We start from the raw sequence: 72,089 nt of genomic DNA, 5'->3' as shown, positions 1-72,089 counted from the left end.
TATATATGCAATTTATAAATATACATGTGTATATATATATGTATATGTATACATATATATATAAATGTATTTCATATTATCTTCTTCCCCTTGAGACTCTCTTCAATACAGCTTCCATATACTTTCTGCAACTTTAATTTGTTTCTCTCATTATTCTTAAGTGTCATAGAACTTAATTATGTGACCCTGTTCAAGTAATATGATTTTTTTGGATTCCACTTTTTTTCATCAATAAGCTGAGGAAGTTGCACTAGATGACCTTTTAAAACGTTTTTTAGATCTAATGACTCCTATGAAAATACCACTTGGGGGAATATTATATAGTGTCTTTAATCAACATTTATTAAGCATCTGTTATGTGGTAGCCCTTATACTAAATGCTGGGGATATGAATAAAGGTAAAAGGCAATCCCTCCTTTGAAGGAGCTCAAGGGAGACAAGATGAAAACAGTGTACAAATAAGCCATATACAGGATAAATTGGAGATAATGAAGGCACAAACATCCAGGGGAATCAGGAAAAGCTTCTTAAAAAAGATGGAATTTTTGATGGGACTCAAAGGAAGCTAGGGAATGCAGAAAGCAAAAATAAGGGGGGTTTCCTCCAGGAAAGGGGACCATCCAGTGAAACTGTATGTGGTCTATAGATAGAGTGCCTTCTTAGAAAACCAGTAATGGGATCTAGTGTCAATGAATTACAGAATAACATTGCAGAGGAAGGGTAGGAGATGTAGGAGGTGGTAGGAGAGAATGAGAGGGAAAGAAGTTAGGTGGAGGAAGACTGGAAAGATAGAAAGGCATCCAGCTAATTTTTGTTTATATGTGTCATGATCCCCTTTAACAGTGAAGTAAATCCCATGGATACATTCATGGGATTTTGAATGCATAAAACAAAACAATTAGTATTACAAAGAAAATTAATTAGATTGAAATATACTTATCAAACTTATGACTCCTAAGAACTTTTTCTTTATTCAGGAAGTTAAAAAGAATTGCATAGATAGAGGGCATGGGTGTGAATTATGAGGATGTGATATCTAAAAAATTAAAATTAAGTAGTGAAAAGGATGGATATGTTGGGAGAAAGGAGAAGGTAGAGATAGAATGGGGTAAATTATCTCATATAAAAGAGACTCAAAAGAACTTTTGTAGTACAGAAAAAGATGGTGTGTGTGTGTGTGTGTGTGTGTGTGTGTGTGTGACAACACATGAATCACATTGGAATTGGAATTGGCTCAAAGAGGGAATAATATGCACATTAAGTTGGACATAGAAATTTATCTTACTCTACAGGGAAGCAGGAAATATTGGGATTAGAGAATGGGAGGGGGTATGCTGATAGAAGGGATGAGAGATTTGGAGAGGTCAGAAATAAAACACTACTTGAGGAGAGACAGGATGAAAAGAAAAAGAGATGGATAAGCAAGAGGAAAATATGATGGAGGAAAATACACATTTCTCATAATTGTGAAAAAATTTACAAGAAGTTTCTTTCAAAACTGTCTCCTATCTCATGTATGGAGAACAAATTTATAAGAAGACGAGCCATTCTCCAATTTAAAAATGGTCAAAGGATATGAATAAGCTATTTTTAGATGAAAAATCAAAGCTAATTATAATCATATGAAAAAAGACAAATATTGGAGGGGATGTGGGATAATTGAACCCAAAAGCACTACTGGTGGAGTTTTGAACTGATCCAGCCATCTTGGAAAGCAATTTAGAATTATGGTCAAAGAACCATATAATCATAAATATCCTTTGACTCAGTAATACTACTCTATCCCAAAGAGAATCCCCTCTATCCCCTAAGGAAAAGGAAAAGGAAAATAACCTATGTATACATAGATATTTATTGTAGCAAAGAATTAGAAAGTGAGGGGATGCTCATTAATTAGCTAATAGTTCAACTATTATGCTATATAATTGTGATGGAATACTATTTTCCATAAGAAATGATCAGCAGACTGCTTTCAGAAAAATCTAGAAAGACTTACATGAACTGATGCAAAGTGAAGTGGAACCAAGAGAACACTGTACGCAGTAACAGCAATATTATACAATGATCCATCATGAATGACTTAGTTTTTCTCAGCAATACAATGATCCAAGACAATCCAAAAGGAATTATGATGAAAAATGCCAACCACTTCTAGATAAAGAAGTAATAGATTCTGAATGCATATCAAAATGTATTTTTTTACTTTTGTTATTTTTTGTGTAACATGGCTAATGTGGAAATATATTTAACATGATTGCATATGTCTAATCTATATCAAATTGCTTACCCTCTCAGGGAGAGGGGAAGGGAAGGAATAAAGGAGAAAATTTGGAACTCAAAAATTTTGAAAATGAATGTTAAAATTGTTTTACATGTAATGGAAAAATAAAATATTAAAAACAAAAAAGATGTATAAACACATATATACTCACATAACATTTGCGTATGCTAGGCTAAGAACATTTTTTATAGAGGATAGTTATACTTAGGTATAGGTTGGAATTTTTTTTTCTGCTACAGACATTTTAATATTTATGACACTATTCACAGACTAAACAAAATTATCAACATTAAAACTCAAGTAGGAGGAGTAATTTGTTGTTCCTTGTTTTAGTTCATCATCCCCTCTAGTTGCCTTGTCAGGACCACATCAAATGATTTCTACTCTTAGATAATTTTCTAGTGCCCCTCTCAATTCTATGATTTTTTGAAATTCTTTCCCTTTTTTTAAACACTATTATGGACCCTTTCCTTTTATTCCTCTTTGTGGCAGATTTTTTTCTGTACATTCATCTTTAGACAATCCAACTTAGAGAACTCTGAAATATCTCTTGAATTATATACTGATATATTATATTCTCTTGAGTTACCATTATCTCTTTTTTCTATATCTTGAGACTCATCTGTTTCCTCAAATTTCCAGCTTTATAATCCTGGGAAAGTCTGTAACATTTGGATTTTTTTCTTAATTTTTAATGATTTTCAAATCCTCTTCATTGCTTCCCATCCCTTCCGTATTCAAAAAGCCTCTTTTTTATCCCATTCATCACAAATATGGTTAAATATGGTTACTTGTCATTCCTCATTTTTAACCATTAGATTGCCAACTTCTCCCAGTTTGGTAATCCAAATGCAAGCAACCAGAACCATTTCTATTTTCAAACATATAGCTACAACCAATTGCTACCTTTAAATGCAATTATTTCTTCTCTCAAAGTCCCTGTGGTTACTGTTCACTTTGAATTTCTTGTCTATCCCATTCTTCATGTCTCTCCCAATAATATAATTTTATCTAGGATAAACTTGGGTCAACAGCCTCCCTCCAAGAATTCTATGCATAAATTTTAGGGGTCTGTGAATTTAATTTTTAAAAAATACTTAATTATATCTTAATATAATTTTTTTTGGTTATATGGTAACACATATGGTTCTGATATATGATAGGTTTTTATAATTGATTGACTGAATAAGAGAAGGGGTTCATAGACTTCACCAGACTGATGCCAAAGGAGTCTATGACACAAAATAGTTTAAGAGCTCCTCAATTCCATTACATTATTCTTTTCAATACATTTTAACCTTTTAAAAAATTGTTTCCTATAAACTTAATAGTGAATCTCAATGCAACTTTCTAAATTTGATTTCTAACTACTTTCAATTAATCTAATCAAAGCACTTTTACATTCATCATGTATTTAATTTTCTTTAAAAAATATGTTTATTCAATATTTTATGCCCCCCATTACATGTAAGGATTTAATTTTCAAAACAACCTTGTGAGGTAGCAGATTCCTATTTTACATGAAGACAAGAAGAAGAATAGAGAAATTAACTCACTTATTCAAGGTCATTCATCTAGTTAGTGATAAGATCAGAAATCAAATTCACATTTCCTGAATTCTAAAATAGTCTTTACAACACCTTCCCACTTTCCATCCTCCTCCCACCACTTGCTGCCACAGCAACATTTTTCAGGGTGCCCCATTGATACAATGAGCTCTCAAATAGTTATGGACTAAATGAAAAAGCATTTATTTTGATTGAGATAATTTTGAGTGGGATGACTCAATAAAAGCTGAGAAGAGGGAGAAGGGAGGATGATATAACTACTGTCATTGGTTATAGGGTACAAAAGTCTCTAATTAGATATTCAGACCTATTCCATATCCAGTTACACTGATCATCATTGATTTCAAGGTCATCCAAACTTTCCAGTTAAATTATATGAGAGAACAATTAGATTTGTTTCGTTTGGCTCCTGAAGGTAAGACTAGAAGCAATGATTGGATGTTGTGGAATGATAGATGATTATATAAAGGAAAAATTTTCTTAGGTTTAGAACTATCCCAAAGTGAAATGGTTTGTCTTTGAAGGAAATGGATTACCCAGAGGTATTTTCCAGTAAAGGCTGGAACATCCTGAAGATATTTAAGAGACAATTCTTGTTCAAAATTGCCCTTTGAGATTCTTAGATTTCAACATCAAGATTGTGGAATCCTTTTTTTTGTCCCCTTCTTGCTTGCTAACTGTTCTTTGGACAGATTAATTGCTTTTCTGTTCCCATAATTTTCCTCTCCAAAATCCACCAAAAACATTCTGGATGATGAAGTAGATTCTTCTTCTTCTTCTTTTTTTAATAGCTTTTTACTTACAAGTTATATGTATGGGTAATTTTACAGCATTGACAATTGCCAAACCTTTTGTTCCAATTTTTCCCCTCCTTCCCCCACTCCTTCCCCTAGATGGCAGGTTGACCAGTAGATAGTAAATATATTAAAGTATAAATTAGACACACAATAAATATACATGACCAAACTGTTATTTTGCTGTACAAAAAGAATCAGACTCTGAAATATTGTACAATTAGCCTCTGAAGGAAATCCAAAATGCAGGCAGGTGAAAATATAGGGATTGAGAATTCAATGTAATGGTTCTTAGTCATCTCCCAGAGTTCTTTCGCTGGGTGTAACTGGTTCAGTTCATTACTGCTCCATTGGAACTGATTTGGTTCATCTCAATGCTGAAGATGGCCACATCCATCAGAAATGATCATCATATAGTATTGTTGTTGAAGTATGTAATGACCTCCTGGCCCTGCTCATTTCACTCAGCATCAGTTCGTGTAAGTCTCTCCAGGGCTTTCTGAAATCGTCCTGTTGGTCATTACTTACCAAACAATAACATTCCATAATATTCATATACCACAATTTATTCAGCCATTCTCCAATTGATGAGCAGATGAAGTAGATTCTAAAAGAAAAGGACACTACAATGGAGACCAGAGGTTTGTGAATGAATTGACTTAGAAAGACCTAAGTTCCCTTCTTTCTATAGCATTCTATATTTCCAAAATCTGACCATATCTGGGACATTTAAATTATGTCTTCACAACACCTCATAATCAGTGATTAAAAATCAGAAAATTGTATTTTTTCATGAGAAAAATATCTTTTATTTTCTTAAAGAAAAAATGTCAAAATGGTTCATGAAAAGCTGACATATGGTAGTTTCAGTGACAAGAGAACTAAAAGATTTTTCACTTTCCCTCAGTAGGAGACAGATATCATTCTCCTCCTACCCCCAACACACACACACACACACACACACACACACACACACACACACATACACACACACACACACACTCAGAATCAGGGAATGTGCTATAATGAAGAGTAGATATTTATTGTGCAACTACTGGCAAGATTTCACAGCAATTCAGCAACAAGTATTTATTGAGGACCTACTATATCAGAGTCATTGTGTTAGATCCTGGGAATATGATATAATTTTCTCTTAGTGAGCTTACATTCTAACTAAGGAAGAGATACAAATTGGGGGAATGTATTCAAATAATTCCAGAGGAGAATGGAATTAAGATAAAGGAGATTGCAAATAGAATACTAAGAGAAACTAGGGAAAAGAATAACTTTCAGCCAGCTGATGGGATTGGAGAGGAGGAGAAAAGAAGGAGAAAGATTTCCTAAATGGTGTTTGGTTAAAGGAAGGCAAAACTCTTCTTAGGTGTGAGGGATGGTGTAAATCAAAGCACAGAAAAGGGAGAGGTCAGGAGGAAAATAGGGATGGGAGGAAACTTTGATTTGTCTGGCATTTAAAGATTAGGAAAGGGAGTCATATAACGTAATGCTAGAAATACACATTGGAACAGAATTCTTGAAAATTTTAAATATGAAGATAAAGACTTTTTACTTTGTTTGGATGGCAGGGAGGAGTCACTTGCCTAGAAAAATGACATGATAAGAATAGTGTGTTAGGAAAAATAATGGGGAAGAGGGGGAGAAGAAAGAGTCAAAAATGCCACCATCTGACACCAAAATGATACTCAAAGGATGATAGCACCAATCACAGAAATGGAGAAATTAGGGGAAAAGGGTATTTGGGGGTGAAATTTGAAGAGTTCATTTTTAGTTATAATGAATTTGAGGGACAGACAAATAGAAATAATCAACAGGCTATTAAAAATATGAGATTGAGGCTCAGATGAATATTGAGAGAAGAGAAAAAGACTTGGAAATTATTTGTATGCAAACACTCATAAAAGGGAATGTGATCATCATCAGAAATTACATGTATATACATATTTGTATATATATACATATGTACATACACACGTGCATTTTATATTTGTATTGAGACAGACAGAGAGACTACAAAAGGAATAAGGACAAACTTGATGGGGGCAGATATACATGTTTAAAGGGCAAGAGAAAAATGAGGAGTTAGCAAAAGAAACAAAGGAGAAAGGCTAGAGATGTAGGAGGAAAACTTGAGAATGAGATGCTATGAAAACTAAGGAACAAAATGACATAATAATAGTAACAATGATATCCAGTTCATTATGTTGTATGTTAAAATGACATTATATAATTACATATATTATAATGATCATCCTGTAATTAACAATAAAACTTTAAAGTTATATATTGTTTTTATAAGTATCACAGAAGAAAGGACATCAACAATTCCAAATGTAACATTAATATACTGCCTAAATGCTTACTATGTGCTGTAACATGGTGAACACTTGATCCTTGCAACAATCCAATAAAGTAAGTACTATGACTATTATTATTCATATGCTTAAATTATCTTTTTTTTGATCATAGATGAAGGAAATGAGGTTCAGAGAAATGAAGTGATCTTCCCTTGGTCACGTAGCTATCATATATAGTCAATATTAAAGGCATAATTCAAGTCCAAGTCTTCCCTGATTCTAAGTCTATTACTTTTGTATTATTGGATATAATATATATTTGAGTTACTAATAAGGAGATCAATAACACCCATTGTACAAAGGGTCTGGTTTCATAGAGTGAAGAAGAAATGTAATCTTTGTAAGAGTCTGAAGAAGGAATACAAAGTTACCAGAACAACAACAAAAAACAATATTGAGTAGAAAATAGAAATTTTCCAATAAAAAAGAAAGAAAGCTTAAGGGGGAGGTAGGGTCAAATAAAAACTTTCTTATAGTTGAAGAGATAAGAACATTGAAGACTGAGGAAGAATCCAGTAAAGGATTTGAAGGTGAATGAGAGGAGAGATAAATTGATGAATTAAGATCATGGAGGAATTTGAAAAGAATAGAATTAAGGTCCCAGTTTATATGTTAGCCTTGACAAGGATGGGAGAATCTTAAGAAGAAATAGGTTTGGATGTATAAAAAAAGTTATGAGGCCAAGTGGAATGAAATTGAAGAAGTTTATGTAGGATAAGATAAATTAAGGCTATATCTGATAAAAATGAGGGGATGAGGGAATCTGGTGACTTAAAGAGAAAAGGTGTCTGAAATACCCATATTGGAAAATATGATAGTCAGTAAGAGAATGAGGTTAATTGACTTGTCCAGAATCATCTATGCAGTATGTATCTGAGCTTGGGAAGACTTACATAAACGGATTCTGAGGAAAGTAAACAAAATTATAATATATATATATATATATATATATATATATGATAATGACAATATACATGGAAAGAAAAACTGCCACAAAACAAAAACAATTGAATCTAACTTTGTAAGATAATAACAATTTTGATCCCAAAGGAGAGGTATTGAGAAGATACTTCTATCAACTGTTTTGTAGGGATGGGCAATCTCTGAGTGTGAAATATTACAACATATTGGTTGAATTTTTTTTGAAAAATTGATTGGTTTCACTTTTTTTTCTCATTCATATTTTTCTTTTCTTTCTTTCTTTTAAAAAATAATCTTTATTACATGAAATCAATTTCTGGGAGTAGGAGAGGTAAAATTATAGAGAAAAGTTTAGATTATGAAAAAAGAAAATATATGAATAATTAATAAAAAAAGAAAGTCATTTGAATGGACTATGATGTTGACTCTAGATAATGAGTCACATTAGTGTTCTGCCAGTCAGTTGTGAAAGAAGTAAGTTTTGTCACTATGAAAGAACTCAATGTTGGGCCTTACTCACCCAATAATAGCATATTAAAAAATACTCTGGCATAATTACAGATTTTTTTCCCCTATAACTGAGAGACTTAGGAAGAGTTTTGGATAAAGCTGGATATGATTTTCTCCTCCTTCTCCATAAACATCAACAGAAAGTAGCTTTGTATTGCTCTGATGTCCCTCTGTTTTTTATAACTGGTATGTATGAACCTGAGCTGAAAAACTTGCAGTATTTAGGCTGCTTCTTAAGGCCATTTTTTCTCGGCAGGAAGCAATATTTTCTATTTCCATGCCATAGTTCCAAAGATAAATATATATTTTAATCCATGTTTGTTTCCATTCCATACCTATGTCAGAGACAGAGAATCATGGATGACTTCCTTTAAAGGCAAATGGATTAGAACTATTAATCATTATTGCTTAACTTTTCATAGGGGATTAATACCTTTGGCTTTTTTTCTTCGAGTACAAATTTAATCTTGAAAGGCCAGGTGACTATCAGGTCTTAGTTTAAGTACTTGTTAGCATAATACAGTGGAAAGAATACTGATTCTGAAATCACAGGATCTGGATTCAAATCCTATTTCTGACATATAGTATCTTTCTGACCTTGAACAAGATGCATACTTTGGATCTAATTTTCCTCATATGTAAAATGGGGAAGTTGGACTAGATCAAAAGCTCTTAATCTTTTGTGTATCATAGATGTCTTTGGAAGTCTGGAAAAAGCTTAAGGATCCTTTCTCAGAATAATGTTTTGCAATGCATAAAACAAAATACATAGGATTACCATGGAAACCAAAAATAGTTATCAAAATATTATAAAAACATATGTTTCTGGACTTCAAGTTAGAGAACCCCAAGGACAAAATTCTGTCTGAAATCCAATTTTGTGTCTGTGGTCCTATATTCTAGGCACTAGGAATACAAAGACAAAAACAAAGCAAGCCCTATCCTCAAATATCTTACATTTTATTAAGAGAGACATCATGTAAGTAAATCAAAGGGCAGTTAGGTGATGCAGTGGCTAGAGTACTAGGCCTGAAGTCAGGGAATCTCATCTTCTTGCATTTAAATCTGGTCTATATTTGTGAGGCTGCTAGATGTGTGAGCCTGGACAACTCATTTAACCCCATTTTCCTTAGTTTTTTTGAGGTAAAGGAAAAAAATGGCAAACCACCCTAGTGTCTTTGCCAAAAAAACATCAAATGGAGTCATAAAGAATCATAAAAAATTGAAATGACTCAACAGTAACAATAACAAGGTAGATAGAGGAAGGCACTTGCACATATAAATGCAAAAATAAGAAAGTTCCCACTCTCAAAGAGCTTATATTTTATTGGGGCAGATACAATATATACACAGATAAGTAGATTTAGGATGCACACCAAAAAAGTACAATGTGATTATGGGTTATGGCACTAACAACTGAGGAAACCAGGAAAGACTTCTTGAAGGATTGTCATTTTCTTTTTCCCTCCTGAGCAATGTTCTGCTTGTGCTCTAAGGAGATGTGGGATATGGGCTAGATTCCAGAAGACCCATCAAAGTTCAATTTTTAAAATATTTTGTCAACAAATATCTTATGCATTTTAAAATATCTTGAAAACAAGTTTTCTAGTATCTGTATTTTCTCCAAATTCCCATTTCCCTCAGCTTTCAATGTAATTGTTGTTGAGGTTATTTCAATTTTATCACATTAGCTCTTAACAGTAATAAGAGAAGTCATAATTGGAAGCTTAATTAGACCGGAAGGTTCAGGGGTTATTAAAATATCAAGACATCAAAGCAAGGAAGTCAGCAAAGGGGTGGGAATTAAAACACAATTAGGAGGAAATGGACATGAAATAGACAGGGCGAGTTTAAGGATCCAAGAGATCGGCACAGATGGGGCAGGACAATCAGACTAGTTCAGAAGGTCCATATAGGTCAGAATCTTGAGTGATCAGGAACTGAGGCTGAGGGACATAAGATCAGTTTTCTGATTTCAGAGAGGGAAATAAAGCTTGGTTATAGGGGTATGGAGCAGACTGAAGAATTTGAGTTCCAGGAGACTAGAAACAAAGCAATCAAATGCATGACAACTCAATTTAATTTGATTTTTTAAAAAGTTTATCAAACAGTTGTTGTGTTAAGAGCACAATGCTACATCCTGGGTGATAAGTTAAATATGTTAGAGATAAGTTAGAGATGACCCCTGCCCTCATGGAGCTTGTGATTTAGAGAGACATCTACAAGTAATTGATGTAAAAAAAAGGAACATGTTAAGTATATGAAGGAGGTATAAATAAAATGTCATGGAAGGACAAAAGAGAGAATATCATTCTAGTGAGTTGGATTAAGGGGAGACACAGAGGGACTGGATACCAATAATCCATAAATTCAGCACAGCAAAAAAGGATAGGATAGGAAAAAAAAAGAGAGAGATTTTTGACTATTCCCTATGACCTTGATTTAATTTTGAGCTTTCAAATCAATGCAAAGCCATGTGATGTGGGTGCAAAAAGAGTGCTAATTTAGGAGTGAAAAGATCCATTTTCAAATCTTCTCTCTGCCACTTACTGTCTTGATGATTCCATTAGGCAAAGGTTTCACTTTTTTCAACTATAAAATGAAGGTGTTTGGATTGGAGCATCTCTACAGCTACAGCTAGTTCAAAATCTATGATCCTATGAGAAAACCAATGGTTTTGTGTGTGTGTGTGTGTGTGTGTGTGTGTGTGTGTGTGTGTGTGTGACTGACAGAAAGGCAGAGGATTTGTTCTTTTGATGACAATGAAATAGAGAACTAGTCTTCTGGATTAGACTGTATCAAACAGGCAACCAAACTTCTCATGGCATTCACTCTACACTCAGTTGCAGCCCAGAGGAGGCTAAAATATAATTGAGAAATATATTTTAAAAAAAACTAAATAAAATTACAATGCAAATAAAAATAGAACATAATGTTAATATATGATTTTTTCAGTTAATATATAGCCACAGGGATCTTTTGGTATGGTTTAGTGGTCTTTCTACTTGAGTTTGATAGCACTATTCTGAGCAGTTCTAATACTCTAGGACTATACTGGTTCTTGACCTGAAGTCCAATATTTTTTGGGGGAACTTTGAAAGTGGGCAACCCATATTTCCTTTGATATCTATATTGTTCCAATATATTTCTGGGAAAACCCTGACCAGGTTGGATGTATTCCAACCTTGATTATGGAGAATTATAATAGATCAAGACAGAATTCACCTGGGAGGAGAAGGCATAGTTGATGAATTGTGATCTATTCCATCAGAATACCCATATCAATGCAATCCTACATATCTAAAGTATGCCTGTATGCATACAGGTCTGTTACTACTGATTTTCTAGGTTTTTCCACAATTGGGGTTTTATATCGGTAATTTTATGGCATTCCATTCCATTAATTTGTTTAGTCATGTTAAACATATAAGCAGTTTTCAAGAATTTCTGGGCTTTTAGGGAAGTTGCTTGTTTTGCTCATTTGGGGAGGGGCAGAAATAGTTTTTGTGATTTTTTTGGTTTCAAAAGAATACCCCTTAACATTAGAATAAACATAATTGGGTTTAAAAGTGTTAAGAACTTTGTGATTCTAAATGTATATGAATACATACATATATATTTACAATTATATATACATATATATGTGTGTATATACAGCCATATTATTCTTTAAAACTTCCCACAAATCTACAATTCCACCCAAAATGTAAACATTTCCATTTCTCTTGCAACTCTGCCCACTCTAGACCTTTTTGCACACAACTGTTCTATTTTGTACTTATACAACTGATTTTTTAAAACTGAAATACAGGACTTTACATTTATTTCTATTAAATAAAATCATACTTGCGTGATAAATACATAGATGAAATTGAAACAATAGAACTATTTCATACACAATTGGTATATATCCAAATTAAAAAATAAAATTTTATTATATTACTTCAGGATCTTCTTTTGTATCACTGTCTAAATCAAAAAGTTTTATAGATTATATCACTTTCCAAAAAGTCTAAGAATATTCAAATGAGATTATGGACCACAGTATTGAATTTACAATTCTTATTCCATTTAAAAGATTGTAAAGATAAACAATGATTACAAAGATAAACAATAAATAATTTTATGTTATATTATACATTACATTATGTTACCTATATTTAAAAACTGATATTTGACATATCAATTCATGCTAGACTTTGGAACAATAATCTAAACTTTTCAAAACACCTTTTTTATAGGTTATAATTGTCTTCTAGCACTCAGATATATATATGCCTGAAAAATGTTTCTCTTTCTACAATTTTTAGTGTTGCAATGACAAAGAAAAATTATGGTATCCACAGTATTTAGAGGGGATATAATAGAAAAGTGAATGCAATGTGAAAACAGATGGAATCCATTTCTTACCAGATAAATGGTCAAATGACACAAGCAGGCAATTTTTAAAGAAAGAAGTACAAGCTATCAATAATCATATTTTAAAATGTTCTAAATCACTAATAATTAGAGAAATATTGTGCATATTATTGTACAAATTATACATATTAATGAACTTCTGATATTCCACTTCACATCCATCAGTCTGGCAAAGTTGACAAAAAAGGAAAATGTCAAATATTGGGAAGGCTGAAAGGAAATAATTTCATGATTAGAATTATTATCTACTGTTGGTGAAGCTGTAAATTCATATGGCCATTCTAGTAATTTGGAACTACACCAAAAAAGTTAATAACCTATGAAATGATTCAGCAATATCTTTACTATTAATTTAAACCTGTAATATTAATAGTAACATTACAGTATTATGATCAATAAGAATACTAAAGAGATGAAAGAAGGAAAAGATTCATATCTACAAAATATTTATTACAATAATTTTTGATGTGTCCAAACCTCCACCCCCTCCCCCAAACAACCATGCCTAGAAACTAAGAGGGTGCCTCTTATTTAGAGAATGTCTAAACAGCATATGGCCTATGAATATAATGGAATACTATTATGTTGTAATGAACAATGAAAGGCACACTTTCCAAGAAATGTGGGAGGATTTTTATAAACTGATGAAAAGTGAAGTGAGAAGAAGCAGGTTGTGTTATACAATAACATTTTATGTAAAGAAAAATAACTAAAAAAGAGTTAAGAATTTTGGTTATTGTGATGACCAAGTATGATTCCAGAGCACTGATGCTGCCCACCTCCTGACAGGGGGATAATGGATTCCAATTGCACAATGAGGCTTCTTTTTTATGACCAATGTGGGAATTTAATTTGTCTATCTGCATATTTGTTACACTTGTTTTATTTTACCCTTTAATTAGATGAGATGGGAATTAAAGGGAGAGCTCAACATTGAAAGACTAGATAGGTAGGAACTAGATAAAATCTGCCAAAGTTGGGAACATTTCCAAAGAAGGTCAGACTTAATCCCTTTTATAATCCAGTAAATTAGTTTGTTAAGCATTTGGAGAGAAACTCTGGAAAGTCCATCACTAAAAGGTAACTCAATCATATTTCTTATGGAAAGAAAATCCTTACCCACGCCCAAATCACATCATTTGCTTAAAATAGATTTAAGACTCAAAAAAATGATTGTTTATTTGGACAAGGACCTTGGTTTTCAGCACACATATTTAATGTAAACATGATTGATGATCCATTTTTTCCCCCAGGGGTATTCTTTTATTTACAGAATGAAAACTACCAACTTAGATATAGATATTTTTTAGTATTGAATCTGGTGATGATCATTTAAAATGGTAAAATATGTTCATGATAATATATTGGAAGGGTTATAGAGATATGTTTTAATTAATTAATCAATAAACTTTTTTAAAGTACTTGCTATATATACTCTTGGGGCAGATAGGCACAGTAGATAGAGTTCTAGGCCTGGAGTCAAGAAAACTCATTCTCCTGAATTCACATCTGGTCTCAGACGTTAGCTGTTTGACCCTGGGCAACTTATTTAAACCCTATTTGCCTCAGTTTCCTTATCTGTAAAATGAGCTGAAGAGAGAAATGACAAACCACTCCAGTATCTTTTCCAAGAAAACCTCACATGGGGTTACAAAGAATTAAACATGACCAAAGAATAACAACAATATTTTGCACATTGTGCTAAGTCTTGGGGATACAAACAAACAAAATAACAACAAAATACAGTCCCTGCCCTCAAGGAACTTACATTCTAGTGGAGGAAAAAAAAAAACATAGAAACAGCTTAGTACATACAAAATGTTGTTTGTCCTTCATTTTAAAAAAGAATCAGTGACATGGGATTGGATTTATTAACTGGATTTAAATGAGGCAGAGTTGCACAAAGTTGTCAGCCTCATTGTATCTTCCAGAATCATTGAAGTCCAGTGGCAAGACAAAAATCAAGCTGACTAGTGATGGCCTATGATGCAATGGATGATCTTAATATCTTTGATGTCTGAACAAGCCATAAGGACTCCATACAGTCTATTTCAACCCCTTCATGGTTGTTGAAACAAATGGATTTCATTCACTCATTCTTCCTGGGGAAATCTTCACATGTGTGGAGTAGACATCTCCCTAATTAACCAAGGAATTTGGGGTTTGACTCTGTGATATAGCTGATGGATATTCTATAGCTTCTTGGAGCCCCGAGTGTAAATTGGGTGAATCAGATGGATGAGCAATCCTGAAAAGGGTTTGCTAAGCACTTATACCAGTGGTACTAGTTCTTCTGAAAACCCCATGTACCCCAATGGGAAATTATTTCAGAGGGAAGATACTCCACGGGGGTGACTGAGAAAGGCTTCTTGAAGAAGGTGAGATTTGAGTGGGGTCTTTGGAAAAACTAAAGAAGTTAATTTTATTTTTACCATTCATTCTTTCAGTTGACAGAATCACAAATAATAGCTAGTTTGCATTTATATAATGCTTTAAGGTTTACAAAGCACTTTACATCTGTTATCTCATTTGATTCTTCCAGCAGTCCTGGGAGTAGGTACTAGGTACTACTTTATTCCTCTTTTTACAATAAAGAAGCTAAGTATGAGAGAGGTTATATAACTTGCTTTAGATCATAGCTAATGCTAAAGATAGGATTCAAATTTATTTCTTCCTGATTTCAAGTCTGTCACCTAAAAAAACAACAACAAAACAGAAGGCAGTAGACACCTTGAAGAAGAATCACAAAATCATTATAATATAGGTCAAAGCCCAGATGTTAGTGTGATAATGAATGAAAAGTCAGAGTCATAATTTCTGGGTTATTAATCAATTCATTAATTATCACTAGCAAATAGCTAATAAAGTGATAGTAATTGATTTTCTCTCATAAAACAAAGATGAACCTTGGGGGCTGCTGGGAGTTTAAATATCCTTGGAAGAGTGAGTGTTCCCTACAGAGAGAATTCAACTGACTTGTTAACAGTTAATAAGAGAATGAATATTATAATAAGAGGTAGGCTTATTCTAATGAGGGGCTGGTTACCTGACTCTAATATGTCACTCTTTGACAGACAGAATCATCTTGCTGGACCAAAAAAATCTACCTCTAACAAAGCCACTTATGTAGTTGAACAATGGACCCAAATTTACCTAGATTAGATTCTCCTTGCCCTTTAATCAGAGCTAAGCTTCCTAGTTGGGTAGAGTTTTGTTCAAGATTGAAGAGAATGTTTCAAATGCATAATTCTTAAAACTCCATCCCTGGACTTCCAGCCAAAATGGTGGAGAGGACACACACATCTATTTAAGCTCCATCTTTTCTCTCAGAATAATTTATTTCATGACAAGCCTTGGAATTAGTGATTGACTAGAAAAAAAACCACTAATAATTACCAAGAGAAGATATCCTCAAAATTCACCAGAAAAGGTCTGGTTTTGCTCATGGATAGTGACAGTTAGATGGGGCACAAACTGAAGGCAGGTAGTGGCAGCACAGCAGACAGAGAGAGTAAAGCAGGCAGCTCACACCTGAGCAGACTGAGGGGAGAGGGGTGTGATTTCAGCTGTTTCTGTGGGAAGTACTTTACCCAGTGTAGCTACTCTGCCCCAGTAGCAAACCAGTAGACAAGGAGAGAAACTATAAACACTGGGAGTAAAGACTATAACCCCAAAAAGCTAGGGTCTCTCAGGACCTGGCCACACCCACCCACAGTGTCAGCAGGTTTTCAGAGTCTCAGAGCGGAGACACACCATAGTCATTGCTGTCCTGCTAGTGCCTCATTGCTGCCCCCTGCAGTCTGTAGAGGAAGCTCAGTAATTCCATCCCCCCCCACCATCACCCCCCCCCCCAAAAAAAAGCAAACTGCATTTGTTTTTCTTGTTAGAGTTTGTTTTCTTTGATTCTTCTTTGACAAAATGAGCAAAAAATTAAAACGGACTCTAACTATTGATAGCTTCTATATGGATAAAGAGCAGACTTTAAACTCTGAGGAGACTAAAAACAGACTGTCTCCAGATGAATCCCCACAGGGGGTATGAGTTGGTCCTCAACATATAAGAATCTCATAGAAAAAATTAAAAATGCTCTCACAAGAGAGCTAGAAGAAAAATGGGAAAAGGAAAGGGAAGCTTGGCAAGAGAGTCTGGAAAAGTCATCCCACTCATTTAAAGATAGAGTGGATAAAGAAATCAAAACTTGAAAAACAGAATTAGTGAATTGGAAAAAGAAAATAGCTCTCTATAAAATAAAATTGGCCAAAAGGAAAAAAAAATTAATAGAATAAAACAACTCACTTAAAAACTCAATTGGACAATTAGAAAATGATATTTAAAAAAGTGAGTGAAGAAAACAACTCATTAAAAATCAGAATTGAACAAATTGAAATGAATGACTTGAGGAGACACCAAGAATCAGTCAAAGAAAACCAAAAAAATGAAACAATTGAAAAAAAATGTCAAATACCTTATTGGGAAAACAACAGACCAAGAAAATTGATCCAGGAGAGATAATCTGAGAATTATTGGACTTCCTGAAAAATATGATGAAAAAAAAAGGAAATTATCAAAGAGAGATACCCAGATGTTATAGAAATAGAGGGTAAAACAGACATTGAAAAAATTCATCAATCACCTACTGAAAGGGATCCTAAAATCAAAACTCCAAGAAATATAGTGGCCAAATTTCAGAATTGTCAGATGAAAGAAAAAATACTGCAAGCTGCTAGAAAAAATCAATTCAAATATAAAGGAACAATAAGGATTACTCAGGATCTAGCAGTATCTACATTAAAGGATCGAAGGACCTGGAATCTGATATTTTGAAAGGCTAAGGAATCTGGTATGCTGCCAAAAATAACTTATCTAGCTAAAATAAGCATCTTTTTCCATGGAAAAAGATGGACATTCAATGAAATGAGTGAATTTCATCTATTTCTGATGAAAAAAAAATGGAACCTAAACAAAAAGTTTGATCTACAAATATAGAATTCAAGAGAAAGCTAAAAAGGTAAAAAGAAATCTTGGGAACTATATTTCTGCTCTAAAGATATATAAAGAACACATGTATACTTTGTTCTAGAAATTAGAGGTGGAAAGGAAATTGTACCACGAAAAGGGTAAAGTGGAAGTACTACATCTCATGAAGAGGCAAAGGAAATCTGTTATATCTAAGAAAAAGAATGGAGAGGGATGAACATAGTCTGAACCTTACTACTATTAGAATTGGCTTAGAGAAAAATATTAGACATAATCGATTTATGGTGAAACTTCTCCCACCTCATTGAAAAGTGAGAGGGGAAACATGAAAAGGGAAGGAGTAAGTTAAGTGGAAGGGAATACAGAAATTGTGAGGAAAAGGGATAAGATAGGGGAAGGGAATCTAAGGTGGGGAGAGGGATACTGAAAAGGGAGGGCTGTGAAAAGCAAGTGATGTTCACAAGTTCAATACTGGGGAGGGGAGTAAGAGGGAAGGAAAGGAGAAAAGCATAAGCAGGGGTTAACAAGATGGCAAGTAATACAGAATTGATCATTTTAACCATAAATGTCAATGGGGTAAACTCCCCCATAAAGAGGAAGCAGTTAGCAGACTGGATTAAAAGCCAGACTCTTACAACATGTTGTTTACAGGAAACACACTTGAAGCAGGGCAATACATACAGGGTAAAAGTAAAAGGTTGGAGCAGAACTTATAAAAGCAGGCGTAGCCATCCTGATCTCAGATCAAGCAAAAGAGATAAAGATGGGCACTATATCTTGCTAAAGGGTAGCATAGATAATGAAGCAATATCAATATTAAACACATATGCACCAAGTGGAATAGCATTTAAATTCTTAAAAGAGAAATTAAGAGAGCTGCAAGAAGAAATAGACAGCAAAACTATAATAGTGGGAGATCTCAACCTTGCACTCTCAGAATTAGATAAATCAAACCACAAAATAAATAAGAAGTCAAAGAGGTAAATAGAATACTAGAAAAGTTCAATATGATAGATCTTTGGAGAAAATCAAATGGAGATAGAAAGGAGTACACTTTCTTCTCAGCAGTTCATGGAGCCTATACAAAAATTGACCATATATTAGCACATAAAAACCTCAAACTCAAATGCAGTAAGACAGAAATAGTAAATGCATCCTTTTCAGACCATGATGCAATGAAAATTACATTCACTAAAAAGGCAGGGGAAAAATAGACCAAAAAATAATTGGAAACTAAATAATCTCATCCTAAAGAATGATTGGGTGAAACAGCAAATCATAGACATAATTAATAACTTCACCCAAGAAAATGATGATAATGAGACATCATGCCAAAATGTGTGGGATGTAGCCAAAGCAGTAATAAAGGGAAATTTCATATCTCTAGAAGCCTATTTGTATAAAATAGAGAAAGAGAAGGTCAATGAATTGGGCTTGTAACTAAAAATGCTAGGAAAAAAACTAAACTTGAAATTCAAAAATAAAAGGAGAGATCAATAAAATTGAAAGTAAAAAAAAAACCTATTGAATTAATTAATAAAACTAAGAGTTGGTTCTATGAAAAAAAAATAGACAAATCCTTAGTAAATCTGATTTTAAAAAGGTAAGAGGAAAATCAAATTGTTAGTCTTAAAAATGAAAAGGGAGAACTCGCCAATAATGAAGAGGAAATTAAAGCAATAATTAGGAGTTACTTTGACCAATTTTATGCCAATAAATTTGATAACTTAAATGAAGTGAAAGAATGCCTTCAAAAATATAGCTTGCCCAGATTAACAGAGGAAGAAGTAAACTGGTTAAACATTTCCATTTTAGAAAAAGAAATAGAACAAGCTTTTAGCCAACTTCCTAAGAAAAATCCCCAGGACCAGATGGATTTACATGTGAATTCTACCAAAATTTAAAGAACAATTAACTCCAAAACTATATAAACTATTTGAAAAAAAAATAGGGATTGAAGGAGTCCTACCAAATTCCTTTTATGACACAGACCTGGTACTGATACCTAAACCAGGTAGGTTGAAAACAGAGAAAGAAAATTATAGTCCAATCTCCCTAATGAATATTGATGTTCAAATCTTAAATAAAATATTAGCAAAAAGATTACAGAAAATCATCCCCAGGATAATATGCTATAACCAAGTAGGATTTATACCAGGAATACAGGGCTGGTTCAATATTAGGAAAACTATTAACATAATTGACTATATCAATAACCAAATTAGCAAAAATCATATGATCATCTCAATAGATGCAGAAAAAGCATTTGATAAAATCCAACATCCATTCCTAATAAAAACACATGAGAGGATAGGAATAAATGGACTTTTCCTTAAAATAGTCAGGAGCACATATTTAAAACCGTCAGTAAACATCACACGTAATGGGGAAAAACTGGAACCTTTCTCAGTAAGATCAGGAGTGAAACAAGGTTGCCCACTATCACCATTATTATTCAATATTGTATTAGAAATGCTAGCCTCTGCAATAAGAGTCGAGAAAGAGATTAAAGGAATTAGAGTAGGTAATGAAGAAACCAAATTATCACTCTTTGCAGATGATATGATGGTATACTTAGAGAACTCCAGAGATTCTACTTAAAGGCTATTAGAAATAATTCACAACTTTAGCAAAGTTGCAGGATACAAAATAAATCCCCATAAATCCTTAGCATTTTTATATATCACCAATTAAATCCAACAGCAAGAGATACAAAGAGAAATTCCATTCAAAATAACTTGATAGGAATCTATCTACCAAAGAAAAGTCAGGAATTATGTGTGCAAAATTACAAAACACTTTCCACACAAATAAAGTCAGATTTAAATGATTGGAAAAATATTAAATGCTCTTGGATAGACCAAGCAAATATAATAAAGATGACAATACTCCCTAAACTAATCTATTTATTTAGTGTTATACCAATCAGACTCCCAAGAAACTATTTTAATGACCTAGAAAAAATAATAAAATCTGTATGGAAGAACAAAGGGCCGAGAATTTCAAGGGAATTAATGAAAAAAAAATCAAATGAAGGTGGCCTAGCTGTACCTGATCTAAAACTATATTATAGAGCAGCAGTTAGCAAAACCATTTGGTATTGGCTATGAAATAGATTAGTTGATCAGTGGAATAGGCTAGGTTCACAGGACAAAATAGTCAATAACTACAGCAATCTGGTGTTTGACAAATCCAAAGATCCCAACTTTTGGGATAAGAATTCATTATTTGACAAAAACTACTGGGAAAACTGGAAATTAGTATGGCAGAAATTAGGCATGGACCCACACAACACTGTACACCAAGATAAGATCAAAATGGGTCCATGATTTAGGCATAAAGAATGAGATTATAAATAAATTAGAGGAACATAAAAATAGTTTACCTCTCAGACTTGTGGAGAAGTAAGGAATTTGTGACCAAGATGAACTAGTGATCATTATTGATCACAAAATAGAAAATTTTGATTATATCAAATTAAAAGGCCTTTGTACAAACAAAACTAATGCAAACAAGATTAGAGGGGAAACAACAAACTGAGAAAATATTTTTACAGTTAAAGGTTCTGATAAAGGCCTCATTTACAAAATATAGATAGAATTGACTCTAATTTATAAGAAATCAAGCCATTCTCAAATTAATAAATGGTCAAAGGATATGAAAAATTTTCAGATGATGAAATTGAAACTATTTCCACTAATATGAAAAAGTGTTCCAAATCACTATTGATCAGAGAAGTGCAAATTAAGACAACTCTGAGATACCACTACACACCTGTCAGATTGGCTAAGATGACAGGAAAAAATAATGATGAATGTTGTAGGGGATGTGGGAAAATTGGAACATTATTGTTCTGTAAGAAATGACCAGCAGGTCCTGCTGGGCTTATACCCCAAAGACATACTAAAGAAGGGAAAGGGACCTGTATGTGCCAAAATGTTTGTGGCAGCCCTGTTTGTAGTGGCTAGAAACTGGAAAATGAATGGATGCCCATCAATTGGAGAATGGCTGGGTAAGTTGTGGTATATGAATGTTATAGAAAATTGTTGTTCTGTAAGGAATGACCAGCAGGATGAATACAGAAAGGCTTGGAGAGACTTACATGAACTGATGCTAAGTGAAATGAGCAGAACCAGGAGATCATTATACACTTCGACAATGATATTGTATGAGGATGTATTATGATGGAAGTGGGTTTCTTTGACAAAAAGACCTAACTGAGTTTCAATTGGTAAATGATGGACAGAAGCAGCTATACCCAAAGAAAGAACACTGGGAAATGAGTGTAAACTATTTGCATTTTTGTTTTTCTTCCCGGGTTATTTTTACCTTCTGAATCCAATTCTCCCTGTGCAGCAACAGAACTGTTCGGTTCTGCACACACATATTGTATCTAGGATATACTATACATATTTAACACATATAAAATTGCCTGCCATCTAGGGGAGGGGGTGGAGGGAGGGAAGGGAAAAGTTGGAACAGAAGTGAATGCAAAGGATGATGTTGTAAAAAATTACCCATGCATATGTACAGTCAATAAAAAGTTATTTAAAAATGATTTGAGCTACAAATAAACTTTATAAATTTCAGAAAATAAAAAAAAACCCTCCATCGCCATGGAATTTCATTATCTCTTATCCTTAATAACTTGAAATCAGGAGTTGACTCATCTGTCATTAAATTATGTGACTATGAGCAAATAAGTCTTTCTGGACCTTAATTGCCTTAGTGTTTTCTGTCTGGACCTATGCAGCCAATAGTTTAGAGAATTCTAGGTTATGAAACTTCTTCTAAAACATCCAATCTTTGACTGTTCTGAAACTTATAGCCTTAGTCATATAGCCAGTATGTGTCAGAGGGGCACCTGAATCCAACTCTGCTGACCCTGAAACCAGCTCTATATCCAATCCTCAATACAGTGTCTCAGTTGTAATTACAAAGAAGGGTAAGATTGAGCGATCTCTATAATCTCATCTAGTTCTAATAATCCAAGAATTTATAATCCTCTCAATATTGCCTTTATGAAATATGAAAACTCATGTTTCATCTTAAAATCTTAAGTATCACATAGTTATTTAAAGCTTGTCAGCTCTGGTCACTGTGACCCCCTTGCCATTTCTTTAAAATATTTCCTAGAATTATTCCCTCCCCTCATCTTAAAAAGAAAAAACAACAACAACAACAACAACAACAAAACACACCAGCCTCTTTTAAAAACATGTCTTGCATAAAGTGAGTGCTTAATATAAATTCTTCTTGAATGAATAAATGGATCACCATAGATGAAATCAGTTTTTTTTTTACATAAATGAAGATTCAGGTTCACTGACATGCATAAAAAGAATCTGCAATCTGTTCTTTAACACTGTATGATTTGAATCTAGGAAGAAAGTAAGAAGCAAATAGAAGATTACTTTGATAATCACAGGAGATAATAGAGCTGATAGTTCACAGGAATTTGAAGCTGAGAAAAAACTTATTGGGTATATAATTTAACCCATTCATTTTACAGATATGGAAACTGAGATCAAGAGGGTATGAAATAACTTGCTTAAAGTCACAGAAAGAACAAGTAACAGAGCTGGGATTCAAATATAGATCTTCTTCCTTCAAATCCAACACTCTCTTCATCATACCACTCTATGCCTCATGGGTTTTTAGAGCATTAAAAAATGCCTTTTATACAGATGAGCAGCTAGGTGTCATAGTGTATAGACTATTGAGATAGTATATAGACTCATCTTCCTGAATTCAAATACAGCTTCAGTCAATAGCTGTATAATGCTGGGCAAGTCACTTAACCCTATTTGCTTCAGTTTCCTCATCTGTTAAATGAGCTGTAGAAGGAAAATGGCAAACCACTCCATTATCTTTGCCAAGAAAACCCCAAATAGGGTCACTGAGAACTGGACACAAAAATAAAAAAAAAAAAAACTGAACTGAATAATGTACTGAGATAATTTGTGTCATTTAATTTTCTTCTAGAAAATGAGTTAGTCTTATTAAATATTACTCCTTAGCAATTCCATAGGGTTAGATAATGCAGATTTACTATTTTCAGATTTAGAGATGAGAAAACTAATATAAAAGATCCTTAATAACTTTCCCATAGTTACACAGCTAAACAGTGGTAGATCCAGAACTCACAAACAGGTTTTTCAAAGTCAAAGTCAGAGCATTTCCCACAAGCCAGAAGTTTTTTTTTTCCAGCTTTTAGCCTTAATATTCTACCATATGTTTATTGCAAGAGACTTCCTTAATCATGTCATGTCAAAAAACCTTACACCAGTTTAATGCTCTGTAAATAATAGTTAATTTTGTTTTCTTCTAACACTCACCTTCTATAGGCAGATAGAGAAGTTTTTTATTAGCATGAAACACTGATCTAAGCATGTGTGTGTGTGTGTGTGTGTGTGTGTGTGTGTGTGTGTGTGTTTGTAAAATATCTGAAGGCAACTCAGGATGGTAAGCATTCAAGGTCAATGATGTGACTTAGTGAGAAAATAAAATATTAGATAAACTTCATGTTGAAATGTCTGTGGCCACTGTCAGCCACAAGTTTGGTGTTAATGAATCTAAGATTCATTCCATGGACAAAAAAGGAGGAAAGTATTCATAAATGTTCATGAATCTGCTCTGGAAAGTGCTAAAATAATCTCTCAAGTGTATGATGGGGGAAATGAAAAAATGGAAAAGCTATGTTTCTATACTCTGAGATCCTTAAGGACCTCAAACAGCACATGAAACAGACATCACTAATGGATTATTTCAAACTGGTGCACACTTCATGGTCTCCAATTTCATCTACCAGCTGTGAAGGACAGAGCATCAAAAATGATGTTAAAATCTCACCAGAATCAACATCTTTTGACAGTACCAACTAAAGTATCAGAAATCTCTTCTTTAGTTTTTAGAGGGTAGAGAGGTTTATAGCAGTATAGTATACAGTTACAATGCCTTCATATTGCTATCTGATACACTAAAAGGTTAGATTTGAGTTAAAAATGTTTTAGTTGTAATTATTTGCTCAATAGTATTTATGGTAGTATGGATTTTGTGTTTCAAAAGCAAATATTGTCTGAAATCAATCTTATTGTTTTGTATTGATGTTAGCATAAATGGGTCACAGAATTCTAGGAAATTACTAGTGAGAAAAATGTTTTGCATGTTACCAATTTTATTTTGTGTACTTAATTTTTTTTGCATTTGATACTACTGATTCAGAAGGCATCATATCCAGGTTTAACAAGATTGAGACTTCAGTAAGACTTTGTGGACACCTACATATTCACTTTTAGTTACCCAGCAGGATATTCAGATGAAAGTAAAGCACTATTGTTCTATTAAATTCTTAATGAGTAACTGTGCTTATCATAATATAAGTTATATTTTTCTCCAACTCCATAGAAACCTGTATTTAGGTTATACTAGATAGTATTTTTCAGTATACACATACACTTATCCATATGTACATATGTGTGGATATATGTCTTTTCCATTAAAAAAATCCTTATTTTGTAGTGATATGGCCTATATTTGGACTATTGTATATATTAAAATTTTTGTTCTGTAGGTACAAAGAAAGCTGATTTATTTGTTTGTCATTTTCCTAGAACTTTTAAGACTTTCTGCTGATGACCTTTACAGTTTTGATCTCAGGAGAAAAAAGAAATGGTCTCCATACAGACTGTGTTACCTGAGATATTTAGAAAACCGTAGAGATTTAGGTTTTATCACTAATTACTTTCAGGAATATTTACTTATAAAACCATTTTCTTAAAGCCCTTCTGTTTAAAAAAAAAAAACTCTTTCTAGCTCCTTCCATTTCTAACAAAACTTAAAAGTTTTGGAATTTGGCTATAATTTTTCTCAGATCAAAACTTTCTGCTTCCTACATGAATTATTATTTTGGGGAAAGAATTTGTTTTTTTTTTTCAAATTTCATATGTTCAATATTAATTTTTAGTGAATTATTTTCTTCAATTAGCTTTTTAAGTCTCCTTTTGCATTTAAAATGAATTATTTTGTTCATTTTTTTTCCATTTCAGAAACTGTTTTTCAAGAAGTTGATTTTGTTTTCCATTTCATCAAAACTATTCAAATTCAAATTTCAAATGATAGATTTTAAAATCTATCAGAATTAAGTTTGTGTTTTTAGGAAACTTTGAAAGCATGGGGACGTTGTGGTGGGTTGTTGCAACGAAAACTGGGGGTTAGCAGGGTGGGGACAGGGTGTCCCCAAGTTATAGCAAAGTTTTAAATTACTAAAGCTTCAAAAGAGAGGCAGGAGGGGAGGAACCAAGCATAAAAGTGCACCATGACTTTTGAGACACTCTGCATTACCAAAAATTAAAATTAGATAACAAGAGGGCAGTTCTTATTATAGATGAGGAAACTGAAGCTCATAGAGAAAAAGCATGTGTTCAAGAATGGACAACTAATTCTTGATAAAATGAGGACAAGACTACAGGTCTACTGACTCCTAAATCAGTACTGTATTATACCACATTGTCTCCCTCACTGAAAGATAAAGCAATTCAATTGTGTAAACTTTAAAGTTCGGACCCTACAATATCTTTGCCTGGTTTGTAGACTAAGAGTAGTTTCTTACCTTCTTCTAAACTCCCAGAAGTTCTATAATTATCATTTCTATTAGGTTTCTTTTTACATTCTATTTCTCGGTGGTAATTTACCAGTCAGTTGATAAGAATTCTATTTTGCACCTATTATGTGCCAGGTAACTTACTAAGTTCCAGGGACACAAGGAAAGGCAAATGACTATCCCTGTTCTCAAGGAACTCACATTATTATTCATATTTATGTCCTTCTAGTTTAGATATGGTAATATTCTATCTCAATGAAAATTCATGCTTTAATACAACCTCCCTGAATTTTTATTTGATGAATCACTTCCAAGATATAAGTTGAAAATCATTTCTTTTTCTTTTGGTATCTAAACATAGTCCGTTAACAAGGCATATGAATTAAGGGCCCTAGAGTCTAAGATGATGGTAGAAATAGAATGTTATCAATATTAAGACAGTTGTCAAAATTCTAGTCATTGATATCAATCAACAAGCCTTGATTGTTGCAAGGCACTGTATTAGGCACTATGCAAGGAACAGAGGATATACATACAAAGATTTAGGCTTAATGAAGTAAATAATCATGTAAAGAGTGGTACCAGGCACTGTGCTAGGCACTGAAGATATAAATACAAAGATTTAGGCTTAATGAAGTAAATTATCTTGTAAAAAGTTGCTAGTAGATATGAACTTGTGTATAGTTGGACAAGTAGCCTAATTTATTTATTTATTAAAGCTTTTTATTTTCAAAACATATGCACAGATAATTTTCAATATTCACCCTTGCAAAACTTTGTGTTTCAATTTTTTTTTCCTCCATCCTTTCCTCCCATAATCCATTTGGCCCTAAAGATTTTTTCTTAGGAAGTGGATTAGTAGTTTGTTCAATTTATTTTTCTAAAATGGGACTATTTAAGTAATTTATTTCCTCTGTTAATCTGAGCAATCTATACTTTTGTAGATATTCATCCATTTTATTTAGATTGTCAGATTTACTGGCATATAGTTGGGCAAAATAACTCCTAATTATTGCTCTCATTTCCTCTTCATTACTGAAAAACTCACCTTTTCATTTTTGAAACTGTTTGATTTTTTTTCTTTCCTATTTCTAGTCAAATTAATTAAAGGTTTTTTTTTCATAAAACCAACTCTTAGTTTTGTTTATTATTTTAATATCTTTCTTTTAATTTTATTAATCTCCTCTTTTATTTCCAGACTTTTAACTTTGTTATTTAATTGGGGGGATTTAATTTATTCTTTTTCTAACTTTTTTTAGTTGCATGCCTAATTCATTGATCTTCTCTTTCTCTATTTCATGCACATAAGCATCTAGAAATAAAAACTTCCCCTAAAAACTACTTTAGTTACATCCTATGAATTTTGGTACGTTGTCTCAGTATTGTCATTTTTTTGGATGAAATTATCAATTGTGTCTATTATATGTTGTTTCACCCACTCATTCTTTAGGAGCAGATTATTTAGTCCAATTAATATTTGGTCTATTTTTCCCTTGCCCTTTATTATAGGTAATTTTTATTGCATCATGATTTGAAAAAAAATGCATTTACTACTTCTGCCTTTCTGCATTTGATTTTAAGGTTTTTATGCCCTAATACATGGTCAATTTTTGTGTAGCCACTGCCAAGAAAAAGTATATTCCTTTCTGTCTCTATTCAATTTTCTCCAAACATCTATCATATTTAACTTTTCTAAAATTCTATTTACTTCCTTAACTTCTTTCTTATTTATTTTGATTTATCTAGTTCTGAAAGAGCAAGGCTGAGATTCCCCGACTAGGATAATTTTCCTGTCTATTTCTTCTTGCAGTTCCTTAACTTCTCCTTTGGGATATCAGATGCTATACCACTTGGTGCATATATGTTTAGTATTGATATTACTTCTTTATCAACTGTACCCTTTAGCAAAATATAGTTTTCTTCCTTGTCTTTTAAAATTAGATCTATTTTTGCTTTTACTTGATCTGAGATTAGGATTGCTACCCCCCTTTTTTTTCTTCAGCTGAGCATATTAGCTTTTTCTCCAACCTTTTACCTTTACTCTGTATGTGTCTTTCTGTTTTAAATGTGTGCCTTGTAGGATTCTGGCTTTTAATCCAATCTGCTATCTGCTTCTGTTTTATGGGAGAGTTCATCCCATTCACATTCACAGATAACATTTCTAACTCTGTATTTCCTGCTATCTTATTTTCCCCAACTTATATTTTTCTTTTTCCTCTTTTCCCCCCTCACCAGTATTTTGCTTCTGACCACCACCTCCCTCAATATGCCCTCTCCTTTTATAACCCCTCCCCCTTTCTCATCCTTTTCCTCATCTACTTCTGTTCTCCCTTCTATTATCTCTCCCTTTCCTTTCCTCTTTCTTCTCCTACTTCCCTATAGGATGAGACAAGTTTCTATATTAAACTAAATATTTCTGCTCTTTGAGCCAAATCTGATGAGATTAACATTCACACAACACCCATCCCTCTCCCTTCTTTCTCTCAAATGTAATAGATCTTTTTTGCCTCTTCATGAAATGTAATTTACCCCATTTTACTTCCCCTTTCCTCTTCTTCCGGTACAATCCCCTTTTCACTCATAGCTTATTTTTGTATCATCATGTAAAGTCAAATTATACCTATACCCTAACAAATATGAAGTTCTCAAGAGTTAAACATGTCATCTTTCCATATAGTCATGTAATCACATTATTCTTTAAAGACATAGTTTTTTCTTCCCTTTTTTCCTTTTTTGTTCTTTTCTTGAGTTCTATATTAGAAGACCAAATTTTCTGTTCTGCTTTGGTCTTTTCATCAAAATTAAATGAAAATCCCTTATTTCATTGATTGTCCATCTTTTCCCCTGAAAGATAATGCATAATTTTGCTGGATAGTTGATTCTTGGCTTCAGTCCAAATCCCTCTGCCCTATAGAATATCATGTTTCAGGCCCTTCCATCTTTTTAAGTGGAAGCTGCTAGGTCCTGCCTAATCCTTATTGTGGTTCCTTGACACTTGAATCATTTCTTTCTGACTGCTTGCAGTATTTTCTCCTTCATCTGCTAATACTGAAATTTTAGCTACAATACTCCTTGGAGTTTTCATTTTTGTGACCCTTTGGTGACCAATGGATTCTTTCACTGGTTATTTTACCCTCTGGTTCTAGAATATCAGAGCAGTTTTCCTTGATAATTTCTTGAAATATGTTTTCTAGTTTTTTTTTTTTTTCATTGCAGTTTTCAGGAAGTCCAAGAATTCTTACATTGTCTCTCCTGGAACTATTTTCCAGGTGAGTTGTTTTTCTGATGAGGTATTTTACATTTTTTCCTATTGTTTTCATTTTTTTGGTTTTGTTTGATTGATTCTTGATGTTTCATTGAGTCATTTGCTTTCATATGTTCAATATTAAGTTTTAGCTAATTATTTTCTTCAATTAGCTTTTTAAATCTCCTTTTGCATTTAAAATGAATTATTTTGTTCATTTTTTTTCCATTTCAGAAATTGTTTTTCAAGAAGTTGATTTTGTTTTCCATTTCATCAAAACCATTTTTTAATGAGTGATTTTCTTCAGATAATGTTTCCTTTTTCAGAGCTCTCATTTCCTTTCCCCATCTTCCTTCTAACTCTCTTTTAAGATCCTTTTTGAATTTTTCCAAGAGGGCCTTGTGAGGTGGGGACCAACTCATATCACCCTTTGAGGTTTCATCTAGAGATGTTTTGCCTTTAATGTCCTTGGGATTTGAGATCTGTTCTTCTCTGTCTTCATAAAAGCTATCTATAGTCAATTTTTTCTCATTTTTAAAGATTGAACTCTGCTCTTAGAGTAAAGAGGAGATTGTCCCAAGCTTCCTCTGTAGACAACAGTGGCTTCACACTCCTCTGAAGCTGGTGCTGCCAGCTTCCTTCCAGTGCTGGGTGGGTGTGGCCATGTCCCTCCCTATACTGGGGTTCAAAAGTTCATTATTTGCCTTTTGTCATTGCATTGAATGTCTTACAGATAATTTGCTAATTCACTGGTTCTGAACCTGGACAGAGTAGCCAGTGCTGCTGTATTTTGGCTAAGAGCCTCACAATAGATTTCTCCACTGTGTAGACTATTCCACTCTGAGTTCCTGTGCTGCACTTGGCTACCTCCCTGCCTTCCCTTCTCCTCCCTCCTTTCTCTTTCTAATCCCCTCCCCCGTCCAATTGAAACAGACCTTTTTTGAAGTTCTTCCAAAATATTCTCTGCTGGAAATCTGTTACACTCCAAATATTTGTGAGTTCTGTCACTCTAAAACTCATTCAGAGCATTGATCTGGTGTTGATCTCTGAAGGAAGCCAAGAAGAGCTCAGATAAAAGTCTATCTATTCTCTGCCATCTTATCTCTGTCCCCAAGTAGTCTAATTTTTAAGAGATCAATGAAATTTAGAGTCTGTACAAAATGAAGTCTCCAGAATGTGCTTAAGTAGGGTATTTTAGAACAACTCAATGAAATACTTATTCTAATAATAATTGTGTCTATACATACGTAATTATGCTGCATATACAATTTAATCTCAGAATCAAAAAATAGATTGTAAGAGCATTTTGTTACTAAGCTATGATGATAATTACATTAGAAGTTAAAGAGTAACTCATAGCTCAGTAGAAATGTTGGCATATAATAATGTAATTTTTTTTTAAATCACAAAATTTGAAGAATGTATCTGTTTCAAAAACCTGTGTGGCCAAAGGCAAGACTTTTAGCCTTCATGGCCCTAACTTTCCCTATCTGTAAAGAGAAGTTTAACTACATGATCTCTGAGGTTCTTTCCAGTTTAAATCTAAAATTCTTTGATTTTATTTTTTAATTTGAAGCAGCTATGTGGTGTAATGATATACATGAGTCAAGTAGACCTGAGTTCAAATTTAGGCTCAGATATTTACTAGGTGTGAGACCTTGATCTAATTATTTAATTTTTGTCTTTCTCAGTTTATTCATCTATAAAATAAGGATAATAATAACACATCTAGAGTAGTTATGAAAATCAAATGAAATGATATTTGTAAAGCAGTTTGAAAACCTTACAGTATTATATAAATGTTTGCTATCATCATTATTATTTGATATAATTAAGGTTTAAATACTCTAGGTATGCCTCATTTTAGGTAAAAGATATACAACTGAAAAGTTGTATAGTAGTTGAATTTTTATCAATTCAAACCTATTTTACACCCAGCAGGAACCCTCTTATTTAAAGTGATCCTGTAGTGAATCCTCCTTGAAAGGAAGAATCCTCTTGAAAAGAAGATAATTACCCCCTAATTTATCTGTTTGGTTAAGTTTAGGTTTTGCATAATGGGCTCCCTTTCAGCAAATCACCCTCAGCATAGATGTTATAAATATTGCCAGATGAGGAAAATCTCTTAAATTTTAAAGGTTCTTTTGGTTAATGTGTCAAAGGAAAGGAGAGGGATACGAAGAGAAAATATGGTTGTCCATGATCTAGTGTTTGAACACCTTACTTTGTATCTATTTTATCTATTTTTATACATTTACATTTTTTTCTCCCTATCTTATAACATGATCTTGAAAGGGATTTTTGGTGGTGGTTGTATTTTTGATCAGCTCATTGTACTACATAAATGTGAATTTTCATCATCATTGTTATTATTATCATTATCTTAAAAAAAAAAAAAGGACAATGTTAACACCTCTCTCAGAGGATCATCCTTAAAGAAATGAGATAATGGATGCAATGTGCTTTGCCAACTTATAAAGTGCTATATGCATGCTTTATTAGAAAATGTACCTTTCTCTTGAATGATTTTTATAGCTGAACACTGTGTAGTGATTGTTTCTTATACCTCACTTTCCTGTATGACCATGTAGCAAATGCCATTTCCAGGGAAAGCTGGTTTCTTCCAGCAGGTAGTTTCCTAGTGTGCTGATAAATCTCTCCTCTTTAATCTAGCTTCTAAATCTATTTTGTATTTAGTCATTCAGCCTGCTGGTAGGTGAAATTCTCTCTGGACTCCTGATTAAGGGGCTGGTTGGGAAATTCCCCAATAGGAGAATCTATATCTTATCACTTCCCATTTCTCCCCACCTCTTCAATCAGTCAATCTAAAGACAAATGAACAATGAACAACTGAATGAATAAATAAGTGAATGAATGAATGAGTGAACAAGTAAATAAACAAATTGATTTTTTGATGAGGTCATATGGCAGAATTGATTATCAAACAAGAACATAATATTGTTTTATTGTTCTGAATGAAGGCACTAGCACATGAATCACAGTCTTTAATTGCCATGCTCTATGTAATAGCATTTTCTCTGACTCTTCTTTCCCAGAAGTTCCCCAGGACAAGAAAAGGCAAATGAGTCCAATTGGGATTTGGGTCCTTTGGTTCTTTCTGCTCTAAGCTGATAATTTAGATGCAGGTGGCTTTATTGCTGAGCAAATGATAAATTTTCTTCTCTGTGACAATTTTACCTAAGTAAGTCAGCTAGAAGCTGACATCAGTCTGAAATACCAGAATGGACAGCCTTGCAAAACCTAAATAGCAGTCTGATCCAGTTTATTTCTTTTTCTTTCCTCCCCATTTAAATTTAATATTTTCTCCCCAAATACATCTAAAAACAATTTTTAACATTCATTTTTAAAAAATTTGAATCTCAAATTCTCCTCTTTCCCCTCCTCATCGAGAAGGCAAATAAATTGATATGTTGTACATGGGAAATAAAACAAAACATATTTCCATGTAAGTCATGTCGTGAAAGAAAATATAGACCAAAAAGAGAAAAATAAAGTAGAAAAAAGCATGCTTTGATCTGCATTCAGATGCCATCAGTTTTGTCTCTGAAGATGGACAGGATTTTTCATCATGGGTCGTTTGACACTGTCTTGAATTATTGTATTTCTGAGAATAGTTAAATCATTTACAATTGATCATAAAATATTATTACTATATACAATGTCCTCCTGGTTCTGCTCATTTCACTTTGCACTGGTTCATTCTAGTTTTTTTTTTTAAAGCATCCTATTCATCATTTCTTATAACACAGTAATATAACTGACTTGATCAGCCATTCCCCAATTCATGGGCATCCCCTAATTTTCTAATTCTTTGCCACCACCTAAGGAGCTGCTATAAATATTTTTGTAAATTTAGGTTCTTTTCCTTTTTGTTTTTTATCTCTTTGGGATATAGACCTAGTAATGGTATTGCTGGGTCAAAGGATATGCATGATGTTATATAGCCCTTTGGACAGAATTCCAATTTTCTTTCCAGAATGATTGAATCAGTTCACAGCTCTGCCAACAGTGAATTAGTATCTTAATTTCCCCATATCCCCTTCAGCATTTGTTATTTTCTTTTTTTTTTTTCATATTAACCAATTTTATAGGTATGAGATAGTACCTCAATATTATTTTAATTTACATTTCTCTGATTAATGATTTAGAACATTTTTTCATATGACTATAGATAGTTTTGATTAAAATATTTGAAAACTATCTGTTCATATCATTTGACTATTTAGCAATAGGGAATAGTTCTTATTTTCACAAATGTGACTCAGTTCTCTACATATTTGAGAAATGAGGCTTATCAGAGGAATTTGCTATAAAAGTATTTCATAGTTATGATTATTGTGTTTTTCCTTCAATCCTGTTTTCTACCTGTTTATCTCTCTCTTTCCTTCTTTCTCTCCCTCTCATCACTCACTCACTCTCCCTTTCTCTCTCACTCTCTTTGTATCTTGCGCTCTCTTTCTGTCTGTCCCTCTGTCTCTTTGTGTCTCTTTCTTTCTCTCTCTTTTCCTTTATCCTTTCTACAGTAAGTATCCCCCTTCTCATCCTTCTTTCCAATGTAAAGGTTTTTTACACCTCTTTTATGTAAAATAATTTACCCTACTCTACTTTTCCCTTTTCTTTTCTCCCAGTGCATTCATCTCTCTCACCCCTTAATTTCATTTTTTTAATACAATCCCATTATATTCAATTTACACCCATGTTCTTTGTCTCTGTATACTCCTAACTGCCCTAATAATGAGAACGTTCTTAGGAATTATGAGTATCATCTTCCCACATAGGAATATAAACAGTTTTACCTGATTGAATCCTTTTCTCTTTCTTGTTTACCTTTTTAATCTTCTCTTGGATCTTGTATTTGAAAGTCAAATATTTTTATTTAGTTCTGGATATTTTTTAAAATCAGGAATGTTTGTAAGTCCTCTATTTCATTAAATATCCATTTTGTAATGAAGGATTGATCCTTGAAGGATAATAGTCATTTTTGCTGGATTAGTGCTTCTTCCTTATAATCTTAACTCCTTTGCTCTCCAGAACATTACATGCAAGTCCCCTAATCCTTTAATGTAGAAACTGATAAATCTTGTGTTATCCTAACTGTATTTGAATTTTTTTCTGGGTGTTTATAATATTTTCTCCTTGACTTGGGAGCTATGGAACTTTTGGCTGTATTGGGTCTAGCCAAGTGATTCATAGAGTCATCTGAAAAAATGGATTTAGGCCATCTCCAAATCTAATAAAGACATTTACTGAGATTTAAGCACTCACCAGGGAGTGGGACAGGCAAGCTCCTTGAAAGGATCAGTAGCCTAGTAAAGCAAGACAAGAATTTTTAAAATAAATGGCACAAGATATGTACACTTTGAGTTATAGAAAAGGTTTTATGACATGGGGAGGTCCTAAAGCCTTTGTGGAATTGCACATATGGTTACCCATACAGAAAAGCTAATTGGGGAATTATTAATATATGGTAATGATATTATAACTAGCACAAGTTTGCCCAAGGTCAGAAAAGGAAAGAAAGTGTCCAGGTGCCACATTGGGGAAAGTCTTCTTTGGTTATAGTACATCATCTTGCCTTGCATTCTATTGGTACTACTCTCTTACTGGCTAATTTTTGTTATTTTTAAGCCAGCTGGCATGGAAACTATCATGTGGCAATCAGGTATGTGTTACAGAATATGCTAATCTGCTTGTTGTTGGTTACACTAGGCACTTGGGTTGGGGCTACAATTAGAATCCTATGAGCTATATATTTCTGGAAGTTTGTATTTTGGGATCTCTTTCAGAAAATGATTGGTGAATTCTTTCAGTTTCTATTTTACTCTATGGTTATAGACTATCAAGGCAGCTTTCCTTGGATAATTTCTTGAAAGATGATGTCTAGGCTCTTTTTAAAAATCATAAATTTCAGATAGCCTAATAATTCTTACATTGTTTCTTCTTTATCTATTTTATAGGCTATTTATTTTTCTAATGAAATATCTCACATTTTCTTTAATCTTTTCATTGTTTTTTATTTTGTTTGATTGTTTCTTGATATCTCATTGAATCATTAATTTTCATTTGCCCAATTCTAAATTTTAAGGAATTATCCTCTTCAGAACTATTTTATCTCCTTTTCCATTTGGTCAATTCTACTTTCTTAATAGTCTTGGCTATTTATGACTTAGAAGAACCATTAAGGTAGAGGAGTAAGAGGAAGAAAACCACCATAGGTGGGACACTAAAGAAAATAGAACAATTACACATAGTTACAGATATACAATTTTATTGGAAACCAGATGAGGAATAATCAACTGAGTAATGATATACAGTAGAACAAGGACAGAAGTCAATGTGATCAAGTCAGACAGGAATTCAGGAAACTGGAAGACTTGGTGATTGGAAGGAACTCAAGTTGCCAAAGTCTAAGACTTTCCTCGACTTCCATGTTTCCTGTGATATCTATTTGGCAGACAGCTTACATTACTATCTGCCATAAGCTCCTATGGGAACCTTCTGCCATCTTGTCATGTTTCAGACCTAGTCCTAGATTCTAACTTTCTCCACTTTCTCTCATACTTTCTCCATCATAATCCACTTGTCTTAAGCAAAGAAAAGATGTCTTTACCCCTCAAACCATTTCACATGGAAGAAACCATGACACTTGTATTGTCATACAAGAAAAATGTCATTTTGTCCTACATTCTCTTTCAATACCCACCCCAACTCCTGCACTTAGTAATAGTATCTCTGAGTCTTTGAGGAGAATAATGCTGATAGTACCCACTTCACAAGGGTGTGAAAAGACAATTTATGTCAGGTTCTTTGCATAGCTCTGTATATTTTTGCCAGCTGTTTTTATCTTGTATAAAGGCCTTCTTGTTCTTATGATTGGCAGGAAGGAGATCAGAAAAGGGGCTAGAGGAGATGGAAAAAATATAACTAGCAACAAAGAAATTTATGCTAAATTTCATAGGGATCAGGACTCATATCAGCTTGGTTTATTCCACCCTAATTTTAGACTTACTCATTTAGCTTGGTCATAAAAATCAGAGGGCATGGCTTTGATTTATTTTATCTGGATTTGTGAGAACAGTCCTTTCCTATTTTATCTGAGACATCTTTTCCTGTAAGTGGGGCCTAGGTCACTATAATATCTCTGCAGAAGAATGAAGAAGCCGCTTTGGATTATTTGTCTCTTGGGGATTCTTTTCCCTCCAAGGTTTGGGCTGAAAGTACAACATGATGGGTAAGTACAAAATAGAATGAAAATTTTTGAAATTTGTAAAAACATATAGTGCTAAAGCTGGAAATGATCTTGGATAAGGTACCTAGTACAACCCTGTCATTTTGGAGAAGAAATTATTATATATAATTTTAATAGAAAACTTTTAGCAATGTAAAAGGGGGAAAGGGTCCAGTTCTGGGCCATTACAGTGTGTTCAAGCCACCATTTAATGAGCAGTTACTACAAGTATGATGCTCTACAAGATCTGGTGATAGAAAGACAAAATGAAGAAATAATCTCTTCCCTCCAAGAATTTATATTCTCCTGGACTAAGGGAGATAGAAGACAACATGAAAACAGATTGAAAATAAAATGGTAAGAGTACTAACAATTAAGAAATTAAAAAAAAACTTCCAGTAGGCATTGACATATCAGATGAACCTTGAAAGAAGCTGAACATTTCAAGATAAACACTTTTCTCCACTTCAGTAATAAAAGTGATAGAAGTACTGAAACCTTTATCAACAAAATTTGCCTAGAAAAGGAAATAATATCTAATAGTAAACATTTGCCTAAAACATACCAGTTCTTGGAAATAGTTTCCTTAGTTCAATAATGAGTGAATATTAAAGACAAAAGGAAAGAAATTCATATTCCATGTTTTCATAATCTCTTAGTTTGCTTGCTCTGGTTCACTCATTTGGTCTATTTGACATGCTACTCTCAGCCTGATCTTTGTTGCCAACATGGATTTATGCCACATGATTGTGTAAATTGAGCAGATAGACAGTCTTAAATCACTATAAATTCCATTCTTCTCCCTACCCTAAACATGTGCTGTGACTGGAGACAAGTTCATCAGATACACAGATTAAATTCAGTCAAATTGCTGAGATCTTGGTTCTCCACATTACCAAATAATGTGTTTGAATATTTTTTTCACCATCAGGATCATTTTTGTTGTCATTCAGTCATTTTAATGTTATCTGAGTCTTTGTGATCATAGGTGGGATTTTCCTGATGAAGATACAAAAATGGCTTACTATTTCCTTCTTCAAATAATTTTATAGATTAGGAAATTGAAGGAAAAAAAGGCTTGTGACTTGACTGAGGTCACACAGTTAATAAGTGTCAGAGACCAGATTTTTTTAACTCAGTAAGATGAGTTTTCTTGACATTAGACTTGGACACTCTCCTTACTGCATTACCTACCTGCTTTATCAGCGTCATAGATCTTGAGTTAGATAAATATCAGATATCATTTAATTGAGAAAAATGAGGACACAGTGAGCTTTAGTAACTTGCCTTAAGGTCACGGATAGGCTTCCAGGTCTGTCACACTAGGACTGCATCTTACACACTGATAATGTGCTACCTCACAAAGGTGACATGAGAAGAAGTCAAAAAGCATGGAGATGAGATTTTGAATCTATATGGACATGGGAAAAGTTATTTAATTTCTCAGCCTCAGTTTCCTAATCTATACAAGGTAATGATAATTCTTCTACTACTTATTTCATGGGGCTGCTTTGGGAACACCATGTTCATCACCTTTAAAGCACTACATAAATATGAATTAATCTTAAGATCTAAGAACAGGAACTTAGAACTGTGAGGTAACCATAGAGGTCATTTGGTCCTGTCTAATCTAGATTAGAGAGAGTACAGAGATTTTAAGGCAAAGTGGGGAGGACATGTGAACAGAGGTGATAAAAAAATTTGTCTTCATTTTTATTACCTTATTTATTACTTTTTATTATCTCTTAATTGAAATTTAGCACTTCCTTCAACAATGAATTTTTATTTTAACAATTATAATAATGAATAATTATTTTAGGAAGAGGTCCATAGGTTTCTTCAAATTACCAAAGATTTAAAAACCTCTGATCTAGTCCAATCACCTTGTTTTACATATGAGGAGAACAAAAGTTAGAGAAATGAATCGATGTACCCAAGTTGCAGATCTGGGACTCAAGTCCAGATGCTCTGATTAGGAACCCTCTAAACTTCAAATATAGAGCTCCTTTCACTGCACATTATCATCATCATCATGATCTGCATCATGACCAGCATCATCATTACTGATAGCAATAATTTTTTGCTTCTGAAATACCTTATCTGCAAAATAGAGCTAAAAATATTCATCAATTTCACAAGGGATTGAACAGGAGAATAATAAAGATGATTTCCAAGGTCTGAGCAAGCCACTGAAGAGGTTGACCACAGTCAGGGGGCTTCAAATGAGCTGGCTTCCTGCTGATCTCACCTCATTATAGGACTTGGGGAAAAACAGTTTAGAATGTGTCTATTTGTCCTTATTGATCATTTTCAAATTTATTTTCATTTACCAGTATTGAAACAAAATGCTCCTTGTCTTATGATTCCTACCAACTCAAAAAATAATAATTACTGGCTATCATTTCCATTCTGGAAATTCATTAGCCTTCTGTTAATTGCTTTGAAAATAAAACATCACAAAATGCTTAAGTAGCTTCTTTTCTCCCCGAGGGCCCTCAGACACATCATTTTTGCACCAATATTTGTTATATAGAAACTTCTTTGTGGATGCCTGTCAAAACACTGACTGGTGATTTTTTGATCTAGGGAATATATTAATGATGAATCCCAAAGAATCACTTTCTCTGTTAAACATTTTATGAGTTCCAGTTCAAAAAGAATATACAGAATACAATAATCCTTCCATTTAATCACGTGAAATAAGAAAGGTGCTAATTTGGGGGATTAGCTAGCTTTCCCTTTCCTTGCCATTCCTCATGTATTATGCAACAGCCTAGAAATTGACAAAGTAAAAAGCAATAGCGGCTTCTGAATGAGGGGTTTAAATATTGGCTTAAGTTTTCTATTTGACTTGGGGAGGTTAAGAATCATATTTTGGTTCGATATTAAAAGGGTAAGCTCTTTTTAATATCAAAAGCCTTCACCTGAACACTGGAGGGTTGGGTTTTTCTATCTTAGATGAACTCGGTAGAAAGAAAGGATTATGATCCTTCCTTGGCCCACTCTAGGAGTCAATCACTTCAAAAAGATAACTTCTGAAAAATAGTTAGTGAGGGGCAGGAAGGACATGTTTACCAAGATGCTAAGAAATATTAACACAATCATTTAGATCTTTTGGGCCTTTAATCAGTAAAATGGTAAATGGGGGAGGGGAGCTGGATCATTTAACCAAAGACTAAATGCTTTTTCAGCTCTAAGACCTATATAAAGGCTCTTCTTCCTGCCCCCAACCCAAGTATGTCTTAAGAGGAACTGCCTCTGTGAGGAACGGCTTCATTCAAGTGACAAACATAACCATATATTATTATAGAATATAAGTTCTTCACCTATTTTGTTGTAGATACTTTCGGCAGCCTGGTGAAAGTTATCATCTTCTTTTCAGAAAAATGTTTTTAAATGCATAGATCTACAAAAGAAACAATTTATATTAAAATGCAATTATCCAAATTCTTACTACAAAACCTAAATTCGCAGACTTAATCTCACTGAGATTAAGAACCCCTATGTAGAGGAATCAACAACTACTTCAGAGCAAACAGAAAAAGTTCAAGATTGGACTCAAGGTATTCCTTTCAGTGAGAAAGATCTGGTTTAGACATTTCTTAATAATAATCTTTCAAATTTATTCATTTACTTATCTATTAAGTTCTTTGGCTTATTATTAAAATTACTTGTTCTCCTTTTTCATTTTGTAATTCAAACCCAATATTTTTTAATTTTTCCAATTATATGTAAAAACATTTTTTAAACATTCTTTTTATTTTTTTTAACATTCTTTAAAAACAACTTAAATTACAAATTCTCTCCCTTTTTCTATTTCCTCTCCCCTCCCTGAGTCCCAGACTAAGATTTAAAGTCTTCTGTTACCTGGCCCCTGCTTATCTGACCATTCTAATTTCATAGTCACATTTTCTGTGCTAGTCAAAACTGGCCAACCAGCTCTTCCCTCAGAAATAAATATTCCATTTCCCATGCCTTAGGAAAGGCTGGTTCCTCATGTTTGGAATGTGCTATCTTCTTACCTTTGCCTGATAGAATCTCTCAAAGCACACCTCAGGTGCCTCCCTTCACTGCTCTTCCCATATTAAATTGTATTCCTTTGCATATACTTCATATTTATATACCTGTGTACACATTGTATTCTGCTAGCAGAATGTAAATTTCTGGAAGGCAAGGACTCTCATTTTTGTTTTTGTATCTCTAGCATTTAGTTCACTGTAGTAATAAATAAATTATTGGGTTTTTAAAAAATTAAATCCAGTTGAGTAATGACCAGACTGTTCAGATAGGCAGAAAACCCCAGTTCTGAAAGGTATGTTAAACTATTGCCATAGTAATGTTCACTGGCTGCCATTTTCTGTATCCTCATTTGTACAAATAAGTTAACAAGCTATCAAAGCTCTTAATAGATAGTTCATGGAAGAATAAATGTTGAATTTATTCAAGGCTGTGATAAAATTCTAACCTACCTGCAATTGAATTTCTACAGGGAAGCTTTCTAGATCAAAGTTTCTTAAACTGTGGGTCACAACCTCATATTAGGGTCACATAACTTAATGTGGAGGTCATGAAAAACTTGACAACAGTAAATGGCTTCTAAATGCTCTTTGTCCTATAGTATCAAATATTCTGCCAAGATTTAATTTTTTATGTAAAAACAAATAAATACATCCATCTTATTAGTATGCAAATTTGCTTTCATTTTTTCAATAAATGGAAAATTATATGTATGCCAAAGGATTGTTTTAAAATAAATTTCTTTATGATTTAATATAAACACATTTTTGATTTGTAAACCAATATATCCAAGATCGTGTAAAACTTTCTTGGGGCAAGTAACAACGGGGCAAGTGAAAAAATTATAAGAAGCCCTATTCTAGATGATTACAGCTTGGGGACAAAAAGGAGAGGGGTCAATCAAACTTCTGACTTCTCAGGGATTAGGGCCTATATTTTCAATTATCTCTGTGTTAAATACGATATTTAACAGTGGAAGTAAACTTTGTATAATATCTAGTCTAGCCCCTTTACTTTTACATAGGAAGAATATGAGAACTTAACTGACTTACCCAAAGTCAGAGAGCAAGTAGGAAGTGAGGGATTCAGAGTCAGGTCTTCTGATCAAATCTAATTCTCCTTCTACTATGCCATAAATGTAAAAAAAAGTTGTGTATAAATTTGGGTTTATAAATTTTAATTTCACTATGGGAGAGAGAATTTATAATCTTTTAAAAGCAAAGTACCCTTTTATAAAGTAGACTCCCTAATTTATCATTTTTGTAACTATATATTTCAATGTTGACTTTGCTTAAAATGGCCATGACATAATGTCTTTGAATCTGTTTCCCCACCTGTAAAATGAGGATAATAGTTCTCATAACCTGTGAAATGAGATAACATTGATATCTGTCACACTGGGATGTGATGGGGAAAGTACTAGAAATGTGAGCTGTATCATTATCATTATTATCAGTAACTGTACTTGTCTCTATGTGATTGCAAAATAATCAAGTAAGAAGTGAAATATTCAATCCATCCAGCTGCATTGTATCCCACTGAAAAGAATGTTTGGCTGAAATCCACTTTATTTTGGTTTTCTTTGTTTTCATCTTATAGTAAATTATTTCACTTGTGTAACATGTCTTAACTGATATCTCACTGTCACTTCAACTGTCTTTACTAGGATGCCATGTTCATCCCGATTCAGTCTGAAAATCAGTCCATTCAGTTATTTGTGTACAAAATACCAATTGGCTGATTCCATTCTTTGTTTCTGAACTAGCTCTTTGATATGATGTGGATGGAAAGAGCCTTAATTATGGAGCATGTAGTTATTACCAGGGAATTTGTCTCATGATAGGAAAATACTAACAGTAATAATTAACCAGTTCATTTTCACCCTATTTTCTACCTTCAAATATCCTACCCTTTGTTCTGGGATGATGCACATCCTTTTCTAAATTTCTTCCTCCCTCCCTTTAAAAATAACAATAGCTTTTTATTTTTCTAAATACATATAAAGATAGTTTTTAGCATTCATCCTTGCAAAACCTCATGCTCCAGAGTTTTCTCCCTCCTTCCTCTTTCCCCCCGCCCCTAGACAACAAGCAATCCATTATAGGTTAAACAAGTGCAATTCCTCTAAACATATCTCCATATTTGTTACGCTGTATGAGAAAAATCAGATCAAAAGGGGAAAAATACAATAAAGAAAAAAACAACAACAAGCAAACAAATAAGAGCAAAAAATGTGAAAATATTATATTTTTATCCTCCAGTCTTCTTAGTGCTCGCTCTAGATGCAAATGGCTCTTTCTTTCACAAGTCTCAATTTCCAGTTCCTTGCCACTACAAAAAAGGCTGCTGCAAACATCTTTGAACATATATGACCTTTTCCCTTTTTTATGGTCTCTTTGGGATACAGGTCCAGTAGAGACACTGCTGAATCAAAGGATATACACTGGTAGCCCTTTAGGCATAATTCCCTATTGTTCTCCAGAATGGTTGGATCAGTTCACAACTCCATCAACAAAGTATTAGTGTCCCAGTTTTCCCACATCATTCCAACGTCATTACCTTTTCCTGTCATCTTATCCAATCTGAGATGTGTGTAGTGATACCTCAGAGTTGTCTTAATTTGTATTTCTCTGATCATAGTAATTTAGAGCATTTTTTCATGTGACTAGAAATTGTTTTAATTTTTTCATCTGAGAATTGTCTGTTCATATCCTTTGATCTGGGGAATTGCTTGTATTCTTATAAATTTGAGAAAATTCCCTATGTATTTTGGAAATGAGGCGTTTATCAGAAACCCTGGATGTAAAAACTTCCCCCAGTTTTTTGCTTCCCTTCTAATCTTGTCTGCATTGGTTTTGTTTGTACAAAATATTTTTAGTTTAATATAATCAAAATTATCCATTTTTCATTTCAGAGTGTTCTCTGGTTCTTCTTTGACCAAAAATTCCTCCCTTCTCCTCAGTTCTGAGAGGTAAATTATCCCTGGTTCTCCTAATTTGCTTATAGTGTCATCCTTTATGTCTAAATCATGAACCCATTTTGACCTTATCTTAATATAGGATTAGATGTGGGTGAATGCCTAATTTTTATCATACTAACTTCCAATTTTCCCAGCAATTTTTATCAAATAGTGAGTTCTTATCCCAAAAGCTGGGGTCTTTGGGTTTATCAAACATTAGATTACTATAGTCATTAACTACTATATCTTGTGAACTTAACCTATTCCACTGATCAACTGACTACACTATTCCTTAGCCAGTTTGCCCAACCATACCACAAACTTCACATTAGTCCCTATATGATACTCATTTTGGTTCATAGGAGGCAGAGGTGCTCCCTGTGTTACTGCCATATAATAAGACGAGTATTTCAATATTAATATTGAAAAGATGAATTTTTGTTTTCTTGAGCACTTTGGGCTCAATAAAAGAGAATTTCTTCTTTTGACATGTAGGTGTCACAGTCACAGGACTGTGAGTTTGCAAAGCACTTTAAATAAATCTCATTTGATCCTAACATCAGTCTTGTATGATAGATCTTAGTACAGTTATCCCTTCCACAACACAACTTTTCCCATCTCAGTTTCAATATATCCTGGATAGGCATAAGAAATTAAATGGAAATTTTGGGGGGAGTTTTGATGAAGTCATAGACAACTGAAAGCCTATGACTAAATGTTAATCCAAATTTTACAATAAGGCACTCTAGGAACCTCATAAAAGAAAAAAATTCACACTTTTTCTCTGGTACAAAAGGAAGGCCAAAAAATTTTACACAGATTTTCCGGATGGCAGAGGTGGGAGGGATGGATGTCTTAACCCTTGCACTCTTTATCCCTGCCATGTAGAAGGCATACCTGTAATATTCTCATTTTCCTGATAATGAAACTAAATTTTAGAGTCATACATCTCTAATAAGTGTTTGGATTTGACTGAATTTAAATGGGAGTATCCTAGCTTCTAGTCCAGAATTCTATCATAATTGTCATAATGCTTCTCAGATTTTAAAAAATGGTGGTGGTAAGGAGGAAAACAAGGTTGGCCTTCAAGGACTATTTCCCCTATTCAGATTATAACCACCTTTTCATTGCCTTTTGCATTTCCCCAATTCGGACCGCAATCACCTAAGCAGCTCACCTTTTAAAGGATGAGCAAAGTTCAAAATAATGTGTTTTTTCCCTGATTTAGACTCATATGGGTCTTGTTTGGAAATGTAAAATTCCTTAGTATCCCATAATAATCTTAAAATGTCCCTGATTTTTGGTCCCTGGAAGGTCCCTTTCAGCCTCTGTGCCTTCAACACTTACAGGAATTACTTGCGAAATAGCTATGCCAATAGCTAAAATTGTCAAGTTATAATGAATTTCTGTTTGGAGCTTTTCTTGCTGAGTTAACAAGTAGACACACTGGTGTTAATCAGGAAGATACATGTTTGTTCACAAGCAAGAGATATGGAGCTAGATCACTGGTGCATGGCCAGTCTTGGTGGAGCAATTTGTCTGGTTAATTCCAATAACAAATGGGACTCTGCCATGCTAATGAGTTGCACAGGAGTCTGTGTCCCAACTCCTTAGAAGGACAAGGAGCATTTACCTACCCAAGTTGAGGAATAATTGGTCTGTGATGCCTTAGATGTCGGTAAACTGGCTGTAAACTGGTTCAGCCTGTGCCTTTTCCATGACAGAAGACACAAGTAATCCACTGAAGACCATTCATGATAGGAACTATGCATTATAATTATTCCTCACAAAAAAGAATTCACAGTGACTATGAGTAATAAGCTTGTTGTTAATAAGTCCTTGTCCTTTGCATACACTTTTCATTGCTGCTACCAGTTGAAAGGTTCAATGTCTTGAGGAAAGGATCCTAGAGGGATCCAACCTATTTCATTTTATAGATGAGTTTTAATGACTTTTCTTAAGTCATATAAATATCAGTGGCAAAGTTAGGATTCAAAACTAGGTTTTCTGACTATAAATCTAGTTTATAAGCCTAAATTTGTATCTCTACATTGGCCTCTTTCTTTGGAAATTGTAGATTGTGATTATTTTTGCCATTTACTTGACACAGCTTCTACAGCTTTGTTACGTCATGTGTTTTGGTATTTATGCTGTTAATTTTTCTTGTGTTTGACTTTTCTAAGTGGATTATAAATCCATCAAGAACAAGGACTGTATCTTATACTTTTTTTGTGATCACTGAGGTATCTAACTTAGCTTTAAATATATAAAAGGTACTCTATACATGTTTGTTGAATGAATGGAGAATAGAGAGAAAGGGAACAAACATTTATGTTACTGTATACCACGCATTGTACTAAGCACTTTTTACAAATATTATCCTTTCTGATCTTCACTGAAATCTTAAGAGATAGTTGCTATTATTACCTCCATTTTATACTTGAAGAAACTTAGGCAAACATACTTTGTGACCTGCCCAGGGTCACATAATAATTGTCTGAGGTCAGATTTGAATTCAGGTCTTCTTGTCTCTAGGCCCTTTGCTCTATTCTATTCTGTGCTAATTATAGGTTAGCAAAATGTTGGTCTTATCACCTTGTTGGTGCTTCTGTAGTGCCCTTAAGCAGATATAAAATGTAAAGGTAAATGTAAAAAATTTCATAAAATGTCATTTATCAATTGATGCAATATTCCCATTTAGTAGAGTAGATGGAACCTTAACTCTAGTGTCAGAAGACCTGGATTGAAATCCTCCTTTTAATGTTCTCTGTGTGACTTTAGGCAAGTTCTAACCTATTTGGGTCTCAATTTTCCCATATGTAAAAAGAGGAAGGTCCCACTCAGTTCTAGAATTATGATCTATTGACTTTGGAATTTTCATGCCTGCCCTCCTAGAACCTCTGCAAAAAATGGAGATGGGATATTGGAGAAGAAAGAGAGTTCCAGGAGCAATTTGGAGAATTATGACTATAAGAAGTATCACCCTATTGAGGAGGTAAGCAAGGACCCAAAGGGGACACAACTCTGTCATAGGGAAACAATTGAACACCTCTGAGGTATACAACTGGGAAAGCCTGATGGAAGGCAAAGAGGTATGGGCCACTAGAAGGATATCACCTGAAAATGAAACTGAGTTAATGGATATTTCTAGGCTGGGAGTTGGGGAAGGCAAAGTCATGGATCTTTTGAGTCTCTTCCAAATCTTTGTGATATTAGAAAAAAACTGAGTATAAAATATCCAAATTACAGTTTATGCCTGTTTCTCAATCTCTGGCAGGTTTAAATAGTGAGTGTAAAGATGAGGTTGTATATTTGGGCTTGTACCTATTCACTGAGAGTGGAGATTTAGGAAGAATAGTCCTTTGCTCCAAGCATCAGTAACTGAAAGCAATATTTTTAGGAGTCGTTAATCTCTTTTTGGTTGATAGATATTTTTTATTTATTTAGATATTTATTGTTGAAACTTAGAAATCTTTTCTCAGAACAATGTATATAAATGCATAAAATAAAGTATATTGGATTCAAAGGAAACCTTATAATGAAATCTAGTTATCAAATATTTTTTAAAAACCAGGGATTTGAGAATTTCTGGTTTAATAAGATACAAGGGGAAGGGACTGTTTCCAGGTGGGAAAGCATTAAAATTGCTTTTCCAAAATAATCTAAATAATAAGAAAGCAAATTTATTATTTTCTCCAAAGGAAAAAATATATATACACACACATATACATATATTACACATATATTCACATACACATCCATATATGTGAGCAATATATATATATGCATTTGCATACACATTTACACACACTTGTAGACATATATGCACATATATAGGTATGTGTGTGTGTGTGTGTGTGTGTGTGTGTGTATATCCGCAATATGCTTGATTAGAGCTTCCCAAGTGTATACATATACATACACATATACAATACACAAACATGTGCTTATATACATGTAAGCATGTGCATACATATGCACACATATATTGTATACCTGTATATATGTATATGTGTACTTAATATATATGAAGCATGTATACGTATGCTAGTCTGCCCATCATGTGTAATTCTTGTTCATGTTCTCCCCTTGGAGTCCACCAAATGCATTCAATATATAAAAATCATATGACTGTATTAAGCATGTGAATGTATATGTGTACATACACATGTGCATAATGTATAAAGTATACATGTGTGTGCACATGTATGAATTTGTGTATATTTGTTTGCATATGTAATTCTAGCATCTGGAACTCATTTATAAAACTAGATAACATTCATTTGCCTAGTTTTCTTTTCTTCCCTCTAGTTGTGTCTGATCACTAAACTGCACAGAAAAAATTTAAGCCTTTTTATGATGATTATTGTTATGATAATTCTTACATTATGATTCTATTTGACTACAGCTTCCACAAACGGAAAAGAAAGCTAATCACATTGTAATCATTTTGAAACAGATCACTGGCATTCCTAATGAGCATCTCTAGCTCCTTGCATTGAGAACTTCCAAATATATTGTGACTTATATGCATAGGGAATAACTAAGTGACATTCTGATGGTGCCATATTTGAGTTGCTAACTTTTTAAAAATTCATTTATCTTATTGATACTCACAGAACCTAGTTTATTGTATGTTAAGCCATAGCATAAGATGGTCTTCTTTCTCCTCCTTGTCTCTTCATCACCTACATCAGTCCCACCCAAACTGTCAAATTGAAAAGGGAAACATTTTTCATTTGATTTAGTTACCCTGGATGCCATGCTTCAGTGCTTAGCTACTGATAGTTTCCCACCTGTGGTCCATCAAATTATGAATGAGTGTTGTTTGGTATCTTTCCAAGTTTATGAGACTTTCAATTTCCCTGTGATTTCATGCCCCCTCAAAATTATGGTTGGTGAATGTTTTGAGAGATGTATTCATCGATTTCTTCTGTTTTAGACTGATATTCAATGATGATCAATTGTGATTCTTAAAAAATGCCTACAAAGGAACCCTGAGTAGGGTGGCAAGGAAAACTTTTTAAAAATCCAATAAGCCAATAGTATTTATACATTGGTTTAAAGCTATTAGACTTTCTCCATGAGAGATAGCATGGTGTAGTAGATAAAATAAATTCAAGAAAAAAAAGAATAGAAGCCCCAAATTTGAGTCTTGCTTCTTACTCATTTACCTATATAATCATGAACCAATCACTTCCTTCTCAGTGTCCCAAGCAAATCTTCATAATTATCAGAGAGAAGTTGCTCACTTACATTGATGGAGGGAATTTTTAAACAAAGTGAAGCTACTTGCTTGAAATAATGGGTCTGGATATATTTTTAAAATGTTTTCTATAACATGTTGCAATTTATCTATTTATACTCTATTGAAGTCAGTGTATTTTCTGTATCTGTAAGAGATAAACTATCTTCAGCTGAGATAGGGAGCCAGTGATCTTATTGATACAAATCATTCTCTGTGACTATTCCAGATCTATAAATGGATGAGTCAAATAGAAGAGAAGTACAGTGAAGTGGTAACACAGCACTTTCTCGGCATGACCTATGAGGCCCGACCCATGTATTACCTGAAGGTAAGTTAAAGGGTTTAAGCTGCTATTAAGATTTAAAGATTTTTTTAAGATTTAAAAGGAGCAGCAGCAAGGTGACACAGAGGATAGACTTCTGATTCTGAAGTCTCAAATCTGGTCTCAGAAACATAATTGTGTGAGTCTAGGTGAGTCACTTAATATTGCTTGCCTCAGTTTCCTCAGCTATGAAATGAGTTAGAAAAAGAAATGGCAAAGTATTCCAATACCTTTGGCAAGAAAACCCCAAATGTGGTCATAGAGAGGTAGATGCAACTGAAATGACTCAAGTATCAACAAAGTATGTAAACATACATGAATATTAAGTTGTGGGTAAGTAGGTAGTGCAACGGATAGAGTGCCAGGTCTGAAATCAAGAAGACTCATCTTTTTGAGTTCAAATCTGGCTTCAGACACTCACCAATTGTGTGGCCCTGGACAAGTCACTTAACTACAAATGGAGTCACAAAGAATCAGATACACCTGAACAGCAACAAGAAGTTTTTTTTTAAAGTCTTTTCAAATATATTCATCTGGTGTTCACTGAGTGCCAAGAACAAGTTAATAAACACCAAGGAGGGGAAGGGCTAAAGTGTGATGGGGAGAATACATTAATTCAAAATATCTTTGTGATATTTGGCCCTATGAGACACTGTGGAATGGTGTGGTAGCTAAGTGAGGCAGTGAATGGAATGTTGGACTTGGAGTCAGAAGGAAATGTATTCAAATCTGGCCTCATGCTCATATTAGTCATGTGAACCCAGGTAAGTCATCTAACCTATGTCAGTTTTTGCATCTATAAACCACACAGATGTATGGTGAGATTCAAATAAAAGAACTTATTTAAAGTGTTTTGCAAACCTCAAAGTTTTATAAAAAACTTTCATTCTAGTGGACATAGCATTGACTTTTGGAGTCATAGAACCTAAGTTTGAGTCTTGTCTCTATTGATGCTTGTGTGACTTAACCAAGTAAGTCATTTAACTTCTCTGAACCTCCGTTTCCTCTTCTCTTAAATGAGGATATGGGATTGAAGGGAAAGATTAGCTGATCTTCCACTTTACATTTTATGAAATAGACTATTTTACATAATTTTAATTTTAAAATTTTAATTTATTTTCCCAATTAATAGATATTTATTTTCTCTATCTTTTTAAAGTAGAAGATAGGAACAAGGAAGGAAAGAAAAAAAGAAAGAAGGAAGGCAGGCAGGTAGGAAGGAAGGTAGGAAGGAAGAAAGGAAGGAATGAAGGAATTAAAGAAAAAGAAGAAATAAAAGAAAAAAGGAAAAAATAAAAAAGAAGGAAGGAAAATATAGAAAGAAAGAAAGAAAGAAAGAAAGAAAGAAAGAAAGAAAGAAAGAAAGAAAAAAAGAAAGAAAGAAAGAAAGAAAGAAAAAAAGAAAGAAAGAAAAGGGAAGAAGGAGAGGAAGGAATGGAGGGAGTAAGGGTGGAAGGAAACAAGGAAGGAAGGAAGGAAGGAAGGAAGGAAGGAAGGAGAAGAAATAAGAGAAAGAAAGAAGGAAAAAAGAAAAGGAAAGAAATGAAGAAAAAAGGAAGGAAGTAATAAAAGAAGGAAGAATGGAAAGAAAGAAGAAAAGAAAAAGAAAGAAGAAATAACAGAAAGAAGGAACAAGGAAGCAAAGAAAAAAATCCTCTTAACAAATACACATACACAAAGAAAACAAATTCCCACATTGACTATTTTCTCAAATAGTTCATCTCATTCTGTATTTGGAGTGTATCACTACTCTGGCAGGAACAAGTTAGTGAGTTTCATCCATGCTTCCCTGGAAAGGTGATTTGTTATTAAGTTGATTGGATTTGTAAAGTCTTTCAAAGTTTGTTCACTTTTTAGATTATATCCTACCTCATGACCAGGATATCTGAAAACCTCACCATCAATGCTTGGGTAAACTTTTCAGATAAAGTTTAGGATAGAGTATGGGGGTAGGAAGACATGAGGAAGGGCAAAGAGATAGACAAGGCAGTAAAATGAAGGGAAGAAAAAGTTAAATATTCTTTTCTGTGACCCACAAAGAGGGAGTTACATTCCAAGGAGGTCTCCTTGACTTCTTGTGGTTCATAATGCAAAGAGTATAGATATGGAGTATAGATGTATTTTCTCAGATTCAGGGCCCCTGGCCCTTAGACATAGAAAGATTGATAAGCAGGAGAATTCCCAAGTATCTTTCAGTGAAGATGTGGGTAACTTTATCTGTCAAACAGTTGTGTGCAGAAACTTCAGAGTGGCAGGAGTCTGTGCAGAGTCCTGTTGGCCCTGAAGCAAAGCCTGCCCAAGGTTCCCCCCTTTCCCGTTCCCCCTTCCTCCCCCGGGGAAAGCCACCCTACCAATTTTGGACTTTTCCAGAAGAGCAGGGCTGATCTGCCCAAACCAGATTATCTGGTTCCCTCACCTATCTGGTGAGAGTTCATGGGGATGAGTAGACAGGACCGAGTAACAGCCAAGGAAATGACTGCAAAAAAGAAGCAATCAGAATCAGCTAGTCAACAATATAAAAATCCCCATAAATACTGTAATTATCAGAGTGAATAGAAGTCAAAAATGGCTCAGGGATTGTGCTGGTGGGTTAAAAAATGAGTGAAGTTAAAAGAACTGGAAAGCCTTAACCCATCATGAGATAGCTCTTAAATTGTAATAAGGAGGCAACAGGCCCTTACTAACAGGAGAAGCTCAGTACTTCTCAGCCCCTCCCCAGTTTGGGATAAAATGACACTTTTCTGGTTGAATGTTGTTGAAATAGTTAATGCTGCTCTCCTCTACCTCTCCTAGGGAGCCACTCTTTCCAACAAAGATAAAAAAGGTTGGTGGGTGTGGGGGAGGACATGTCAGCAAAACTAACCAGGGAATGAAAAAAGTCTGATGTTATATTCAGTGTTCCACACCACAGCTTCCATGTCTGCAAAGGAGGAGGAGGAGGAACCTTTTAATAAGTTAGGTCCCTGGTGTGTGCAAGGCTATGTACTTTATGCTCTGACCACTGGAAATCCTCCCACTTATTGCACCTTGAATTATATTTTCATCAGGGGTTCAACAATTGCACAGGAGAAGTTCAGATTGATTGAAATGTCTGAATCCTCATTTCTGTAAACATCCACAAAGGAGGACTCTTTTTAGTGATTTTAGTAACTTAGCAATTAGTAAATTATCAAAATAATTAATAATTAGTAAATTAGAAAAAATAATAATTTAGTAAATTTGTACAAGATTTAGTTTGGTCCAAAATTGACCCTCTAAAACAAAAATTTGGTGGGGTGATTTCTTATAACAGGTAATTGTTTTCCAACTGCCATATAGATCAGTGAGCCAACAAGTACCCTGAAAAAGATCTTTTGGATGGACTGTGGAATTCATGCCAGAGAGTGGATCACACCTGCTTTTTGCCAGTGGTTTGTGAAAGAAGTAAGTGCCCTTATCAAAATCGATGATAGAAGGTATGCAAAGCATGTTGTGAACTTAAAAACCCTTTAAAAGAGTTCAATGAAAAAGAAGATGAGGATAGTGATAATTATCATTTCTCAGGTACTGAAAAATGCATTCTTTTGCACATGGATAGGACTATTCCTCACTTCCAAGAGAACTACATATATCAGTAGTTTGGAAACCAAGCTGAAGTGTAAAATCTAGTTTTATTTTTGATGTCGAAAATTCACTTTCAATGGAATTTAGTGGTGAAATAGTGTAGTATAATGATTAGAAGACCATCTTTGCAGTTAGAAGGTCCTAGATTTAAGTTCTTCCTCTGATATAGGTAAATAATATATATACACAATACATATAAACATAAAGATACACAAACATATATATGTATTCAAACATGCACAATATATACATATGTATATATAGACACACACATACACATATACACATACACACACTACAAAAACATAGATCAGCCACTTAATATTTTAGTGCGCCAAACAACTTGTCAACTTATAATATTTAACTGAAATCTATAGGGGAGGCAGAGGAATCTGTTAGGTGAGAAGGATCCTTTCCCATTATGCTTTTAAAAATATTTTTGTTGCATTTCAGGTCTAAAATGTAGATCAGGCACATCCCTGCACTGGAGAAGATCAATATTTGATATAGATGTATGTGTGAATCCAAGATTTTTTTAAAAGAAACTCCTCATGTTAGACATATTAAATAGAGTAAATGCTAACCTTTAAAAGAAGATATCAAAGAATTTATAAAGTTTTCAAAATTAATAGTCATTATCTTTTGTAATTTTTGGTAACATATGAATGAAGTCATGAAAAATAAATTTGAGAGAAGTGTAACTATTTCTTTTGATCAATCTGGGGAGATAAGGCTGGGCAAAGCAGAAAGAAAGCTGTCCAAAATCTTTCAAGTGCTTATATTTTTTATATTGTAGATTCTACAAAACTATAAAACAGACCCAAGGATAAGCAGATTTCTGAGGAAAGTGGACTTCTACATCCTCCCAATTCTAAATATTGATGGCTACGTCTACTCCTGGACAAAAGTAAGCAAAATAATCCCCTTTTACTATGGAAGAAATGAGTATGACCATAGAGCCTGAGAGCCAGGAGTGACCTCAGAGATCACCTGTCCAACCTCATTGCATACCTGTTACTTCTTATCAACAGCACCTTCATACAGCATCTCCTAAAAAACTTCCTATTGCAGTTGACTAAATTTTTCTTTTTGATGTTGATTTTTATTAATCAACAACTATTTCTGAAGTTTAATTCCAAGACAAATGTGAAAAGGTCCTTGTCCTTAAGGAGCTTACGTTTACATTTATTGGATTTTTCCTTCAAGTTTTAAGAACTTCCTTTTTGTAAATGTAATCTCAACATAATGGGCAAAACTCTATATGCCTTCTATTTCTTTTTTTTTTCTTCTTCTTTTCCTGATCTTCTTCCTCTCCTGAACCTCATCCTGATCCTCCTGATCCTCCTTCTTCCTTTCTCCCTCCCTTCCATTTTGCTTCCCTCCTTTCCTTCCTCCCTTCCTTCTTTTTTCTTTCCTTCCTATCTTCCTTCCTTCTTCCCTCCCTCCCTCTCTTCTTCCCTCCCTCCTTCCCTTCCTCTCTTTCTCCCTCCCTCTCTCCCTCCTTCCTTTTCTTCTCCCTTCTTTTTTCTTTCCTTCCTACCTTCCTTCCTTCTTACTTCCCTCCCTCTCTTCTTCCCTCCCTCCTTCCCTTCCTCTCTTCCTCCCTCCCTCTCTCCCTTCCTACTTTCCTTTCTTTCTTCCTTCCATTTTGCTTCCTTTCTTTTTTCATTCCAGTCTTTCTGTCTTCCTTCCTTCCTTTCTTTATTTCTTTCTCTGTCTCTCTTTCTTTTGCTCTTTCTCTCTCTGTATTTCCTTCTTTCTTTTCCTTCTCCTTCTTGTTCTTCTTTCTGTTCTCTTGTTATTCTTTTTCTTCTCTTCCTCCTCTTCCTTCTTCTCAAATGGCATCACTTCTTTTCCTTCTCCTCCTCCTCCTCCTCCTCTTCTTCTTCTTCTTGTTCTTTTTTCTTTCTTCTTTCTTGTTCTTCTCCTTTCCCCTTCTTCATTTTCTTCTCCTCCTCATTCTTTTCCTCATTTCCTTTCTTTGTTCCTTCTCTTTCTCCTTCATCTTCTTTTTATCATCTCCTTTTCCTCATCCTCTTCCTCTTCTTCCTTCTTCTCAAACTACATCACTTCATTTTTTACCCCCTCTCTCCCTCCCCATGCTCCAAGCCTAATGGTCTCCCAATGTATCAAAGCCAAACTCACTCATGGAACAGAAAGCCCTTTACTTGCTTGCTTAAAGCCCTTAATTCTCTAATGTTTCCCAAATTACTTTCTCTATTTGAAACAGATGAAGCCTTTTCATTGAACTTACTCTCCTTCAAAAACCAAACACTCACTTCTCTTCATTGCTTCATTAATTCTTTTTTATCCTTTAACACCCTGCCTGAAGAATGTCTGGGAAGCTTTCTTTGATTAAATAGTTAATTAAGTTTTATTTAAAGTCTGATAGGTGGTGAGTAGACAGAGAATTGAACCTCACCTTAGAAAGACCTAGACTTGAATAATGCCTCAAACACTTACTAGCTGTGTGACTCTGAGCAAGTTACTTAATGCTATATGCCTTAGTTTCCTTATCTGTAAAATGAAGATAAGTATAGCTGCTCCTCCAAAGATTGTAGGAAAGATAAAATTAGATCGTATTTGTAAAGTGTGTTGTAAACCTCAAAGTGTTATATAAATGCTATTATTTTTAGTAAGTAAAATATGATTGCACCCCCCACATGCTTTTGTTTCTCCTCTCTGTCTATTGGCTTCACTACTTACTATCTGTAATATTTTTTGGAACACAGTTCTTCATTTCTATTTGCCTTTGCTTTAGTTTTCTCATTTGTAATTTAAGAGTGTTGAGCTAGATAAGGGGTGCTTAACCTTTTTTTTTCATCACAGACTCTTTTGGTTTTGGCAGTCTGGTGATACCTACAAAATCTTTCTCAGGTTTCTATTTATTTGTTGGCTTGTTTTGTTTTGTTTAGGACTGGATCTCCCTATTGCCCAGGACAGTCTGCTCTGCTAGCTTGAAAGAGTGAACTTAAACTACTGTGTTCCTTTATGACTTGAAATAGGTTGCCCCTCCACAGGCAACCTGGTGGCTCCTTAGTGATATCAAACTTAATTTGAGTACCCGATCGACTTATCTTACTTTAGTCAGAAACTCCCAACTTGAGAGACCTGTCAAATTCAATTTCCCCAGTACTTTTAGAAATACACTTTCATATCTGGTAAAATATTTTTAAAGGAACAAAACAAAATATGTGGGATTGCAAAGGAAACCAATTATATCAAAATATAATCATCATAAAATATTTTTAAAATTCAAATTCGTGGACTTCATTTAAAAACATCTGGACTAGATGGTCTCTGAGATCTTTTTCAGCTCTAAATGTATGGCCCAATGATTATGTTTTCATTTAGGGGAAATTTGGATAAACAGAAATGCCTGCTTCCTATAGTTTGAAGGCATATGATATGTCTAACAGGATGGTTGAATATTGTGAATACTCAGAAGTCTGGACCAATTTTTCCCAGTAGGTCAAGCTAGGATGGTCATTATCATGATCAAGAATCTATATTGAATCATTTACACTGTGATTTGTGTTGCTATATTTAGAACATCTTTGTTTTAACATGCTGTAATACTTGCATGTTTCTACTTAGGATTCTATTCATTTTCTATTTAGGACCGCCTCTGGAGAAAATCTCGTTCATCCCATAATAATGGCACCTGCTTTGGAACTGACCTTAACAGAAATTTCAACATATCCTGGTGTAGTAAGTGCAAATTTGAGGTGTAAGTTGATAACTGCATAGGAAGCAGAGAAGCAATAGGAAGGTTCCTAGAGACATCATTTACAAAAATATACTCAAAAGCAGATTCCTTTCCTCATCTTCTTCCTCCTAGTTGGATTATCATTATTCATCAATAAGAAATGTTAGAATTTCTACTTTGTATTCTACTTGGGTCAGGTAAGGTTGAGAAGCCCAAGGTGGATTTTGGGAATTTGGCTAAACTTGATTTGGTCATATTTGAAATCTGGCATCCTTCTTTTAAAACATTCTCATATCTTAGAGGGGAAATGTAAACATTCAAAAGGCAGTAGTAATTTTTCTAAACTATACTGGGATTTTTATTCTAATGCTTCATTTTGTCATGAAGGAAACTATGGGTTCTTGAAAGCTATGCTAATTAACCATCAATCTTGACAAGTCCCACCAAACTGAAAGCTTAGGTTAGTAAATGGATTATGATATATAGTTCTATCCCTTCTATCCCTTGCAAGATTTAGGGGCATGATACCTCCCCCCCCCCCCGCCGGGAAAATCCCCATAAATTTTTTGTTCCTTTCTTTATACTAAAGAAGAAACCTTAATTATTATGGTATTAAAAGATATGTTATATTGTACAATACCATACAATATTGTCATTTGCTGGCCTTCACATGTCTGTAGCTTCCACAAAACTTCTCCCAAATTCCCATTTAATTTCTTATGCTGACCCATAATATATTGAAACTATAATAGGGAAAATCACTATGTGGAAGGAATAATTATACTCCAAATGTCAATTTAGCTAAATTAGGAGAGGTTCATTAAATAAGGAAATTTTGGACCACAATAACTAATGATATAGTCTATTAAGAAGGATACTTCTGTGGCCTATCTGCATTGATAAAAGGAATAGTTGCACAAATGAAATCCCAGATATCTGAAGTATTGAAGTAAGTATACAAGAGATCTTTTTATAGGCCAACAGGTCTTTTTTCTGTTAAATCCTTTAATAGTGATCTATGTTCCAAGGAGCCTAAGAGACACATTTTCTTTTGAGGGCTCTAAGGCATCAATGTTCCATTCTGTATTGGAATCAAGTTTGACTGGTCCTTGCAAGCCAATTGTTAATTTTTCAATGTATTTATGCCTTTGAAATCAGAAAATGCTGCAAGTCAGGGCTTGATTTATTATTTTGTTAATTTATAGACTTATAAAGTCTATAAGTAGACTTACTTATAGTAAGTAATGGAGAAAATGTTGATAATGCACATTAAGCTTAAAAATTTATCCTGGGTACATTTTTAAATGAGCTGGTTGTTAAACATTCATCAACATACCCCTTATTATACATTCCTATATGAATGCTTGAGAAATGGAAATACTCGACAGCACATTAAAAGGACCTTAACAACGACATAAAAGTAGAGCATTGGATGGAATTTCAAATACATGCTTTCAGCCCCTGAAATGAATGCTTAGTGTAGATTTGGGGGAAAAAAACAGTTTTGACAATGGAGAACTTACATGTAGACACAATCTCTAACTATCATAAGTGTTCTTACCCTTTTTTGTGTCATGAGCCACTTTGGCAGTCAAATAAAATGTGTAAACCCTTTCTCTGAATAATTTTTTTTAATGCACAACATAAAATACACAGAATTACAAAGGAAACCAATTATTTTGAGATGCAGTTATTTGACTATTTTTTCATTAGTTCACTGACTCCACATTAAACATTTTTGATTTACTAGGTTTGGGGATATCTATCCTCATTTCCCAGACCAACAACCCTTCTATAACAGGAGCTATAGGCAATTGGAGTTGCCTGGGGCACATACAGATTAGGTGATTTTTTTCAGGATTCCACAAACAATAAATGTCAGAGTCAGAATTTGAACTCAGGCCTTCCTACTCTAACAGTTTATTCACTCTACCATATTACCCTGAAGGTTTGCATATGGCAAATTGAATGCTGTTGGATATAGGGCTTCCTTTGTAAGTCAGATGTGGATGGTGTAGAGTTTTAGTGCTTTCTTGTATTTTAAGTATTTGTGAATATAATTTATCTTTTTTCATCAGACTTTAAGCTCTTTGAGAGCAGAGGATGTTATTAATTTATCTCTATAGATATAAACAGCTAGAATTATTAGTACTATAGAGTCTTTTAATGAATGTTTGGTTGGTGAGTGAATATCATGGCAGAGAAGGTGCTATCATGACACAGATTGCTTAGAATTTCAGCTTTGAAAAAGCCTTTGGTTGTTTAGGATGACTGACCTAGAAGCAAAATGTTTAATTTCAAGGGGAATATTCATCTTGTATTGTTTGGTTCCACTTCATAGAAGCATAGAATACTGAAGCTTAAATGGGGGTTTAAAGATCACTTATTCCAATTCTAGTCTTATATGGAAAGGGAAACTGAAGCCCAGAAAAGTGAAATGACCTCCCCCTCCCCCCCACAAGATTATACAATTAGTAAGAGGCAAAGTCAAACCTTCTGAATTCAGGACCCTAATATCATGCTCTTCAATATCTATCACTTCAGAATTCAGATTTTTTAGTCTATCTTTCCTTTCCTTCTTGCAGGTGTTGGAGCCTCTAAAAACTGCAGTCATCAAACATTCTGTGGAACAGGACCAGTCTCTGAGCCTGAAACAAAAGCAGTTTCTAGTTTTATTGAAGACAAGAAGGACAGCATCCTATGCTATCTAGCAATACATTCTCATGGCCAACTTATCCTCACCCCCTATAGTTTTACCAAAACTAAACCGAGTAACTATGATGAGTTGGTAAGAGATCAGCCTCTCTAGTCCATTCCCTGTAAATTAAGGCACCTTTTCTCTGACTCCTAAATTTCAGATCTATGGTTTTATTTATGTCTAGCATGTCCATTTTCCCTTTCATTTTCTCCATATTTTCTTTTCTTTTCTCTTGTTTACACCACTTTCCCCGATCCCTGCTGTGTTGTCTTCAGGTCTGAATAGCATTATCCTACATTAAATAAGTACCATACTGTTTCTTTAAGTGTCAAATTGAGAAACATCTTCCATTTTCGTAAATATAAGAAAAATAAGGTAAGTATATTAAACATTTGAAATGATAATCTTTCCTCTTTATAAATTCACTTTTAGCACTATAGCCCTAGAGAGCACTTAAATATCTGTTGAGAAGTTACCAGCTGTGAGTTCTCAAAAGTGGAATATGTTTTCTCTAAAACAAACAAACGAATGACAACAAGAAATAGACCCACAAAATCCTAAAGTAATCTTTGCTTTTTTTTCTTCCAAACACAATGTTCATTTTCCTCTCTAACTCAACCTCTCTTATTTTTCTGGGGAGTCTTTTAATTGCCAGCTAGGCAGCTAGGTGGTTCAGCAGACAGAGCACTGAGCCTAGAGTCAGGAATATCCATGTTTGAATTATTCCTCAGATCCTTATTATCTGTGTGACTTTAAGCAACTCACTTAACCCCTATACATCTCAGTTTCCTCTTCTGTAAAATGAAGATTAGCATGGCCCCATCTCCAAGGGTTATGGTAAATATAAAATGAGATCATATTTGCAGATATGTGTATTGCCAGTGAAAATGCAAATCCACATTATGGAATGGTATCTTACTTTTCAACAGACAATGTAGACAAGAGCAATAGTGGAAAAGGGTTGTGATTTTTGTTTCTTGGAAGTGCCAAAAAGCAATGAGAAATATTGCTTGCCTATTTGGAATTATTTGAACCATAATTTAGTTCCCAAAATGTAAGCACCTATTATGCATATGTCACCGTGTATTGTATAACTGTAATATTACTGTCAAGTTTTCATAGCACTTACAGGTTCCTTTCAGGGCTCAACTCAGGGGCCTTTTACTACAAGAGCTCTTTCCCAATTCCTCCATCCCTCCTTATTTATTTGTATTATTTTTGTATGTATTACTATATTTAGATGGTGTAGTAAACAGAGAACCTGAAGCTAGAATTGAGAATACATGAATTTAAATAGGGTTTCTGATACTATGTGATCCTGGAGAAATCATTAATTTCTATATGCCTCAATTTCCTCAACTAAAATGGGGATCATAATAATAACAAAAGGTTGCTTTGAGATCAAATTTGATAATCTTTGTAAAGTACTTAGCACAGTGCCTGAAACATAGTAGTTGTTTAATAAATCCTTCCTTCATTCTTCCCTCTCTACTTCCCTCTCTTTCCTTCCTTCCTTCCTTCCTCCCTTCCTCCCTTTCCTTCCTTCCTTCCTTTCTTTTTTCCTTTCTTCCTTCCTTCCTTGTTTACTTCCTTCCCTCTCCTCCCCTCTCCCTATTTCTCCTAGTAGGATGTAATCTTCTTGAAGATAGGTGCTGTGTGTATATATATCTCTGTGTGTGTGTATGTGTGTGTGTGTGTTTCTAGCCCCAGCCAGTGTCTGGAAGGTATGTGACACACAGTAAGCATTTAATAGTTGTTAATGGACTTGAACTGAATTTACATCCCATGAAAGAGATAACACAAATATTTCACCCATCTTATAGATGAGTAAACTGAGGCTTAGGAAAGAAATAAAGGACAGGGACTGAATCTCTGCTTTCATTCACATAGGGAATTCTTAAGTGGGCAATCGCCCTTTAAAAATTTGCAAAAAAAGGTATCACACAACTCACAAGCAGATTGCAGGTGTCCTAAAACATTCATGAATATGGCCCATATTAAAATATGGTTGGGAAATAGTAACAAAATAAATAAAAATATAATAAAATAATAAAACATAGATGATACTAATTTGTGGTTTTCTATCCCAGATATCTTTTTGTTTGGTTTAATGTCCCCCTCCATCCCATTTACATATGGAGAGAGAGAGAGTCATACTCTTCTTCTTGTGAATACATGAAAAAATATGGATCAAGAAGATTCATAACTGATTGAATGATTGGATCCAAAGATTAGTTCTTGGTCAATGTTAATTGGGAAAGAAATCTCTAATAGAGCTCTCTCTATATTGAACCTTGGATTGTTCAATATTTTTATGGATTTTTAGGGAATAGAGACATGCTTGCTAAATTTGTTTATAAATATGTAAATATCCAGTTCCAGGAACTGGAGCATTAGTTTAAAAAGCTCAGGAAAGAACCAGACCCTGAAACATAGTAGGTCCTTAAAAATTACACCTTGGTTGGTAACTAAATGTATAAAAATCTTAACCAACTAAGATGAATCGGAATGGAAATAAATATAATATATTGTATTTTCAAAAATATATTCCAAGTGTAAGAGGGGGGTTGTACAGCTAGATTCTTGAGGGAAGAGTCTGGATGTTTTACTGAGCTAGGAGGTCTCAGAATCATAGAATCCATGTGTAAGAATCTTCTTTACAACATATATCCAACAGGTGATTATGAAGCCTTTGCTTGAGGACTTTGAATGAAGGGCAACCCTCTACTCTCTGAAGGGAATATCTACCACATATTTGTATATTGTTAAATTGCTATTTTTAAAAAGTCCTTACTTATCTTAAATCTAAATTTACCTTTTAGCACCTTCTACTCTACAAATAGGAAGACCATTAATCATATCTTCCCTGAATCTTCTCCAAACAAAATATTTTCATTTGCTTCAAATAATCTGTAGCATGATTCCAAGACCCATTTGCCCTCTGGAATCTTCCATTTACAAATATCTTTCTTAAAATAGGATACCAAGAAACACATAAACCCAAATGTGGTCTAAGACCAGAGGAGAGTTAACTACAGAGCTCCAAAATCTATTCAACTGGGGTGTCGCCACTAGGGGGAGAAATGACACCTTAGTTTGCTCAAGATTTCTGCTCTATTGAGAATGCTTCTCCTAAACGGAAGATGCCCTGTTGCTGCAGGGGAAAGAGCTTGGTAGGGTAAGAAGGGGAGTTGATGGACAAGGACACTTTCACTAAGAGATCAAGGCAGAAATAGATCCCTCCCAAACTGCTCCAAGATACTGTTAGTGCCTTCTAAATTTTTTGTACTGGAACAAAGCCCTATGTGTCCCAAGTATTATGTCCCAAGGTTATGATTTCAAGCATGGTTTAGTTGAGTTGGTTAAAACTAGGAATATGAGATCCTGGCTTTACCAGCTGCATAACCCTGGAGAAATCCCTTCACCACTCAGGGCTTCAAATTATTCCTCTTGATGATGAGGTTGAATTAGATCATTTCTTCTAATTCATTTTATGAGTCTAAAAGTCACTGAGTCATGGAGAAATGGGGGTGCAGGTATCCTTCTGATGTGTATATTTGATCTCATTACAACAGGCTAAGAGAATGTGGCTGGATCAGTGCATTTCTGTCATCATTACCAGAAAACAACTCAGAGAGCATACCCTACAAATAGTTGGCTAGTAGCATCATGGATATAAGTGAAAGAGAGCAGCACTTTCTCAGAATGGCTCATGTGTCTAAATGGAAAAGATTGTTTCATTTCTGATTCTTTTATTTTTTTGAGACACTGAGCAATGAGCATAAGCATTGAAGATATAATGTAACAATATCTAACATTATATAGTATTCTAATAGTTGCAAGCCAGTTCATTTACATTACCTCATTTTAATAGTTATCATTGTAAAAGTACTTTAAGGTCGACAAAATGATTTACTAATATTCTCATAGCAACCCTGTAACTATACATATATAGTCACATGTGTGTATATTTTAGAGATTGTGGGTAATCAAATACTCAAAATAACTCAGTGGATCTGTAAGCTTAATAATTTGGAAATTCCATCCAATAATGCAAATAGCAACCTATCCATGTTTGTATATCTTATGCAACTCTTGTCCATATTCTCCAATAGTTTAGCCACAGGTGGGCTAGCCAATTTATTGAAGATCTCCCCTCTCCCCCCCCCCCCCCGCCTCTCTTTCTCTCTCTCTCCTGACATCTTAAGGAAATCAATTGGGTATATGGTAGTCTGTCTACTAGCTATTTTTTTCCATGCAACCAGTTCATCTCATTTTTCACTCTGATATTTATCTGTACATATTCTTTACTACTGGTGTGCCGTGTGTGTGTGTGTGTGTGTGTGTGTGTGTGTGTGTGTGCTATATATTGTTCCATGATTATACCTACCATAAGCCTCTCTATTACCTTTTAAGCTAGATTCATTTTTAATTTCTTGGAGATTATAAAGATTATATTATATAAGATTATATAGTTTAAATTTTATAGTCAAGCTTCATGATCCAGAATTTGATCAGTGTGGTGCTCACTTCTTACTTTGGTTTCAACTTCTCCATGCCTTTATGGTCTTCATGAGTTGTTCTGGCCAATTAAAAAAAGATTTCTTGGATGGGTAACCTTCTGGAATTAACCTCTCTCCACTTTGTCTGATCTTTGGCTAATAGAAATCTTTTACCAGACCTTTAAGGGAAACTTTTTCAGCTTTATACAAGGTTTTAGAGTTTGTTCTTCAGTGATTATAGCTTGTAAGGCCCAGAGTAACTTCTAGATCATAAGAAAGCATCAGAGTAAAACTTTGGTGGATGTATTGAGAGATGTATACACATACATACATGTACATATGTAAAACCAACTTATACGGATTATTACAAATAAACCAACTGATCCATGATGTCATTGATTCTGGAATTTCTTCTTAGTCCAGTTTGCAACTCATCCATAATTGACCATCAAGTGCAAATCATGTTCATGTGCTCCTAAAGATTTATCATCAATGGTTTACTCAATATGCTGGGGCTATCCTTGTTTTCACCCAACTATCACTGAATATATAATTAAGTATAGCAGCTAAAGATCTTAACAGTTACAAAAATAATTTTAAAAATAAAAATTGGGGACTTTTTACATATAGAATTTAATATGCAAAGAAAAATGATGTTTTAATGTACAATTGTAACTGGTTATTGTTTTCCCAAAACATGCATCATTTTAGAAAGGACAAAAGATTCCCTTAAATTAATTTTTAAGAGTGGTAAGAATGGGGAGGACATAAGGGAAAGAAAACTTATAAATAGACTTCAGAAAAAAGGTGCAATGCAAAGGAAGAATCACAGGCAATCGCCCATTGGGGGAGAGATAGAGAAATAGAGAATGTAGGACATTATGAGGCAGCCATGGTGGGTACAGCTTAGGAGGAGGAAACTAGTAAGAACTTAATTAAAATAAAATAGGATAGAATGACTAGAGAGAAGAAAGTCTGCTATCTATTTTAACTCATTATTCTTGGTAACTAAGTTCTAAGTTTGGTTGTTTCTACATGTTAAAGCAATACAATTACTGTCAGCACTTTCTAAATTTTGACCCCTTGTGGAAAACCCCTGTTGCATCATCCTACTTACACATCCTAATCTATGTTCCTTTCTCAGAATCTCTGTTCCTCCCACCATTATCATTCTCCATCAGCAAATGTTTACCATATCTGAAAACTATTTTATTATTTTTTATTACTACTTGACTCAACAATACCTTTCCTTTTATCTGTCTTTATATGATCTGTCTTCTGCAGCCCATCATGTATCCCCATTTTTAAAAACATTATGACCTCTTAGTTAAAATGGGCTTAAAGATATGAGTGGTAAGCTAAATTTGGTGAGGAACTTTATTTTTTCACACTCTGGCTTTCAGGGAATATATGACAGATAGGATGATTTTTTCCTAGCATGAAAATGCCAGCTCTATCATATCCAGAAAACTTGTGCCCAGTTTTTTCTGAGGACATGCTAATTAGGGGTGATAAAATTCCAGGGCAGTACTACCTAAGGAGTCTGGGGAGCAGGTGAAGAGACAAAGAAAGAGAGAAGAGAAGATAGTGTGTGTGTGTGTGTGTGTGTGTGTGTGTGTGTGTGTGAGAGAGAGAGAGAGAGAGAGAGAGAGAGAGAGAGAGAGAGAGGGAATCAGAGACAGGGACAGAAATTTTTGTATTATTCTCTCTAATTTTTAAAAAATAAAATGCAAAACTCCATGGGTTGTTGTTTCTGTTTTAAAACCAGGCATTTCCCCCCTGCATTTCTCACTAACAGATTCGAATTGGACAGAAGGCAGCAAAAGAATTGAAAGCAAAGCATGGAAGCAATTATAAAGTTGGATCAACCTCAGATATGTTATGTAAGTGTCTGTTTGGCTTTGACATTATCCAAGGCATGGAGGAAGTTACTGGACTTCAAGGGGGAAAGAGAAGATCCTGAGCTTACCAGCTGGAGAGAAGGGAGTTTTTTTATATACAATCTGAACTGTGATCTCTAGGGACAAGGTGTGAATCAGAAGAATGAATGAACTCCCAGGCTCTATCCAGGCTCTCTTCTGGAAGTTAGAGGAAAAGATGATGTCCAGTGGCAGTTGATCTGTTGACTCAGCTCCTAGAGGACATATAAGACAACAAGAACAGGATAGGGAGGAGCTGGGAGAATAGATGTGAAAGCAAAGAATCTAGGAGGAGATTTTTTTCTTCTCTATTCCTCTGGAACCCACCCAGTTAACATTAACATGTAAGTCATTCAAACTCAGATCATTAATCTGAATAATTTCATATTTTAATTATCAAAGTACTAATTTCCTTATCAAAAAGAATAAGGAGACTCAAAATTAAATCATATGAGGAACGACAGAAAGAAATGGGCATGTATTTCCATGGAAAAAGATTTAGGAGTACATGAACTTTAGTATTTGAAAAATTACCATGAAAAGGATCATCCCCTTGTTCTGCTTGGGCTGAGAAATAGAAATGACTGAAAGACAGTTAGATAAATTGAAGAAGAATTAAATGTTAGCTAGGAGAGCCAATATAGCAGAGGTAAAGATCAGGTCTTTGTGTCCAAAAAATCTAGCTTTGAATCCTGCCTCTGATACTGGCTGCATGACCTTGGCCAAGTCACATACTCTAGAGTACTCTAAGACTGTAAGATATAAAGCAAGTGCCAGTCTGCATTAATAGAGGGAGTTTCCTCAACAAGTATTTCCCTATAATTGTGGCACCCTAAGCCAGATTTTGTATGAGAGGTATACTGAATAATTTCTGAGGTCCCTTCCTATTAGATTCTATAATTCTAAAATTTATTTCATCAGAATGTGCATTTTATTCCTCTGAAGTCACTCCCCACTTCCCTGTCATAAGTTCAGGCCATTGCTAGAGACTGGTTTCCATATTATTTATTCTGTCTACTTGTTTTATTTAATAGACTTTACATCAGGAAACTCACGAGACTGGGCTTATCATATTGGAATTCCCTTTGCTTATATATTTGAATTGAGAGACAATGGTACCTATAAGTTCACACTACCAGAAGACCAGATCCAGCCCACTTGTGAGGAGACCATGGCAGCTGTCCTGTCCATCTGTGATGATATCTATGAGAGGGAATGGGGCTCCAACTAAGAAGTGGTCTTCACCTCAGCTACCATGAGGCTCAGTGTCTTCCTGTTCTTCATACTTTTCTTTGAGTATTTCTTTTATTCCTTTCTTTTAAGGACATCTGTTACAGCTCCATTTGGAGCCCCCAGCCTTGTGGATGAAGTTCAAGTCACCTCAATTCAATAAAAGTGCGGAGCACTGTACTTTCAAAATATTTTCTTGTTGTATAGAAAACAAATGATTTAACAATGAAGGCAGTTCATATCAAAGAATAAAAGTTGTACCTATGTATTTTAGTGTGTAGGAGATAAGGAGCCCATGTAAAATGAAGAATTTCATTAATAATCAAGAATAATTAATTACCTACTATGGTCAAAGCATTGTACTAGCCATTAGAGATATAGTGTCAAAAATAAAATGGTCCCTGCTCTGAGGACCTTATAGTTTATCAAGAAATACAACATGTACATATATTCCATATATCCATTATTGAGTATGTGAATGGCTATAAATATCATTATCGATTGGGACCCCAATTTCAAAGAATAATAATGACTGATTTTAGAAAGAAAAATTTTCCCAGCATCACAGAATCCTATAAACTTACATATCTAGCTTAAACAATGTTTTTGACCTACAGAGTAACAAGAGCAGCAATAAAACAATTGTTTAAATGATATTATGTCTACAAAGGACTTGGCAAACATTGAGAATAAAAGTCAGCTATTTGTTATTATAAGTAAGCAAGGGGCACCACTCAAAGGTAAAGCACCCACTTTATATTATTCTGATCCAAAAATTGTTCTTTTCCCTCCTCCCCAACTCAGTAATTTCTATTCTATCATTTTATCCCTTTAATTGGATGTTTTCCTTTACTCCAGAGGGTATAGCTTTTGGAGAAAGCACGGGCTTTGGAGTCTGAAAACCCAGATTTGCACTTACTATCTGTGTGAATTTGAGTGATTAATTTCTCTGAGCAGCAGCAAAATAAATAGGAATGATAACTCTGATACTACATGCCTCACACAACTTTTATATGAAATGACTGTTCCATGGAGAAGGTACCTAGTTTGGTAAAAAGATTACTAAGAAGGGAGGTAATGTCTGGACTAGCTTTCTGGAGGGCCTTGGGACCAGTCTTGGTCTCAGCAGAATGATCACCATGAGAATAGTCAGGAATAAAGTCCAAAGTCTTTATTGTCCTCTTCACAAGTCTGTGTCTGTCATAGTTTGATCCAGTCTCCTCTGCTAGCATTCTGCTAGTCTGCCAGTCTGATCTTAGTGCAGGAAACAAGAGAGCCACCATGAGGTTAGTCAAAGATAGAATATCTATCTTCCAGTCCTTGTTGGCCCTTATATACCTTATTGTAATTACATCATTACAGCATACTGATTATGTGTAAACTTAGAGAATCATTACATCACCATATTAGTACTAAGTATATATATGATTTAGAGAACAATCATCTCATCAATTCCACTGAGTTAACACCTTGTTTCACATATACTTGTTTCAAGTATACTTCTCCAAAATTCCGCCCTCAACACAGGAAGTCAGAAAAACCTGGCTTTGAAGATTAGATCTAACTCTTAATAACTGTGTGACTATGGTCAAATGAGGCTCTCTGAGCCTCATTATTTTTTAATGTATAAAATGAGGATAATAAGACTTGTACATGTTTCTCAGAGTATATGTGAGACTGCAGTAAGAAGAGATTTGTTATGTACTTTAGGAATTTTAAAGAGTTTTATTGGGGCAGGTAGATGGCACAGTGGATAGCTTAAGCACTGTCTGGAGTCAGGAGGACCTGAGTTCAAATCAGAGCTCAGACACTTAATTCTTCCTAGCTGTTTGAACTGAAGAAGTCACTTACCCCAACTGTCTTTAAAAAAAAAAAAAAAAGAGTTTGTTGTAGTTCAATCATTTCAGTTGAGTCCAACTCTTCACAACTCCATTTTGGGGTTTTCTTGACAAAGATACTAGAGATGTTTGCCATTTCTTTCTCCAGATCATTTTGCAGATGAGGAAATTGAAGCAAATAGGGATAAGTCACTTGCACAGGATTACGCACATAGTGTATGAGATCTGATTTAAATTTGGAAAGATTAGTTTCCCTAATTATTGGCTATTCATTCTATCTACTGAACCACTTAGCTGCCCTAAAGAGTTTTAAAAATGTATTATTATGTAAATATTTTTGTAAACCAGAAAAATCCAGAGAACTCAAGCTCTAATAACCCTTATACATAAGGCAAGAATTTATCTCTCTGTTCATCTTCCCTTCCATTTTATAATCCCCCCCCCAATTTACCTTAGAATGATGACCAAGAACATTACAATTAATTCTCCCTCACTTCTAAGATCTGAATGAATAAACTTCAAACCTAGGGAGAACACTAAGGGGACAGACCTGCGCCTTTCAACCTCAAACAGGAGAAGTCAGTCTACGAGTAAATATCAAAATGAAGGAGAAGAAATAATATTACTTGGTCCACTAAAATTTCCATTTCCACTTGAACATAGTTTAGGAAGAGACCTAAGACAGGATAAATTTTTCAAGATAAGTGAACACATTACAAGTCTGGCCAGGTAAGGCGAGGAGGAGTGGTACAGCAGCTTGGTTCCAGAAGTCCAGAGGTCCTTTATGTTAACATCTACATCAATGCATTAGGCAGCTTGTGTAATCCCCTGGGAAAGGAAGTCAGGTGTCCATGTGGCATGTCTGTGTTCCCTGACTGAGTGGAGGTCCATGGCTTGGGCATCTGCTGCTTCAGACTCCAGATGCCAGGCAGCTCTGACAAAGAGGATCAGATGTCTAGTTCTAGGCTTAATTTGCAACAAATGTCATCAATTAATCTTCTTTCCATGGAGAAGAGATGCTCAGTGGCTGACAATGGGATGTGACAACCATTTTCGCATAGATCTAACCAATTAGATCTCTGGGTTTCCAATTTGGTGGAACTTTAGAGGTAGATTTTTTTTCTTTAATGTGTGTTATAATGAGATATTTTATTACCTTTAATTTTGATTTGAAAAGAAAATTTGCTGTGAGGAAGAAATCAATCCCTTGAGGAATTTATTCTTCACAGAATTTACTACTTTGGAAGGAAGATAAACAAAACACATACATATTTATTAAATATTTATGATGCAGTACTTTTAGGGATACAAAAACAATCCCTACTCTCAAAGAGCTTATCTTTTAATGAAAGAAACAATACATGTAAACATATATAACATAAATATAAAGTACAAATTTTTTTAATTTGATATTTTGTTATTTAAAATTTTAAACTTAAAAAAATAGCTAAAATATGTGTTTATTTCTTAAATTAACTTAGTAGGAAGGGTCCTAAGTGGTTAGGCGAATCAGGAAAGACTTCAAGCAGAAAATGTGATACTTGAGCTTCATCTTATAGGAAAAAATTAATTCTTCTGGGAGGAAGTAAGAAGGTAATCCATTTAAGACATTTAAGACAGGAGATGGAGTATTATATGTGGGGAATAAAGAGAGGACTAGTTTGCCAGGATTGCAGAATGTTTGAGAGGGAGTAATGTCCAGTGAGACTGGGAAGATAGATTGAGGCCAGGTTCTGTAGAGTTTTAAAAGCTAAACAGAAGAGTTCATATTTTTTCCTCAAGGCAATAGGAAACCACTAGAGTTGATTGAGTCTGGGAGGCACATGGAGAGTTCAGTGCTTAAGGAAAATTACTTTGGCAGCAGTGTAAAGGATGAACTGGATTGATGAGAGACTTAAGGCAGACAGACCAATTAGAAAGCTATTGTAATAATCCTGGTAAAAGGTGATGAAAGCTTGTATTAAGTGATACCTGTTATAAAGCATAGGTCAGATGGAAGAGACACAAAGAAAGAAACAGCAAGATTTAACAACTGATTACATACATAGGGTGAAGGAGTTAGGACTGAAGATGATAGCAACTGGAAAGGTGAGATTATGTCTAGTGGTTCTGCTGTTTTCAGTGTTATCTGATTTTTTTATAACTGCATTCGGGGTTTTCTTGGCAAAGATACTGGAGAGATTTGCCATTTCTTTCTCCAGTTCACTTGACAGATGAGGAAACTGAGGCAAACAGGATTAAATGACTTGCCCAGGGTCACCCAACTAGTTAGTGTCTAAGATTGGGTTTATATTCAAAAAGATTAATCCTCTTGATTCCAGTTACAGAGCTCTATTCACTACAATATCAAACTGTCCATAAGTCTGCCTCATGGATTAAAATACCTGCAATTCCCAAATCAGAATTGAGACTCTAAAATTCAGTGGTTCTCAAAGTGTGATCTAGAGATTCCTGGAGATCTCTAAAACCCTTTCAGAGAGTCTTCAAATTTAAAGTTAGTTTTTATTTCTAACATGGTAAATATCTATAAATATTACCCACATTGAAAAATGTCTCTGAACAGATCCTCAATAATTTTTAATAGTATAAAGATTATGAGAACAAAAGTTTGAGAACCACTGCTCTAAACGAATCTAAATATCCTTTTTCTTTTTATTATTAATTTGCCAACCGTCATCAAACAGAAACATTTCCATATCCAAAGAACAGAATAAAGAGCATAGAGGAAAGCATGAATCTCTATTACCTACCATTTGTTTTTAAAACTGTAAAGTTTGGCATAATAGTACTAAGTGACTTGTCTATGTTCCCTTCTCAATTTTCTTCTCTTGTGTATTTTTAAATGTTACATTTATAGTATTTTCTTTTTTTTCCCTTCCATCACTATCAGTAACTCATCTATGCCCCTATATCCCTGACACAGCTCTGTCACTCAAAATAATTAAAGTCTTCTCTTGTAATAAATGAGGAAGGTCAAGTAAAAAAAAAAACCAGATATTGTTTCTGAAAATGTACGCACATATTCCATCACTTTAGTTCAAAGAGGTGGGAAGCATGCTTTAGCATCAGTCTTCTGGATTTGTCTTTGATCATTGCTTTGATCAGAG

At 34.2% G+C, this 72,089-nt stretch overlaps 1 protein-coding gene across 2 annotated transcripts; it reads left to right on the top strand.

Annotated features, from left to right (window-relative positions):
* The first annotated feature begins 36,823 nt into the window (after positions 1-36,823).
* On the top strand, positions 36,824-67,335 carry CPO (carboxypeptidase O). Of its 2 annotated transcripts, XM_051983688.1 has the most exons (10): positions 36,833-36,940; positions 43,869-43,925; positions 46,809-46,908; positions 49,388-49,489; positions 52,802-52,906; positions 53,883-53,993; positions 56,707-56,797; positions 59,381-59,583; positions 65,794-65,878; positions 66,949-67,335. In XM_051983688.1, the coding sequence occupies exons 1-10, from the start codon at positions 36,861-36,863 to the stop codon at positions 67,143-67,145; spliced, it is 1,131 nt and encodes a 376-aa protein (XP_051839648.1). In that variant the 5' UTR covers positions 36,833-36,860; the 3' UTR covers positions 67,146-67,335. The 2 variants fall into 2 exon arrangements, with proteins under 2 accessions (XP_051839649.1, XP_051839648.1); XM_051983689.1 differs by lacking the exon at positions 43,869-43,925 and having other exon boundaries at positions 36,824-36,940.
* The last annotated feature ends 4,754 nt before the right edge of the window (positions 67,336-72,089 follow it).

The sequence above is a fragment of the Antechinus flavipes genome, chromosome 3 (genome assembly GCF_016432865.1).
Source record: "Antechinus flavipes isolate AdamAnt ecotype Samford, QLD, Australia chromosome 3, AdamAnt_v2, whole genome shotgun sequence".
NCBI lineage: Eukaryota > Metazoa > Chordata > Mammalia > Dasyuromorphia > Dasyuridae > Antechinus > Antechinus flavipes.
Note: the sequence above shows the minus strand (reverse complement) of the source record. Positions and strands in the feature narration are given on the sequence as shown.

Excerpts from the sequence above, each read along its gene's own strand:
- CPO (XM_051983688.1), top strand. The coding sequence starts at position 36,861 with ATGAAGAAGCCGCTTTGGATTATTTGTCTCTTGGGGATTCTTTTCCCT. Across the intron at positions 52,907-53,882 it reads GCCAGTGGTTTGTGAAAGAA|ATTCTACAAAACTATAAAAC; the intron begins GTAAGTGCCCTT and ends TTTATATTGTAG. Across the intron at positions 59,584-65,793 it reads CGAGTAACTATGATGAGTTG|ATTCGAATTGGACAGAAGGC; the intron begins GTAAGAGATCAG and ends TCTCACTAACAG.